Source organism: Tiliqua scincoides, chromosome 6 (genome assembly GCF_035046505.1).
Source record: "Tiliqua scincoides isolate rTilSci1 chromosome 6, rTilSci1.hap2, whole genome shotgun sequence".
Taxonomy (NCBI): Eukaryota; Metazoa; Chordata; class Lepidosauria; order Squamata; family Scincidae; genus Tiliqua; species Tiliqua scincoides.
This window is the reverse complement of record NC_089826.1, coordinates 47,108,470-47,180,558: the sequence shown is the minus strand read 5'-3', so window position 1 is coordinate 47,180,558 and position 72,089 is coordinate 47,108,470. Positions and strand designations below refer to the sequence as shown.

General features: G+C 43.5%; 2 protein-coding genes across 4 annotated transcripts in view; both read right to left on the bottom strand.

Annotated features, from left to right (window-relative positions):
- The window catches only part of GRIA2 (glutamate ionotropic receptor AMPA type subunit 2), an 89,092-nt gene extending 84,946 nt beyond the window's left edge, over positions 1 to 4,146 (bottom strand). For 2 of the 3 annotated variants that reach the window (XM_066631908.1, XM_066631909.1), the window contains exons 1-2: positions 4,041 to 4,128; positions 3,184 to 3,324 (exon numbers count right to left, since the gene is read on the bottom strand). In XM_066631908.1, the coding sequence (XP_066488005.1) occupies positions 3,184 to 3,324; positions 4,041 to 4,128 (229 nt within the window). Of the gene's footprint in view, positions 1 to 3,183; positions 3,325 to 4,040 lie in introns of all 3 variants that reach the window. The other variant, XM_066631910.1, reaches the window with a different exon arrangement.
- A 16,511-nt stretch (positions 4,147 to 20,657) lies between these two features.
- On the bottom strand, positions 20,658 to 70,678 carry GLRB (glycine receptor beta). The gene is made up of 9 exons (XM_066632374.1): positions 70,557 to 70,678; positions 61,253 to 61,359; positions 59,523 to 59,590; positions 54,655 to 54,884; positions 51,531 to 51,613; positions 49,344 to 49,484; positions 38,905 to 39,057; positions 33,870 to 34,162; positions 20,658 to 20,954 (listed from the first exon to the last, which is right to left on the bottom strand). The coding sequence occupies exons 1-9, from the start codon at positions 70,676 to 70,678 to the stop codon at positions 20,658 to 20,660; spliced, it is 1,494 nt and encodes a 497-aa protein (XP_066488471.1).
- Positions 70,679 to 72,089: the final 1,411 nt, after the last annotated feature.

Genomic DNA, 72,089 nt, shown 5'->3' with positions numbered 1-72,089 from the left:
AACAATATTTTATGTACTCATTCATTCATTTATTCAATCATAAGTAATAATAACCAGAAAAAAATACCCTCAAACATTTATCTCCCTATATTTACACATGCCTGCAAACTGCAGGAGCTGAGCTCTTTGCAAGATAATTACCAAAAATCAGTTTTTGAATAGCCTCAGGACTTAAGGCAATTAGTTATCTGATCTTTTCATCACCCTTTGGTGATCCACCAAAATCAGGTCTCAACCCACCAGTGAGTCTCAACCCACAGTTTGGGAACCACTGATTTAAAGGAGCCTTACGCTCAACCACTGTTGAATGAACAAAACCAGGAATGGAGCCACTTCATAACGATGTTCCCTGTATTACTCTCCCGCTGACTTTTTCTCTATATTCAGTCAAGAGTCTTCTGATATCCTAAAGGTTCACCATTTTATTTTGCCATTAATGTCCACAGTAAAAACATACTTCATTCAGATGCATGATAATTAATAAATATAGGAAGGTGCCGTAAACTGAGTCAGACCATTAGCCCATCAGCTCAACATGGTCTTAACAAAGCAACTTCTCCAAGGATTGAACCTCAGATTTCTGCAGGCAAGGTATGTCCTCCAGCACTAGCAACAGTCCTATCATCTCATGGAGCAAACTCCTGCCTACTAAAGCTCATGCTATAAAAGACATCACAGGACTTTTTGATGTGCTACAGCATGGTCACTCTTCTGCAACTTGTATCTATATGATATTCTTTCCATGGCCAGAAGCTGTACTTGGCAGTCAAACCACCAATCCTCTGAATATGTAGGATGTGCCTTGGGAGCACATGGGCATATCACAGTTCTGGCTCTCCCTTTTTCTTGACTCTCTAGATTTGAAAATCTTGGCAGCAGCCTTCTCAGAAAATGAGACTGAACTGTATCACTGTACTGTGCTCAAAATGGGATGCATTCCTTTAAAGTCAGTGGGACAAACTGCAATTCTAATCACCTTAGCTAGCAGCTATTTTTCCACTCAGATAATCACCTTAAAGGGTCTCCTCTCTAGTGTTGCCTTTAATTGTTAATGTGTTGCACCTTTACTCTATAATCATAGGACACGGCATCTTCATTCACTCTTAACCCATTTCTGTCCAGCCCACAGGTATACACATTTGATTCCTGTTGTGTATATGCAACTTTGGGCAGAAAAGACTTAATTCAGTTTCAAGGCAAACCAACAGAAATAAGTCTGTAGCATTAAGAATTGCAAAATTCCTTCTCTTGCAATGGCATTGCATCAATGCAATGGCTCAGACCCCAATACTAACTTTGCTGTATTCCACAACTTGTTATAACACCAAAATGGACAAGGGTGGCATCTTAGGAGGCCTGATTAAACTAGAGAACCATTAATAAAAACATCCTCACTTTGTAACCATCATAGTTCTCAGTTTGGTAGTGCAACTGTTTGTCATTCTGTCAAACCAATTCTCTAAGGAGATGTGTATTCCAGTGGAGGAAATTGTTGGAAAATAGAGCACTTTCTGATTGTCTTCTATCATGACATTATTTTTACTACTTGACCCTTGCCATAGCTGCACTGTGCCTATTACGAATGTCTTCTGGAAATGCTGTGACCCTTACAAAAGAGGAAGATCAGAATGATGCCAAGTGAGAGTAGGAAGGCCGGTCACATGTACGTATTGTAGATGCTCAAAAATCATCTGAATCTATGTCATGTGAGCCTTTTATTCCAACAAAGCAATGCTCCCTGCAGCAGAGATATCACAGAGCTACAAAGTAGTCTGATTCCTCTTCCACAAATTCACAACCTGCTCTTTATTTCTGTACTGTTGTTTTCCTTCAAAACTCAAGAAGGGCTCCTTAAGGTACAGTGATTCATTCGGAAAGAGGCTGGAGAGAGTAATTCTAATATGGAGAATTGCAAAAAGGAAAATGGCTGATCAGAGCCTCAGGCAACTATTGCTGTTGAGATCCAACAATCCACTTGCAGCTATTTTGCTGCTTCCTCAAGCATCTGTGCAACTAAACCAAGAGGCCTCGGAGCTGAGATGGCCTTGAGGATTTCTCTCTCTCTCTCTCTCTCTCTCTCTCTCTCTCTCTCTCTCTGCATAAGACATATGCCTGAATATGGTCTTCTACATTTCATGAAACAGTCTTCTCAAGCTTAGAATGTGGCCTCATACCATGTGCAACCAGCCTGCCAGTAACACATGACCCATAAGGGACTCCCAGATACATTTTCCCCATTCCTCCCAGTTTACCCACTCCAGTTGCTCTTGTATTGGTGGTTTATTTATACATACATACATGGAATGAATAATACCCTGTGATGCAAGATGCTAATTCAACACCCTGTCACACTTCAGAGATAACCAGCTTCAAAGATCTCTTCCTTATAATAGAAAGGTGGGGAGTTGAATAGCCAGCTGCTTGCTGCACTTTTTGGGGGCATGATGGAAAGATATGACTCCAGTATATCATGTCTAGAAGTGGAGAGGGTTCAGCTACCATGTCTCCTGTCTGTAGCAAAGGCCAAAGGGAACAGCCTTATATAGCCTGGGAAGGGGCAGAGATTCTGTCCCCTTCAATCCCGTTCCCTCCCCCTCCCGGTTCAAGAGGATAGATTTAGAACGGAAATATCTCTAATAAGCAAATGCCCCAGCAGGAAGGATTGCGGGGGTGGGGTGGGAATTTAATCTCATGTTCTTGAAAATAAATAATCATACACACCACTCAGCAGGACCCATCTGGGCCTTTGGGTATGGAGCAGGGCGGGGTTCTCCCTACACCACAATCAGCCACTGCTGCAGCCAATCTTATGTAAGACATTAAAAATCCTTGTTGGAACTTCCATTTGCAAAACAAAATGATCAGTCTAGTTAGAAGGGGTTGGGCAAGAGGGCTGGAAGAGCACAGGGTCAACATCAGGATGCTCAGGTGCACCTCTCCTCCAAAGGCAGTACAGCTGGAAGCGTGCGTCCCCCATGCTTTCACTGCCTGACTGCATCTCCACATGCTCTCCACTTCTCTGGAGGAATTCAGTGCTGAAGGCAGGACTCCCCTTCCCCATACCTTTCCACCCCCCCTTGCTTAATGCACAAGTGCCCAGTTGCTCCAGCCACGTCTCTTCCAGCCCAGGAGCAAAAGGTTTCAGCAGAGAAGATCAGAATGAATGGAACATTCATTACTCACAAGCGTTGGTGACTGCGAAGCTGTTGGCCACCTCTAGATTGTCAATGTGGGGTGACAGTCGAAACTCTGAAGTGGAAAACTGAACCATCCCTACCCGAAATGCACTGTATTCCTGATCGGCTCCCCTGGGGAAGAGCCCCCCTGTAGGATGACAAACACACATGAAAACAGAACAAGAGAGATACACACAGAGGACATCAGTGCTGCAGGCTTGCAGTGCCAGTGCTGCTAAGGGGGAGACCCAAAAAAAGCCCTTCATTCATTAGCCCTCTGAATGGAGTGGCCTCTGGTCATACTGGTGGAAAGGATGAGCCTTCCTAAAATCTCAGTCACATCTCGCTCTCCAAAGACAGCAGACCCTGATACAGTTTGGCAAGGGGAGGGGATCTCTGGTTAGCACAGCATGCTGTCTTCCTCACACTAAGGGTGCCATCGACATTCATGCCAATGAATAGGAGTTATTTTTTCCCCTTCCAATTGATTTTAATGGGAGGGTGGACTGGACCCTTGCAAACATTATGCGTACACCAGTAAAAGCCAGATGGCTTGGTTTGAAGCCACCAACTAGTTTTATTTTATTTTCCAGAAGGAGCTGCTTTCAGAGGGAATAAAGGCGAGGGAAGGCAGAGCAATCATTTGAAGAAAAAGAAAAGGAATGGAAGGAGAATGAAGGGACTCTCTCTCTCTCTCTCTCTCTCTCTCTCTCTCTCTCTCTCCATTCACTCCAGCAGCAAAGGCTGGTTCAGAGGCTACATGCCATGAATATGTCAACTGCTACTTCTCCTCCAAATGGCTAAGGGTTTGGGAGGATGGGGGGAGTGGGAAGCCAATGAACCCCTCCGCCAGAGGACACTCACCTATTTGGATGCCGTTGGAGTAGACCCCCCAGATGAGTCCCCACACCAAAGGAGCCAGGAAGAGAAAAATCTGCCGGATCTTTTGCATTGCCATGAAAAGTAGAGCATCCACCGAGCCACAGAATATTCCTCGCCTGCTGGCGCCTCACCTGCCCGTTCTCCCCTTAGCAGTTAGATCCTCTGCATATCGGGCGAGAGCTTGAAGGACCCAGGTGGGGGGGGGGGCACGAGCAGAAGCAGCAGCAGCAGCAGCAGCAGCCTTGGCCCGCTGCTGCAGTGGTCCGGAGGAAGAAAGGGAGGAAGGAGGCGCTTGAATGGGGTTCTCAATGCCGCTGTTGTGGACTCGGCGCTCGGGTACATCCAGCTCCTTCGCAGGCAGCCACACACATTCACCCCGCTCTGCCACACACACACACACACACACACCCCACACTCACTCCGTGCCAGGCAAGGCAGGCGAAGAGGGGCGGGCGTGCGCGCGCGCTCGCGCCTCCAGCGCGCCACCGCCCCCTTCTCTCGCCCACCTTTGCACAGGCCTGCGAACGCGAGCCCGCGCCTCGCTTCGCCTGGCCTGGCAGAGCTCAAGGCTGCTGCTGCTGCTGTGGCCTCCGCCAAGCGAGAGGTGTCCTTTTCAGCACCACGGACAGCGGCACAGAGGCGCTGCTGCTCCAGGCCCCTGGTCCCCACCCCCAGGCGCCCAACAGCGCTGCAGTGGCTCGCACGCTCGGGCGCCTTTTCAGTGTCAGCCGTGGTTTCTGCCTCCCCTCCGTCTCTGGTGTGGGCAAGGAGAAGGTGGGCTGGGCCACTTGAACACTGCCTGGTTTCCACAGTTCTCCCTCTCTCTTTCTCCCCCACATCTGATGGTTCAAGGAGCATCTTGGTCGGAGGAGGTGCTGCATCCCCGTTTCCTGCCGGCTTTTGACATGCTCACGGCTTCCTTTGCCAATTCAGATGCGTCGGTGTGTGGGAGAAAGCTGGAGAAATGTCAGGGGATCGGTGCCCACCAAGGAAAGCTGTCTTCAAAAGCAATGGAAGGGGATCCGTGCCCAGCAAGAGGAGCCTGTTCTCCTGAAATCTTAATTAAGCCATTGAGTCCAAGTGCTTGCTTTGAATCCAAAGGAAAGAATAAAGCAGGGGATTCGGCTACACTCAATTCCTGAGACACCGACCGTTGGACTGTCATTCTCTTTGTAGGAAAGGCTCAATGGCACTGAAAATTATTATTATTATTATTTATATACCACTTTTCAATGAAAAGTTCACAAAGCAGTTTGCAGAGAAAATCAAATAATGAATGGTTCAATATGTAATCAATATATTAATACATTCACCAATCAATATTAATATATGTTCACCAGTCAAGATATTGGTATATTCACAAAGCATGCATGCAGATTTAATGACATACAGGTCCAGCCTATTTATACACTGATTTTTTATACATGGATTTGACTCAACATGAATGGCCCCTGCAAATAAGAAGGAATGTGCTGATCCCTGGAGAAGGGGAAAATGCACCCCTTTAAAATCAGTTTAAAAAACTGAACAGTCCTTTAACAATAGCCTCCTTAATGAGAGAGGGAGAGGGCAGCTGGTTGACAATTCATCAATCCTTCCCTCTCCAGCGGACTCCTCCCTTCCCCCTGAGCAGGTGAAAGAAAGGTGATAGCTTTGCATTGGTGAAGGGAGGGACTGAGTGAAGCACTTGGAGGGTGACTGATTGATGGATTGTCTTCTTAATCTTATCTTAGAGTCAAAAGGTCAGCAAAGCTATTTTTCAATCACTGGAGCAAAGAAACTTTGTTTTTTAAATTGATTTGCTATAGTGTGTTTTTTGCCATCCATGCTTGGAATGGAACCCACGCGAATAATTAGTCTCAACCTGTATATCAACCATGCACACGCCCATGTTTCCTGTAGCATTTTGTACATTCAGGTATGTGGCTACAACAATTGTAAGCAGCTCAGGCATCTTCCACAGCTGCTATTACTAACCATGGGCAGTTTCCTATGGTTGAAGTTGAGAAGGTATTGAAACTGCCCCAGCAGTGTAACTAATAAAAGCGTAGCCAGGTACCAAGTGCAAAATGATGTCCCAGAAGTGACGTCACAATCAGTCTTTTAAAAAAGTGAAAAAATGGAACAGTGGTATAGCTAAGGCATCTTCTACCAGGGGTCAAAGAATATTTTGTATTCCCCCCCACACACACACACAACAAAATCAAATTTGATTTATTAAGTAAATAAAATAAATAGTTTTCTGGTTAATTGGCCATAACTTTTGATAGAATGCAGACATTCCAGCATAGTTTGTTTCATTGCTTTCAGCATTAAATTAGCTTTCCAGTGATGTATAACATGATGGTATTATTTGTGCATATCAAGATTTTCACAATATTGGCCTATTAGTTTAAGCTCAGTTTGTTATCCCCCCTAAAGCTTGTTGCCCAGTGCAATTACCACCCCCTGCACTCCCTTAGCTACACCACTGGGAGACTGGGAAGACATTCTTTACCTATAACTGCATTTTAGTTTAGTTTTGGTTTTTGACTGTTCCATAATACCTTCGGTTTTATTATTTGATTATTGTGGTTTTATATTGTACACCATTTTAGGCCCAAATCCTAACCCACTTTCCAGTACTGGCATAGCTGTGCCAATAGGACATGTGCTGCAGCCTGCAGTTGGGTGGCACTCATGGAGGCCTCCTCAAAATGAGGGAATGTTTATTCCCTTACCTCAGAGCTGCATTGCCTTTCGGTGCAGGAACGTGGGTTAGGATTGCACCCTTAGAAACTTACACTTTAAAAAATCCTCACAGATCACTTTTTATAGTGGATATTCTGACTTAGCATCATATGACATCAACATCATCAAATCATATGACATCAAATTCTCAGGCTTGAAATTGTATGACAGGCAAAGCAGAAAGCTGCTGCAATAAGCTAATAATGTGAACTGGATCTTAATTGGAAACTTCAAATTGGTTTAGAAGCCCTGCATAGCCACACATTGGGAATTAGTAAAGAGTGCTTATCAAGCTACTGTCAACTTTTAAATTACTTTGAACCCAATCCCTATATCATGCTCTCTCATACCTTGAAAATATGATCACAATTTGCATATTTTCTGTCATTTGCAGTTGATGAGTTCCTACTTGAAAACAAAGTGCTTATCCATGGCCATCATCTGCTTAATGGCATCACTTCCTGCTTAATGTTGTCACTTCCAGCCCTCAACAGGTGCCATGAACGCTATTTGGCCTGCTATATGAAAAGAGTTTGACACCCCCAGTGTAGCTCATTGCCACATGTTCACATTGGCTAGAGACCGTTTCATCTTCTTCTGTAATGCATAGGACAGAGTGTATGTTTGAGCTCTTAGTTTCATAGAGACAACCTTGCAGGTTAGAACTGTAAGAATGACAACTCCTTACTTATAGAACAGTATAGCACCTGTGTGATGTTAATCTTAGGAATCTTAGTTTAAGGATCTAGACATCTTTAGTTGTGGATTTAATGAAATAATAAGACCACCACTACAACAACAAGAACAACAAGTATTTGGACTACAAAAAAGCATGATGGTAAGAACGCTTGATAATAATGACTTAAAAGAGTGTTCTGTAATGTACTCATAGTGAACTTTCTATGGGCCAAATCCTAACCAGCTTTCCAGTCAGTGCAGTTGTGCCAAATGGGCATGCAATGGTGGTAGGGGGGCAGCCACAGAGACCTCCCCCAGGTAGGGATTGTTTGTTCCCTTTCCTCGGGTCTGCCTTGTGGCTGCACCGGCACTGGAAAGTTGGATAGAATTGGGCCCTATGAGTATTCAAAATATTTATTTTAAAATATTTATCATGTACTTATGGTCCAACCTTTCAGATGAGAGAGGAAGCATTTCTACCTTGGTTAAATGGAAGTCATTAAAACAGGAAAATGATTGCCCCGGCACTAACCCACAAAAATAATTGCTTAGGGAATCCAGAGCTCAGTTAACACTTAGGACAGTAATTGGCAAATGTGTCTTTTTTCAAAGGCAGCAGACTTAAGAACATAACATAAGAACATAAGAAGAACCCTGCTGGATCCCATCTAGTCCAGCTTCCTATATCTCATAGCAGCCCACCAGATGCCTCAGGGAGCACACAAGATACTTGCATCTTACTTCTACTTCCCCGCATCTGGGATTCTATTTACCCCCATACCCCCCACCAAAATCACCAGACTGCACTTGGATGTAACTTAGGCCATTTTATTAAACACAAGTGACCAATTTTTAAAACATGAAACCTACTGAACACACAGTTCCTCCCTCACCAGTCTGGGGTAGGCAAAAAAAACTGCCATCCATGGCCAATACAAATGGCAGATTGTGCTTCACTGCCGCCACACATTGGGTTGACACTTTCATCGAGCTGTCCACCAGCACCCCAAGATCTCTCTCCTGAACTGTCACGGACAGCTCAGAACCCATTCGCCTATATGTGAAGTTATCATTTTTACCCCCAATATGCATTACTTTACACTTATACATTGAAACACATCCAACATTTTGCTGCCCAGTCTCCCAGTTTGGAGAGATCCTCCTGGAGCTCTTCACAATCCCTTCTGGTCTTCATGACCCAGAAAGGTTTAGTGAGAAAAGTCATTTTCCGCAAACAAGACCACCTCACTGTTTATCCCTGTCTCCAGGTTATTTATGAACAAGTTGAAAAGCACGGGTGCCAGGACAGATCCCTGAGGCACACCGCTTTTCATCTCTCTCTTTTGTGAAAACTGTCCATTGACACCCATTCTCTGTTTCCTGGTCTTCAACCAATAGTTCATCCATAAGAGGACCTGCCCTCTTATTCCTTGACCATGAAGTTTTTTCAGCAGTCTTGGGTGAGGGACCATATCAACCACCTTCTGAACATCCACAAATATAATATCCAGAGGTTCTCAAACGGGTGGGTCACAACCCACTAGCTTGTGTAAAGCTTCCCCCCGTCCCTTTAAGAGGCAGGGGAAGGGGAAAGGCAGCAATACGATTCCCAGGATAGCATGAGTAAGGGGGGGGGGGGTCGAAGGGACAGTGCTTGTACTTGTGGAGGGCTTGCACAAGCAGCAGGAGGTGTGGGGAGCCCTGCGCAGCCTTCCACTGGGCTCCCTAAGGCTCAGAATGTTCCAAAGAAGTGAGTGTAAACCACCTTCTGGTTGCATTTGCAAACTGGAAGTGGTCTGTGCTGGCTTTTTTTGAACATTCTAAGCCTCGTGGAGCCCTGCAGAGGGCTGTGCAGGCTCCCCACACCTCCTGCTGTTTGTGCAAGCCCTCCACAAGTACAAGCACCGCCCCTTTGCCCCCCTTAGCAACGTGATCCTAGGGATCATGTTGCTGTGCTCGCCCCCTCCCCCACAAAGGCTTACCTCGGGAGTAAAACTCCTGAAAAGTTTGAGAACCACTGATCTAGACATAACAGAGACAACCAGATTTGTTTATTCCCTGTTTGCACCTTTAATGTATAAATACTGGAGGTGGGGGTCCATCTTTAAGATTTTAAGTCCAAAGAAGCAGCTCCTCCACTGCTTTTCAGAGGCTTCTATGTAAATGCGTCTCAAGTAATGGAGGATTTTAAAACCAGCACCTTGAATGGAGCCCAGAAGCAAACCAGTAGGCAGTGGTTATGAGTATCTTCACATCCTCCAACTTCCTTTAGAAGTCTGGCCATGTTGTTTTATGCCAGTTATAGAAAATACCATTGTTAACTACATACCCAGTGCAAAGAGGAATCCAGGAGCACTTATAGGCTTTGAGTCTGGTTCTATAGGCCTACATAAAACCCATCTATTACTGGTATCCAAGTCCCTTCTAAGGCCTTTTGTCTTCTCTGGATTCAGTTTTAATTTGTTCATCCTCATTGGTTTGCTGAAAAATGGCAACCTCTTTGGATTGTAGCCCTTCAATTATACTCAACCACAGCTTATCTTTCAGGCTCCATCTCAACCTCGGTTAAAATAAACAAGCACCCATACATCCCAATTCTTCATGCCCTACTCCCACTTTATTCTTGCCCATCATTCCTGTGTTAGAAGCAGCCCAGTAGTTGCTGTCCATCCTTGAGTCAATCAAGGGGACTATAAAAGCTCTGAAGGGAGACAAGAGAGTTAACTGTAGTGTACAGCTACATCATATCAGTTAAGTACTTTGCTCTGTATTATGGTAGAAGTGTCCAAAAGAGCTTAGAATGAAGCCAATTTTTTATGAATTACAGACCTACAGGACAATCCAGTGTCACAAACCAGGTAAGAACACAGCTTCTTGGTGAGATCAATGTCTTTTCGCAGGGTCAGACCCCATCCAAAGAGCCTTATGTATCTTTAACAGCCCAATCCTATTTGAAAAGCCCCACTGATGGAACGCGTATTCTGTTGGCAGAAACTTCAGGATCCAGGAGAAAGTGTCTGGATCCAGTGTACATGGTGCAATGTTGACATGCATTTTAATGCTGCTGGCGAGCACAATGATGCCACCAGCACAATAGCTGGTGGTCATGCACACAGGCTGACAGCAAGGCCATCATCCACCACACTATAGGATGCAGCATGCTCCTTGGCATCAGTGGGAGGGAGATTTGGGCAGAATTCCTGCCTGACTCACACAAGAGCTGGGAGAATGCCTATAGTTCAACGTCAAGCAGGAGTCAAAACCAGGAAAGATGGTCCAGCAAGGAAACAGGCCAAGGAGAACCCAGGAGTGCAGAGGCATGGTAGGGTCAAGCAAGACGGCAAACAAGAGGTCGAACATCACAGATGCCATGGAGCTGCAGAAGGTTTTTGAGAAGCAAGGACAAAGACCAATCACATTGAGAAGAGCAAAGTAAAAGGCCAGGAATTACAAGGATTGCCTCTACAAGGAGGCAAGGCTCCTGTCCTATGTACATTCCAGATGCAGGTTCAAAATTCCTTTGAACTATAGGCTATAGCAGTGGTTCTCACACATTTAGCACCAGGACCCACTTTTACAATGAGAATCTGTCAGGACCCACTGGAAGTGACATCATCAAGCAGGAACAATTTTAACAATCCTAGGCTGCAATCCTATTCACACTTACCCAGGAGTAAGTCCCATTTACTATCATTGTTAAAAGAATATACATAGTAGCTGGTTAAAAGTACAGGTCTGTCACATTTCCCCAAATGCAGTCACATAGCATGGTAGCATCAAGTCTAATATATTAAAAATAAAATATTTAAATGAATGGGGACCCACCTGAAATTGGCTTGTGACCCACCTAGTGGGTCCCAACCCACAGCTTGAGAAACAATGGGCTATAGCTAACTATCGGCTATAGTTCAAAGGTCTATAGTCTATAGCTGTAGTCTATAGCTCTTTAAGGTAATCAAGGCAGGCTTGTGATATCTGAGTATTTCAAACCATGCCTGAATTTCACCCATGCCTGTAATCAGGGCCAGTGCTATCGTTAGACCAATTAAGCAGCTGCCAAGGGCGCAGAACTCAGAGAGACACTATGCCATGGAATATAATTAATTATAAAGTCTTACAAAAAAAAAAAATTCTATGCTCTGTTTTTCACATTACTGGAAGCCCAATCTTGGTGTCTTAGCTGCCCCATTGGGTGGTAGAAACATGGAGTAAAAATTCATTGAACAACAGCAACAACAACAAAATTCCTGCATCAGTGCTGGCTGGATCCTGTGGGAAAAGTTTGGCTGCTGGAGGTCTCATTTGTCCCCTTACCCCAGGGTAAGCCCCAGCAGCAGTAATGGGTCAGTTCAGACCCACACCTGCGATACTACTGATTCAAGTCCACATTGATTCATGTTGGCGGATCAGGCTTCGGAAGGGGGATAGGATACAGTGCATGCTGGTGCTGTCGATCCCGCCCCTTCTCTGGGCCTATCTGCCCACCCCACCCTGTTCTACCGCTTCCCCACCCTCCTCCTGCCTTCACCCGACTTCCCTGTTCCATCATGGGTCCATACAGATGCGAGTGCCAGCAGGAAGGCTCCAGCGTTCCCACCTGGCCTACAGTGCTTTGTAATGATGATCATTCTTGTATGATTTGATGGGAAAGACAAAAAAAGTTTAAAACTAGAGAGGGTACAGGATAAAAGAGTTTCTAGATTATCAATCCCCAAAAACAAAAGCATAAATGCTAATAGTAAAACTCCCTCTTTGTGCTATTTAAGCCTGAATTATTCAATTATAAAGAATATATAATAAAAACAAATCCCTAATTGTCAAGAATAGGAAAGTAATACACAGTGATTCTTAATGTTGTCTAAAACGCATGAAGTAACTGACCTGCAATAATATTGGGGAGCAGGACCCACTCTATACCTCATGCAGAATGAGGTGGAAAACAGGTGGTCAGGTTCCAGGTTGTTCTACTTCAGATTGCAAGTGTGGGGTTGTATTTTTGAATTTTCCCTTACACACAAAGACTCACTGCATATCCCAAACGAACATATGAAGATAAAGGTTTAGCTCAGACCTCTCTTGAATTTGCTGGTTTGAAACAGGCTGGAAGTGTTCTGCATAGGAAGGATTACAAAATATGGCTCTCCACCTGCAATCTGAAGTGAGATAGTCCAAAACTCTTTCACTTCCACTGACCACTTCATTCTGCATAATATTTGATTGCATCTAAGCTTCATTGATCCAAGGGAGCCTACTTCCCATTAGCTTAAACATGCGTAGGACAGAAAGCTGATTTCTTTGCACCTAGGATTTGATGCGTCTTCACCAAACATGTAGACTGATCCTAATCATATTAACAGAGAAGCCTCTCTAGGTTCAATTCGTCCCTTATGCCCTCTTAGGTGTGTTTAGAATTGCAACCTTATTATGATTGGGCTCCTCAAGTGCAGCACAATGTGCTCTCTTACGCTCTATTTTATACCCATCTAGAACTGAAAGGTGGGGTGGAACCTGTTATGGAGCAAACAGAAGGACCTTGTTACAGTGGAGGACTCAGGTGTTCGACTAAATGACCTTTACAGTCTTGCCAGCCTTATAACTGTCTTTGATTTTCATAGCTTAACATTGAATGTTGACAGAGTATTGTCTTGTTTCGTTTTTTTTAACTACATAGCCTCTCCCCTCAGCTAAAATAGTTTAGCCCAGTTGTCAATCCTCATCAGATTCTCAGTAGGAGGCTTCCTTGCGTAAATTGATTTTCTTCTGGCCATTCTAGTGTATTCTCTCTCTCTCTCTCTCTCTCTCTCTCTCTCTCTCTGTGCATGTTAAAAATGGGCTGCATTTTTCCCCATCTATTTTGCATTGTGAAAAATTTCCCTGGGCAACTTCATTGTGAAAAGCCTTTTTAAAAATTAAAATGTACATTCACTGAAAGGTTTGAGGTTTTGTTTTTATTTGTCTTCAAATTAAACAGAAGAAAAATAGCTCAATATTTTCCATAGATTAAACGTGGGAGAAAAGATAGGATGATTCAACAAAGAAAGCAATAAAATCAGGCCCCAAATAAAATATGATGCCATATATAGCTTCTGGCGGGGATGAGTATATTATGTTCCAGAACTGCTTATTAGGATTACACAACAGGAATGGTGTTACTACACTGCTTTGAGCCAATTGTGAACTGCTGTATTTGAGAGTGCTGATACAGAACACCATCATTTATTTACAGTAAAGTCCTTCCCAAGATTCTTGATAAGGACACAACCATGACATTGCAAGTGCAGTGGAGCAATTTCAACAATTATAAGTTGTTGACATGATTGCCTGCATCTAAACTGATGGACAAAAAACAGACATGGATGTGAATGGGAATGACATACTCGAAAGGAATGCAGCCATGATAGGTGTCAAAAGCAGCACTGCAAAAGCAGTACAGATGGACAGGCAAAGGAACTAACAGCCCAATCCTAAAAAATAGTCCTGCACTGCAATCCAGTGGGGCAGGTGCAGCCTCTGCTACATCCAACTGAGGAATAGAGGCTGCTGGAGGTCTCCTGGAAGAAGGGGACATTAGACACCATTCCCCCTGAGTAAAGCCCCAGCAGCCTCTATGGGGCTACCATGGATCTCCGCCAGTGATATCGGTGGCACAATATCTGAACCACTTGTGTTGGGCTTTCTGGCCCGGGAAGAGAGACAGGATGTGGCAGTAGCCACAGCCGTCATCCCCACTCCCACTCCCAGGCCTGAACTGTACTGAACTGTTAGACTGGAAGCGCAATTCAAATAAGGACTGTAAAGCACTTTTGCACCACCAGAAGAGCAAGGAGGCTGGTGCACAAATGTGCATCACCCTCAAAAGGCTGTTGCAGGCCCCACTCAACCATAACGACAGGTAAGCATGCTGGCTGACCTAGGCTGGTGTGGGGGTCAGGGGGAATGAGGAGCCATGGGCAGGCAGCAGGTAAGTGGGGGCAGAGCCAAGATCAGGCACTTGTGCCAGATCCTAGCCCCATTCCCAGGCAGCCCGGGGCAGCTCCGGGCTGCTTGGAACTGCTCCACCTCCCAAGGTGGCGCAGATCCAAGTAGTCTCATTGGGGCTACTGCGACATTAGCCCAGAATTCCCCTGGCTCCAACCCTGCCTTGGATGTGAGGCAGGCCCACTGGCCTGCCTGCTCCAGGAGAGGTTAGGATTGGGCTGAGGGAGTATGTTATGGACATGTCTGTAGAGCCATTGAAAGTTGGAATGATTTGTCAATTTAAAACATGTGTGTGTAGATGGACAGACAGACACATGCATGGGATGAAACTAGCTCAGTGGTACAGTACATGCTTTGTCTGCTAAAGGTGCCAGGTTTAATCCTAGAGTTTCTAGGTAAGACTGAGAAAGACCTGGGTCTGAAATCTGAAGCGCCATTGCCAGTCAGCTAGATCAGGGGTGCCCAAACCCCAGCCCTGGGGCCACATGCGGCCCTTAAGGCTTCTCAATGCGGCCCTCAGGGAGCCCCCAGTCTCCAGTGAGCCTCTGGCCCTCTGGAGATTTGTTGGAGCCTGCACTGGCCCGACGCAACTGCTCTCAGCGTGAGGGTGACTGTTTGACCTCTAGCGTGAGCTGTGGGATGAGGGCTTCCTCCACTGCTTGCTGTTTCATGCCTGTGATGCAGCAGAGGCAGAAAAGGAAAGGCCAGCCTTGCTTTGTGCAAGGCCATTTATAGGCCTTGAGTTATTGCAAGACCTTCATTTATTCATATAAGTTCATCTTTAATATATTCATTTATGTAAACTTATGCAAATTTATTCAAATTTTAAATGTAAATTAATTCTTTTCCCCCCCAGCCCCTGGCACAGTGTCAGAGAGATGATGTGGCCCTCCAGCCAGAAACTTTGGACACCCCTGAGCTAGATGGATCACTGTGGCCTGGCTGTGTATAAGGAAGCTTCCTCTGTTTCTAAACGCAAAAGCAATGGGCTATCTTGAATAGGAATTGAAGCTGGGATCTGAGAAAACAACACTGCATTGTCTTCTAGAGGTGATGCAAGTACTCAACCAGAGGAGCTTGAAAATATGGAACAGTACTAACATTTGCAAGCAAAATTGAAATGAGCAAGAATGTACTCACAAAAATTTAAGTCTTTGCAAGCAAATCCACCATCTGCAATGGCTTTTTTCTTTCAAACCTTTCATTAAAAAGTATCAGTGTTCACATAGTTTCGATTTTTCTGGGTACATTCGAGTTTTTGCAAGAGACCAAGCTGATGGTTTGCAGAGGCTTGAGCTTTTCTGGCCGGTTGCTTGGAACATGTGCAAATACTCACCTAGAATTCAGACCAGCACACTGGGATGATTGAGCGCCAATGCAGTGGCCAAGAGGTTCCTAGTTTGCACTCTAACCCACAGCCCCTTAAGACCAGTCCCATCATAACCTATTGAATCTAATCATATTTGGATCGGACTTGAAATACAGCCAGTTCTCTTTATCCGCTGGGGTTAAGTTCCTGAAAAACCCAGCAGATATGGAAACCACAATTACTGAATCCTATGGGATTAATGGGGTTAGGTTCTGCAGACCCTCTATGCTATAAACTAGATAGGGCAGCGATTTCCAACCATTTTCATCTCATGGCACACAGAGAAGGTGCTAAAATTGTCAAGGCATGCCATCAGTTTTTTAACAACTGACAAGGCACATCACACTACTGGTGGAGGGGGCTCACATCGCACAATGGCCATACTAATAAGTGACCTTCCCCCATACTCCCACGGTACACCTACGGACCATTCGTGGCACACCAATGTGCCATGGCACAATAGCTGAAAATGGTTGATATAGGGTATAAAAGGACTGCTTATGCTCATTTCTGTCCTCCCTTTTGCTGGATGGCCCCAAGGAAGCAAACAAGATTGTAAAAAAAAGTGTACCTTTGAAATTTCAGCAGTTCCAAAATTTGCAACCCAAGCCAGCTGTGGCACCACAAAGCATTATGGGGCATTACTGGCTGCCACAAGACATTCCGCAGTGCTGCCCATACTTGACAGACTGAAGAATAGCTTCAGAATGGCTGCCTATAGGTTCAGAATGGTTGTGGATAGCATCAGAAGGGATAGCTTCAAACTGGCTGTCACAAATACAGAATGGCCCTGCAGATAGCTTGAAAATGGCTACGAATACCTTCAGGATGGCTGCAAATGCAGCGACTGGCCAAGAACAGGCAGTGAATGGCCTGGCAGTAACAACTGTGTTCCTACAGATAAGTGAATCTGTGGGAACTGAGTGCAAGGTTACTTAGGATTGACTGTATTTTGGTAGGACTGAGACACAGCATGGAAGAGAACAATTTTTACTAAACTGCTGGTAAAGGAGAGCACTTGATTGTATGGCATTCTAAGGATTCTGAAGTGTAAGAACAACTGTTGTTATATTGTTCGGTGGACGAAGAATGAGAAAAACGCCATCAATTCCTGCGGTGTTCACTTGGTGGACTGAAGGAATTCAGCCATTGAAAGAATCTACCACTGGTGGCTGGTGCTAGCATGAAAGAGCCCTTTGCATGTGAACTTTTCTCTCCATAGAAATGAGTAGAGAAATCCATGCATCTACACAAGTGTATATTAGGAAACTCTACAGGTAAGGCAGAGTCTGTGGCTTCTAAAAGCAAGCACAGTGTCCTCATTATCATGCAGTCTGCCTGCCAGCCTTTACCAGTGACCTAGCAACAGATCTGTTTTGTGTTTTCCTGGAAGAAAAAAGGGGGAAAAAACACCTCGCAGTACACAGTTCTCTTGTTTCCTCTTATGTTCGTTTTGCAGAAAAATAATTAAGACATTATTGATTAAATGTTTTGTGATAAACAAAAAGACCAGGAGGTGGGAGAGCAAAGAAGAAAAAGAAACTTTAGAATAAAATCTATACTGAAAAAGTGTAAAGATTCAAAAACAATTTAGGCATTAATTAAACAGTAATTTTACTAACAGTAAAGCAAGTAAGTAAAACAGTAAGTTTGCTAACGAGGAAAATATACCTTAACGGAGTTTGCAGGTCAAGGTAATTGTTTTCCTTCTTCTAAGTGGCAGAGAAGGTTGGGAACAAATGTGCGTATGTATCTGTCTGCACATGCATGTGTGTATATAATACCACACATAGGGCCCAATCTTATCCACATTTACTTGGGAGTAATGAGTATAATGAGACTTACTTTTGAGTAGACATGCATAGGATTGGGCTCTTACACTTCTTGCACTCAACATGAACTTACAGCCAATCCTATAGGCCAGTGGTTCTCAAACTTTTTGGAGTGACGTCTCCTTGACCTACTGGGCCATTGGCCGTGGCTCCCCATTAGTGCTACAATCCTATAGATTGTAGAGGGTGGCAGGTGTTTTGTGAGGATTTTGCTGCTCCCCTGGTTGGGTTCCATGGCTCCCCAGGGAGCCATGGCTCACAGTTTAGAAACCACTGCTATAGATAGTCTATGGAACTAGTCTCCCAATTCTCAGCCATAAGTCCTCTAATGATGTCACAACTGTTGTGCCTAGGTCATGCACATTGAAGCCACCAGAGGAGAAAGTAAGAGGCCCCATGCACCCACCACAAACAGACCCAGACTACATTGAAGTGGGTAAGGTATCAGTGGGGTTGGTTATGGGAAGGTTTGGGGCAGGGAGTGCAAAAGGCAAGGGTATTTTGGTGGCTGGATTCTAGCAGCAGCATGTGCCAGAATGCTACCCCCATTTTTCAACCCAACGTGCCCTCCCCACCTCTCTGGATTTATGCTAGCAAAATAGCTGGTAAGAGTCACCCATTAGTAACTCATTTGACCTAACAGGAGGAAAGAAAAACTTTTACTTACCCCTTCCAAGCTGTCTGTTGACCTCCCTTCCTCACCACTGCATGCAGTGCATGCTCCATCAACATGGCTGCATAGCAGAAGATGGTGGGGAATAGGATTGGGCTTTTAGTAGTCCTGATCCAGCTATAGACAAATGCAAGAAGGTACTGCGCATGCCTAATGGCCCAAAACAGTGTATATGGAATGCACATTCAAAACAAGCCATCCAGTACATGCTCTTTCAACCTTACAACTGCAGGAAGGGTAAGGATGAAAACGTACTGGAGAAGGAACAGGATGGCATTGAATACCTCACATATGTATCCACATTTGAATGTGCATCTTCACCCATTCTATATGCTCAGCTTCCATTCTGGCAAGAAAACCATTCACAGAAGCCTGCTGCTATGTGTATATTTCCCTTGATGAACTGGGACCATTACTTGGTTCTCCTATGCTGCCTTTTCATTCATTTTAGACTCACTTTAAATGTGATGCAACACCTAATGCCCAATTTACATATGAAACAATAACAAGACAGATATTTATAATGCAGTCATAGGGAGGTGGTTCCATATGTCTGGCAGGTAGCATTGCCACACAATCCTGGTCATTTTCATGGCACCTCTTTTTGCTATTCAGGGGACTGATGAAAATACCCAGAGTTTCAAGGTGAGCTGCTTCAAAATTTTGCCATCTGTACTAATCTCCACACAGTGGTATTACAGTGCCATCTGTACAATGCCATCTGTACTAACCTCCACACAGTGCTGCTATCTACATGTGTAAAATGAGTCCAAGAATCATCAAAACTCAAAAGAAATCCTATTTATAACACATTCTTATTCATAGCATTTCAGGACGAATCTTCAATACTCACTAAAAGATGTGTCAAATTCTAATTATCTTGAACTGGTGAGAGTCAAACTATTGAACAAATTCTGTTTGCCTACATACAATGCTACTGAAAATACACATTTTTTTGTAAATACACAGCAGTCCTGTGGTGTCCTGCTGCACAAGATTCTATGCATCTGTGCCAAAACATGATGGGACCTGGAATCCCACTCGATATTTAGTGATGCCTTTTTAACGTGATTCTAGTCAAGAAGCATCAGTGATGTGCTTTCTAATGTATACATTGTATATTCAATGTTCACCCCCATTTCTTTCTTTTGAACTGCAGTAGTTAGTTAAATCAGATCCTAGCTATGGGTTAGCTATTTATTTATTTGGTTGGGTGGTTGAAATGACAGGCCTCAACCAGAAGTCTCTAAAATTTAAAGCCTTTTCCAGGCACAGTCTCACTTGCCATATGTTATTTAACTCTGGTGTGGAGAACTGAGGTGAGGACAAGTATGTGCGCAGTTTATGTTAGTAATTTAATTGTCTAACATTTTTTCAGAAAGATATTCTTGTGGATCTGGGGAAAGATGGGGCTCTTCTATTCCTGATCACATGTCTGAGAGCCCAACCCTATGCATGTCTACTCAGAAGTAAGTCCCATTATAATCAATCAGGCTTACTCCCAGGCAAGCGTGGATAGGATTGCTGCCTGCGTTACTAAACAGGACCATAAAAATTGCCCAGTGTTCTTGGAGTTTATAGATTGCACTCTGACTGAGAGGGAATTTTAAGAGATTTGGACAGTGGTCCAAGTGATAGGATAGACAGCTTTAGTCCCATATTTCTTCATAGCACAAACGTTATACATAGCCTGTGAAGTTGAGTCTTATAGCACATTTTGTCCATATTTCACACAGAAACGAGGGCTGCCATTTTTAATAAATGATCCGATTTTGCAAAACTAGTAATTCTCTGATCTTTATTTTTCACATAGACAAGATCAGCTTAATATATACTTTGCCCACTTACAAAGTCTAAATAATCTGAATTACAACATAGCTTGCTCTTCCACAGCGCCAGCTAAATTTATACAAGAACAAGATGGGTCTTGGCTCTGAAAGTCATAAGGAGAACTTTTAAATACTACATACACTAGAATATTGATCTTACTGATACTCAGCGTGCACATCAGTTTCATTATCAGAAACACTTTGACTCTTGGTTATGTTCATAGGGAGTGTTGTCCAGCATCAATAATGTAGTATGCGTTATCCTTCACATATTCCTAAAGCAGGATGTACGCTGTACATGTATATACAACAGTTGGTTCGAGCACAGACGTTGCAGTGTCATGCTTTCATTCAAAACCACGATGCCACTCTTTTCCATTACAATCGCATGGCATCTAATATGCAATATTTTGTTTTGCAAATGCAAATAATTGTTGCAGACTGGCCTTCATGATGTAATGAAATGGCATATATTGCACACATTGTTTTTGTTAAAAAAATAAACATTTATCATAAATATACGGACCAGTATATGACATTGAAGAACAGGAAGCAAAATGGAAACAGTGCCCTTGCATAAAGATCGATCCGCTTTGCGGCTGATGGGATGACAGGCTTGGGGGGAGGAGGTTTCTTGTTATTCTTTGCCTGAGTTTTTCCAAGTCCATTGTTGACTTCAATGGGCTTTCCATAACAGTCATAGTTTGACAGTTCAAAATCTCTTGGCAAGCTTCCAACTATGCTGAAATCGTTGGATCTCAGGTCAGATTTCGAAGTGCAAACCTTTTTGCATCGGGTCTCCCCAACCTACAAAACAGCAAATTTCAGAAGTTATGAGTTACTTGCAATTTAAGTAGCAAGCACAAGACATTCATTGATAACATGAAAACCAATTATATGGCCAATTGCTCACACAAATTCACCACCATTTCCTTTGCAGGGATTGTAGCTTAACCAAAACACTTATGGATAATTAGACAATTATATAATAGTGAGGCTACCTGTCAGTAAAGTGGACAGGGTCATCATGCATCAGTTCTATCATATGCCTTTTCTAGGGGAGATCTTGAGATTGCTAAGAGACAGAAATTCTAAGGATTGAATGAGTAGGCTTGAGAACCTCTCTGACAGTACAGCCTACCCAGAAGTAGGGAAAGTCATCATATTTCAAGAAAAATCAAAATCTTGAGATAATTGGTAACAAGCGCACCTATGAGACTATGAAGAGTAGCAGGTCAGTGTGAGGAAGCTAGATTGAACACTCTCCATTTGGGTCGAAGTGAAGCTTTGTGCAGAAAGCCAATTGGAAAGAGGGAGATGTTTACATGAATAAAGCAACTAGCAATGATCCAACCACATGTATGATGGTTGTGTTGGCTTTTCCCATGGAATCAGCATCCCCCTCCCAGGAAGTTGCACATAGTTGGGTCATTTAGGCAGAGGCCCCATCTGTATTCATGGATAAGCAGCTCCCACACCAGTAGAGAATATTTAAAAGCTTCCCTTTAGTCCCACTGGAACCACTGAAGCCACTCTTAAGCAGAAGGGTAATTAGGTGTGGTGATGGAAATGGCTTAGTTTGGATATACATTCACTGCATTCTAATAGTTTCCAGGGTAGTATATATGCGTTCAACTACTTCCACTCCGCTCAAAATGTTACCTCTACCTTCACTCTGATTTAATTTCCATTGCTTTCCTGATCCCGAAGAGTTTGCAAACTCTTGCTTTGCAAGAGTACCTGGAAGTAAGTTTGCTTTACTTGTTTAATGAGCCTTACAGCCCAGTCCTAACTAGGGCTGGGCCAGCTTTAACAACAGCAGGACACAGTCCTGCTGCTGTAAAATGACTTCCAAAGGCATGTACAGCACACTGGCACAAGCCATTCTAGAAGCGCCACTGCAAATAGAGGTGACACCAGATAGACCCAGCTACCTCCGCCACCAACATTAAGCCAGAAGGGTGGGCAGAACGGGGCAGGGGTTGGTGGAACAAGGCAGGGATCGGGGGCTCAAGGGGGTGTGGCGGGATGGGTGGAGGGTGAGTATCAGCAGCAATAGCTCCACTGATATTCTCCACTCTGTTTTGGTCTCGAAACATATACCCCTGCCTCTACTTGGACTTGCAAGAGCTGGTGCAGGTCCAAGCAGACCCATAGGGGCCCTAGACATGGAGTAAGTAAAAGAAATATTTGCTTACCTCTCCATCCCTGCATGTTTTCTGACCACCTGTAGGATGCAGCAGAGCCTGTGCTGCTGCACCCTGCAAGCAGCCTTTAGTTAGGATTGGGCTCTTGTTCACACATAAGTGTGGACAGCACTACAGGCTTATTCATGGTTACCTTAAGCTGGGTTTGGCTCCATGACCGCAATATTCTGCAATGGCCCCAGACATTGTTTTGCTCTGTACATCACATGCAAATAAATGTATGTGAAACTGATTCCAACATAGATTACCATCATAGTCTTTGCGCTGAATGCAACATGCTTGACTGATCTCAACCCTCACTGTGGAACTACCTGAATTCTGAAGGAGTAATGGTAATTAAATGCATGTTCATAAAATCCAAAACTTCATTCTCAGTCTGCTTGATTGCAAATTATGTTCAACGATCTGAACAGTTGCAGACAGGATGGAGGGTGAAGGTGCATCTGATGAGTCTGCTACAAACATCCATGAAGACAGATTGCACAGAAGAAAAGAGATAACACAGACACAGATCAGGTGTCTGGACACCATTGGCCAGAAATTTAGAGCCATGCCAATAAGCAGAACAATCTGAAACAAGAGCTTAGAAATTTCTCTGAAAAGTCCTCAAAAGATGCTAGTAAAAAAAGCATATTTTTTCTTTTAGAATTGCCTATGTAGAGATGGCTTCTCATCTTCTTCAGACATTTATTCATCGTCTGTCAAAGTCATTAACCTTTTAGTAAATGCTTGGTTCTGTCATCAGCATAGCTGAAGTATGGAGCAATGTCTGCTAATGGGCATGATGAAAATGTGACTTCAGATCCTGGGGGGTTTGCCAAAGCTAACAATGTAATCCCTCTGAAGTCACGCAACAGGTATAAGTAGCTTGCTGTTGTTTAACGATTCAGTTTGCTGTTGTTTAATGATTCATCTTGCCAAAATTACTCTTGTTTTTCTTCAGCAAATGTTGTGCCTTTTCTTTTTTCAAGTCTCTCATTGGAGTATGGCAACAGTTACCACAAAATTCCAAGAAAGAATATCATAGACTGAAGAGGCTGCCTCTTGCCAAAAATTGGAAGATTGATACATTCAGGGCTTAGCAATATATTTATCAGAAGACCACAACTGGAGGGCACGAATCTTGCATCTGTCATCCCTGTTTTAGCAAACTCGCTGGTTGAGTATTGTACTGTATTGAATGGGCATGAAGATCATTCAGGAACTTTTGCTAGGGCAAAATGGGGCATTTGGTCCTATGACATGGGGACCATGAGAGAACACACAACACATGATCTTTTGGTTGCACTAGTAATCCATCAGTTTCCAGGTGCACTTCAAGGTGCTAGTTATCATAAAGCACAGCAGATTTATACAGACCATCCTCCCCATCCCTTGCTACCCTTCAGCAACAGCGGTAATCATTTGGTTTGAGGGCTTTGGAACAGGGAGATGAGAGGGTTGCAGGGAAAAACTGCACTGAGGGCTTCAGTAGTTTTCAAACAGCTTAGATCATGTAACTGATGCATCTTTTGTCTTTTTGAAGCTATACTTTCATTTATTCATGCAGCAATGCTTTGGAGCTTTTAATTATTGTTGTTATTGCTGTTACTGTCTACGTAGATATATTTATTGTTGCTGTTAAACAGGCAAGGCACTTTAGAATGGACAAGGCTCTGCCCAAAGAAGGTTACATTTAAAATTTGATTCTTGGATGACAACAATAGAAGGGGAAGGAAACAGAGGTGAGGCAAACAGGGAAAGAATATGAACAGTATCTATTTCAGTAACATGTACATGCAGATTCCCATATCTGTGGAGGTTCTGTTCTGGTCCCCCCCAGATATGGAAATCACAGATATGGGAGGGACGCTATATAGACAGAGGCCCCCGTGTCTATTACCTATTACCTATTTACGGTCTATTACCTTCCCTTTTTATTTCTGTAGTTGTGCTTGCAGTGCGAGTGTTTCTTGCTCAAACATTCTTGCTGAAGAACTGAATGCTACGGAGAGACTGACAGGAAGCAGCAAGCCCTCTAGTGTGCAGGCTGGCTGCCTCCACATTTGGTTCATCAGTTCAACAAGCATGTTTAAGCAAGCAACACTTATGCTGCAAGCGCGACTACAGAAATAAAAAGTTACTGTAATGGGCATGTGGAGGGTGCAGGGGGTCCCTTGGGATTAGCAGATAAGTGAATCCACAGATGCTGGAAATGCAGATTTGGGGGGCCACCTGTACTTATGATTCTGTGAGGTAACAGTGGGGTATGGGAACCAAGGGGTTGGGCCACATGTTTCATGTAATATGTGGGTTATGAGGAAGAATCAGAAGGAAATGAGAGATGATATTACAGAGGCACTTTAGACATAAATGTTGACAAGAAAGAGAGGACAGAATCATCTAACAGCAGGACAGCTTTGGGTGGTTGAGCTGCAGGAAGATGCTAAACTGTATGCTTTGTCACATTCTATAGTCCTTTCTTAGAAGTTATTACTAGAGTGTGTTTCCAATGAGTAAGATAGGATTACAGCTCAAGGCTGCAATCCTATGCACACTTTCTGGGGAGTAAGCCCAACTTAACACTATGGGGCGTACTTCTGCGTAGACAGGCATAGGATTGGGCTGTTAGAGATTTTCAACCAGTGTGCCACGGCCCACTGGTGTGCCGCAAATGGTCTGCAGGTTTGCCACGAGGGTTTGGGAGAAGGTAACTTATTAGTACTGCCATTGGGGAATGTGAGCCCCCCACCAGCAGCATGATGTGCCTTATCAATTGTAAAAAAAAAAAAAAAAAAAAAAAAAAGACAGATGGTGTGCCTTGACAATTTCAGCACCTTGTCAGTGTGCTGTGAGATTTTAGAAAAAGGTTGAAAATCACTGGCTTAAGTCTTACTGAACCCAATGGGTTCACCTCTAAGTAAAATAACACTGCTTTCAAACTCCTCTAGTTATTGCATACTGACCACATTCAACTTGTCTGCAAAGGGCAGCACCGAACATGGGCAATATTCCAAATGCCGTATTCAATGCTGCCTTCTGTAAACAATGCTGAATGTGTGGCCGCCACTGGGGGCATGACTAGTTCACACCTCTCCTTGCACGTTTAGCAAAATGGGAGCAATAACTTCTAAACAAGTTTTTCATGACATAAGTTTCTCATATTGGCTTTTCATTATATAGCGGCAATACCATGCTTTTGTAAACGTTACTGAGCCATTGGGGAACAGTGATCATGCTGCGATCCGTTTTGACGTGCACGTTGGGGGAAGAATACCAGGCAAATCTCTCACAAAAACCCTTGACTTCCGACGGGCGGACTTCCCTCAAATGAGGAGGCTGGTTAGAAGGAGGTTGAAAGGGAGGGTAAAAAGAGTCCAGTCTCTCCAGAGTGCATGGAGGCTGCTTAAAACAACAGTAATAGAGGCCCAGCAGAGGTGTATACCGCAAAGAAAGAAGGGTTCCACTAAATCCAGGAGGGTGCCCGCATGGCTAACCAGCCAAGTTAGAGAGGCTGTGAAGGGCAAGGAAGCTTCCTTCCGTAAATGGAAGTCTTGCCCTAATGAAGAGAATAAAAAGGAACATAAACTGTGGCAAAAGAAATGTAAGAAGGTGATAGGGGAGGCCAAGCGAGACTATGAGGAACGCATGGCCAGCAACATTAAGGGGAATAATAAAAGCTTCTTCAAATATGTTAGAAGCAGGAAACCCGCCAGAGAAGCGGTTGGCCCTCTGGATGGTGAGGGAGGGAAAGGGGAGATAAAAGGAGACTTAGAGATGGCAGAGAAATTAAATGAGTTCTTTGCATCTGTCTTCACGGCAGAAGACCTCGGGCAGATACCGCTGCCCGAACGGCCCCTCCTAACCGAGGAGTTAAGTCAGATAGAGGTTAAAAGAGAAGATGTTTCAGACCTCATTGATAAATTAAAGATCAATAAGTCACCGGGCCCTGATGGCATACACCCAAGGGTTATTAAGGAATTGAAGAATGAAGTTGCAGATCTCTTGACTAAGGTATGCAACTTGTCCCTCAAAACGGCCACGGTGCCAGAAGATTGGAGGATAGCAAATGTCACGCCTATTTTTAAAAAGGGAAAGAGGGGGGACCCGGGAAACTATAGGCCGGTCAGCCTAACATCTATACCGGGTAAGATGGTGGAATGCCTCATCAAAGATAGGATCTCAAAACACATAGACGAGCAGGCCTTGCTGAGGGAGAGTCAGCATGGCTTCTGTAAGGGTAAGTCTTGCCTCACAAACCTTATAGAATTCTTTGAAAAGGTCAACAGGCATGTGGATGCTGGAGAACCCGTGGACATTATATATCTGGACTTTCAGAAGGCGTTTGACACGGTCCCTCACCAAAGGCTACTGAAAAAACTCCACAGTCAGGGAATTAGAGGACAGGTCCTCTCGTGGATTGAGAACTGGTTGGAGGCCAGGAAGCAGAGAGTGGGTGTCAATGGGCAATTTTCACAATGGAGAGAGGTGAAAAGCGGTGTGCCCCAAGGATCTGTCCTGGGACCGGTGCTTTTCAACCTCTTCATAAATGACCTGGAGACAGGGTTGAGCAGTGAAGTGGCTAAGTTTGCAGACGACACCAAACTTTTCCGAGTGGTAAAGACCAGAAGTGATTGTGAGGAGCTCCAGAAGGATCTCTCCAGACTGGCAGAATGGGCAGCAAAATGGCAGATGCGCTTCAATGTCAGTAAGTGTAAAGTCATGCACATTGGGGCAAAAAATCAAAACTTTAGATATAGGCTGATGGGTTCTGAGCTGTCTGTGACAGATCAGGAGAGAGATCTTGGGGTGGTGGTGGACAGGTCGATGAAAGTGTCGACCCAATGTGCGGCGGCAGTGAAGAAGGCCAATTCTATGCTTGGGATCATTAGGAAGGGTATTGAGAACAAAACGGTTAGTATTATAATGCCGTTGTACAAATCGATGGTAAGGCCACACCTGGAGTATTGTGTCCAGTTCTGGTCGCCGCATCTCAAAAAAGACATAGTGGAAATGGAAAAGGTGCAAAAGAGAGCGACTAAGATGATTACGGGGCTGGGGCACCTTCCTTATGAGGAAAGGCTACGGCGTTTGGGCCTCTTCAGCCTAGAAAAGCGACGCTTGAGGGGGGACATGATTGAGACATACAAAATTATGCAGGGGATGGACAGAGTGGATAGGGAGATGCTCTTTACACTCTCACATAATACCAGAACCAGGGGACATCCACTAAAATTGAGTGTTGGGCGGGTTAGGACAGACAAAAGAAAATATTTCTTTACTCAGCGCGTGGTCGGTCTGTGGAACTCCTTGCCACAGGATGTGGTGCTGGCGTCTAGCCTAGACGCCTTTAAAAGGGGATTGGACGAGTTTCTGGAGGAAAAATCCATTATGGGGTACAAGCCATGATGTGTATGCGCAACCTCCTGATTTTAGGAATGGGTTAAGTCAGAATGCCAGATGTAGGGGAGAGCACCAGGATGAGGTCTCTTGTTACCTGGTGTGCTCCCTGGGGCATTTGGTGGGCCGCTGTGAGATACAGGAAGCTGGACTAGATGGGCCTATGGCCTGATCCAGTGGGGCTGTTCTTATGTTCTTATGTTCTTATGTCAGTGCCCTGGCAAATACAAAAACACCTAGCTTTTAAGTTTCTATTTTAACTGGTTTATTTGCTATGATGATTCTTTAAAGGACAGGAGAAAGCAGTTTATATTACACCCACACAGGCAGGCAAAGAAAGAATGAATATATAAAATACCATCATTTAAAGCATGTACATGTGGTCCTGGAAGTATTCACACATGGAATACAGTGTTATTTGGTTACGAAGGCAGGAAGACAGAAACATTTTGCAGTAGAGTGGGGGAAGGACCACCAAGGGTTCCTGCCTCCATCATTCCATGGGGTGATCTATTATCTATACCCAGTAGCAGTACCTAGGGAGTGCAGACTGCACCGGGTGACACCCTGGGGGGGTGTGTGATACCACTAGAGGCCAAAATTGTCAAAAGCTTGCTTTTTAGGAATAACAATATCATGTTATATGTTTTTCAATAGGTAATTTAATGCAGAATGTAATGAGACAAACCATGTTGAATTATCTGTATTCTATCAAAGGTTATGGCCGATTAACCAAAAAATGAAAACACAACTGCTTTATGTAACAAAAAGTGGATTTTTAACTCAAAACTGACCAATGAGATTGATTGTTCCAAAAGCCAATGAGGTGATATTATGACACAGAAGGGAACTAATAAGGTTTTAGTATGGGTCAGCTCTCATTTCCATGTATCAGAACTAATACTAGAACTCTTATTCAGTTCTGTGAATGCCATCAGGTTGGCCAGTGGTTTTTGTTTTTTGTACTAATTTGTTCCATGACCTGTACTGTTATACATTAAAATAAATAAAGTTAATGGGGGTTACACCAGCTCTAGTGATGCCACTGCATTTAGGCTGTATGTATTATATTGCAATTTATTCTGTATGGTCTGGTACAGGACGAGGTCCATCATGGGGTTGACTCAATGACCTCTCACAAAAAGTGATGAGAACGCTAGTGATGCCTCTGCCTACTCCTGAGTGTAATCATCATCACTATCATTTATATAGTGCCTTTGGAGTTTTCAACTGTATGCAATACTGGAGTAATTCTGCCCCCTAAGGTAATCTTTATCATTGTCCCCATATAATGTATTAGGAAAAGGGTACTGAAGCTGCTTGAATAGTGGCTTCACTGAAGATACTCAGTGTATTCCTGAGTGAGGTGAGCTTTGAGTCACAAATCTGGGATCAGAGCTCATGTTTTTAACTACGGTTGGCAACCTTCAGTCTCGAAAGACTATGGTATAAGCCTACAGCACCCAGTATTCCCAGGCGGTCTCCCATCCAAATACTAACCAGGCCTGACCCTGCTTAGCTTCCAAGATCAGAGTAGATTGGGCATGTGCAGGGTAACAGTTGCTGTCACTACAATGTTGTGCTAATGTGCCGCTCATCAAATGTAGCAAAATATATATTTAAGGCACTGTCAAGGTGTAAATTCCTCTGTATTTCCTTGCCTGATGAACGATTGGTGGCTACCCTGAATGTTTAATTTTTTTTTTTGTTGGATTGTTTATGCCAGTAAAGGTGGAATGAATGAATGAATGAATGAATGAATGAATGAATGAATGAATGAATGAATGTTGTGCTAGCTATTGAAACATTTGAACAGGGTCAGCCCAACTGAAATGTTTGCCTCAGGCAGCAGTTTGATGGGGGAAGCAGGGCATCTCAGTCTCCCTACTTGCCTTCACTGCTTCTCCTTCCACTCCCTGGATTGGAAAAGAAAGACAGGGACAGAGAGGAAAAGGAAGTGTGGCTGGGAGAAGATTCCTGAGCCAGAACATTTGAGAGTAGAAGGACCAAAGACTGGCACATTAAGTGGGACAGCATTTGGGATGCTGCCTCAGGTGGTATTGGACCACAGCTGCATTAGAAAGTAAACCTGCAGCATACTATCCCTTGCTTCAGGGCTGGGTTTATGGCGACTTGCCTGCCACTTTTCCCATAGCCTTCACCATTGGGCCTAGCGGAACAGGGAGTTTCTATATCTGGGTTTGGTGAATCAAGAATTTGGGTCTTGGGCTGCTCATCCAGGTGTGGTCTTTGGGGAGACACTCGGCCTGCCAATTGTGGTTTTGTTTCATTTGAAGTCTGGGTTGTTTCATGGCTGTGATGTCTGCCAAGGGAAAACACAAGAGGAACGCCTACATCTTTCCCATAACTCTTGAACTTGAGGATCACCCAATGGAATGGCTTGGCTTGGCAGTAAATTCAGGACAGACAGTTCTTCTTCACACCACATGTAATTAATTCATGGAATGCAATGCCACAAGATGTGCTGATAAAACCATCATAGTGGAATGCCAGGAACTCTTGAAAATGAGATGGTACACAGAACGGTCTCAACAAAATGCAGTTTATTGTTGAGGTTCTTTCTCTGCAGCTGGCCACAAAGGGACTGCTATCCATTCCTGTTTGAATCCTCCCTGACTGTTTGGCCCACTATAAGTCCTGGAATGGACTTCTAGTTTGTGCCCAACCCAGGGAATTCCAAATACTGGCCTAGACCAATGAATCATTCAGTCACAAACGCAACAGCCTACTGCTTAGGTCAGTGTTCTTCAAACTGCGGGTTGTGACCTCAAGGGGGTTGTGAAGTCTCTTTTGAGGGGTCTTGGCAACCTTTCAAAGCCTTGCAGGAGAAGGCTTGGATCCAATCCAATAATGGCACCACCTTATCAAAACTGGGTGAATTGGGTCCCAGGAGGGGGGTGGGATCTACAACAGGTCTCCTGTCTCATACTTTACTCATTTATTGGAGTCACGACACAAAAAACCGTTGAAGACCACTGGCTTAGATTAAAGGGGGATTAGACTTATTATTATTATTATTATTATTATTATTATTATTATTATTATTATTATTAACAACAGTATTTATATAACGCTTTTCAATGAAAAGTTCACAAAGCGGTTTATATTGAAAAGTCAAATAACTAATGGCTCTCTGTCCCAAAAGAGCTCACAATCTAAAAAGATGCAAAAGAACACCAACAGCCACTAGAAAAGGCAGTGCTGGGGTGAGGACGGCCAGTTATTCTCCCTCTACTAAATAAAAGAGGAGCACCGACTTGAAAAAGTTCCTCTTACCCTGTTAGCAGGGGGTAAGATATCAACATAGGAGATCAAGTCAATGGTTGAGAAGCCGGTTGACTAGACAGACCTTTGGACTTATCTAACAGAGTAGTTGTCTGATGGTCTTATGACTCTGCTGCCGAAGCTTTTTTCAGAGAGAGGACTGATAGAGTTGCCAGCTGATGGGTAATTTGATTTATTTTGTGCTGGCCTGGGTCTGAAAAGGGAAATCCAGAAAGGCACCAACCACAGAAGATCACAACAAGTTTAAACCAAGGGTTTACAATTTTGGTGGCATTTTCCTTTAGGCAGAAAATTTCAAGTTGGGATTCCATTCAGACATCAGCACAGTCCTAGGCAGGACGACTCATCCATAAGCCCCACTGTGTTCCATGGAACTTACTCCCAGGAAAAGGTGTGTAGGATTGCTATGCTATTGATTTGACAAAATGGTGGCCAGACTCCTCAGAGTTTAAGCAACTGATGGATTCATTTGGTTCTGAAGGATGAGAATTAGCAATAAAAATATATCATTTCAAAAAGGACAGGGAAATTGTACAGCTCAGGCCTACAACATATACATATGGCTGTATGTGCAGAACCCCCCCATGCCACATTTATCTATTTTTCTCCATGCGGACATTTGTATCCTACCTTTCCATCTCTTAAGGGCCCTCAGCATGGCTCACATGCACTTTACAATACAGTAAACAGCTCCTTACCCCCTATAGAGGCAGATGTCGTAATCACATATGAGTTTACGTGTGAGATGCAGAGCAAAGTGCTGGTTTTCTCTTTACCAAGCAATGTCCAAATGAGTATATGGCACATCCCACCAAACTGCTCAACTTCCACTAATAAGCCACATGCAGAGTTTTGCAATAAATGGGTGGACTCTCAGTGATACTTGTATGTACAAAAACTCTCACATTCCTTTTTCAGCTCTGCAGAAACGGTTGTCACTGTAAGAATGCACTTGTGCCTTTAAGAGAAGTGTGAGACAGGGCTCGCTTTCAAATAACATTAGTGCTATCAGATGTTCCATGTGGGGATTAATGAACAAATAAAAAAAACTAGATTGTTAGGCTGAGAAAAAGAGACAGCAAGAATTATATGTTTTCAGCTAAGGAGCGTGTTCACTGCTTGTCACAGCAACAAGTTACTGGCAAATTCTCAAACCAAATTAAGCTATTAAATGTCTGTCTCTCTGCTCCAGTCAGAAACACAGCCGTTCTGTGTTCTTGTGTACATGCAGAAAAAAACAGATCCAAAGAAATTTGTTACAGATGCTAATTATTCCACAAGGGGTCACTAGAGGGTGCAAGATGGTATTTTGTTACTTTAGAGAACCTAGCACAGAACATGCAGTTCTGTGTCTTGCTATGAATCAGAGCTGTAGCCATATATTTTTGCATGAGTACCATCTGGAAGTAAACACCAGCAACTTTATACAATTTCTTTCTTCAGACAATTCTTCTAGTTTTGCAGGATTCTTTAGCAATGTTTAGCAATAGCTAAACAAGTCCTTTTATGTATATAAATGGGGCAATATGTTCTCTTATGAGACTACATAATCTTGTTCTGTCAATTTCATATATATCCCATTTGTCATCACTCTTTAGCTCAGGTCTCATAAGTGAACCTTCCTTCCTGTGCCCTGAATTGTTCCTCTCTACTCCATTAGAGGAAGTAACATGAAAGAGTAGTTAACATAAGAAGAGCTTTGCTGTGTCCACCTAGTCCAGCTTCCTATATCTCACAGTGGCCCACCAGATGCCTCCGAAAGCCCACAAGGAAGTCCCTTATATCCTGTTGCCACTCCCTTGTATTTGGCATTCAGAGATATTTGTTGTAGCAAAGAAGAGTTGTTGGTCACCATTGGAGGGATCATCATTCCTCGCACTATTTATTTGATTTTCTCTTTTTGTTCCTTACAAACATTTTTGTTGAAAAGTGATATATAAATATTCATAATAACATTACAGCAACAATGCACTCAATTGGCTAACTTTGAAGCAGGTGATAAGAAAAGAAGGGCCTCTCTGTACAGTCATTGCTGAATATCCTCAAGAGGGGAGGCACGGAGCAAACGAACACTTCTCTTTCCCTCTTATTTTACTGTTCCCACTGCTCTGCCACAGGGATGAGAAAATTAATCTTCATGGCCAAAGCGGAATGAGAAATGAAGCAATACTTTCCTCTGAATTGACAAGCCACTTTTTAAACTGGAAGAGATTTTTAAAATGGTGTCTGGAGATTCCAATTTGCAAAGGCGAAATTAAAAGGTCAGGTGTGTGCTAAGGTGTGCAAGGACTTGAAACAGAGACAAGAATGTGTGTTATGACAAAAAAGAACAGAAGATCTCCTGGGATCTGGGATTTTAAATTACATTCACTTAGATGTAATGAGCTCGAAAAGATTCACCCTGATCTTCCCAAACTCACTCCAGCAGTGGTTTGTACCACTATTGTGAAGGCCGTACTCTACTACAGGTGGGAAGCTTCCTGAAATCCTGACTACTGCCAGCACACTGTGGGTACAAAGTCTAATTTAGCTCTAGGAAAAAAAAAGTTATTCCAATAGTCCTTAAGATTTGGTACAGGGGCCATGGTGTATACCCTCCTCTCCTCATCCCTACCCCTCCTCTTTTCCCACGTGTTTCAGCAAACATTGCAGCAGTCATCCTTTTGTGCATGTGATAGTTTCCAAAACACTCACCGGGAGCATCACGATCCAACAAACATACTGGTTACATAAAACCCCAGCAGTTTTTAACGCTGCTGCCTGTGCTCACAGGGTTAAATGCCTAGAAATGGTGTGACCTTTGCAAAAGCAACAACACAAAAGCTCTCACCTGTAAAGTGCTGATGTGTACAGGGGTGCCTGTGCCATTCACAGTATTCTTTTTAGCTGCATTTCCACCTTTCCCTTCTGCTTGCTCTGCCTTTGCAATCTTTGCCTTTTCGGCTTCAATTCTCTTTGGATTGTTCAGCATGACTTGAACCACAGCGTACTCAACCAGTGATGCAAACCCAAAAAGAAGGCATGCAATCAGCCATACGTCCAAGGCCTTCACATAAGACACTTTGGGGAGTTCTGCAGCAAGGGTGGTACATTCAGATGCCAAGCTGAGCACTGAAAAGATACCTAAGGGAGGGAGGGAGAAATCCAACAACATCCTAAGTAATGGAAGCCTTCCTGGACTGCCGGCACTTTCCCTCTCTGCCACCCCTCAAACTTTGATGCTGCCAAATTATAAATGCTGGTATTTCCTACAAGGGAACATAACTTGCTGATGTACCACATATGTTTTGCAGGAGATGAATATGGATGTACATGATGAATTATGGAATCAGTTACATACAACTGCACATAATCATTCTGAGCGCACATTAGTTATAGCAATTTTATCTGGAAATGATTTTACTGTTACTAGCAACTTGAAATACATAATTGTAATATATTAAAACACCTGATTTTTAAATAGTTGCTTGATATCAAAAATATGTATTTTAGGGGTGAGGCTAAAACTGTCAGTGGTAGAGCTGTTTTGCGTGCAGGAGGTTCCAGATTCAATCCCTGGCATCTCCAGATAGGGCTGACAAAGACCCCTGCCTGAAATCTTGGAGAGCCTCGGTACAGACAGTACCAAGCTACATGAACCAATGGGCTGACTCTGCTTCATATGTTTGTACGAGCTGCACTTCATAATCAATGGGAAAAACCAAAAGAAATTCTATCTAAGGTTATCACTTCAGAATACAGTAACACCTTCAGTAATGCTGCTTCCGTTCGCACTGTTTCATTATAGCACACTTCCTTCTGAGCTGATTAACAGCTATTATAGCAAATAGGAGTAGCAGTTCATGGTCAATCAGACCCAGTATACAATCCTATCCCTCTTACCAGGGAATCAGCTAAACTGACTATACTGGAGTTTACTTCTGAGTAGATATGAATAGTAATGGGCTCCTAGTTTCCTTCAATGACTCCTATAGCACTGCATCAGACAACACTCAGCTTTTCAGGAACAGATTCCTGGTGCTAATGGAGGTATTACTATACTTGTTATCAGGCTGGATGTTTTTCATCTCAACTATGTCAAAAATTCCCAGTTTATGAAAAGGTAGCATGTCAGTGAAAAAGGTACTAATCTAGCCACCTTCCTGAAATGCTAGCTACCTACCATGCAGAGAGGCAACTGAGGGGAGCATTTCATCTATGTTTCACTCTATGTTCTGAAGTATTGCAGTCCCAAAAGGGCAATGCTGCACAATCTGACCATGTAGCCTGGCTCCGTGCTAGTAATTTTCCTCTCTGTCTCTGGTTTCTCCAGGACGTTTTTAAGTTGCACAGGAATCTGTACTGCTTAGAAGCACCATAAATGCTGAATCTTTGTAATGTTAAACTTCTGTGCATATCAATATAGAAAAGAATGACCACTGACAGAAAGGCAACTTGCCAGAGAGAGAATTTCAGTCTCAGGGCCTTGGTACTTATGTCCCATTATTATTATCCAGTCGTCATGATACCATGATCTAGGTGTGCTGACTTCCCACATATCACACTTGCCATAACAATACTGGTTTGGGGCACATGTGTACATTTTAAATAATATTATAATATGGTATTATATCAGTTGACTAAGGTTGTTTAAATCAAAAAGCAAAGCCTAAATATATAAATACTGCAATCTATACACACTTACATGTGTGGAGCAGCCCAATCCTATGCTGCTCCGGTGCACAGGAAGACAGCGGTGCTGAAATGGCCACCACTGTATCCAATGGGGCAGCCACTGGAGTCTCCTTGGGGTACGGGAACATTTGGTCCTTTACCCTGGGTAAAGGCACTGCAGCCCCAATGGGTCTCCTTGGAGCTGTACCAGCTGGTGCAGAATCAAGGAAGACTGTGTCAGGCATTTCAGCCAGGGAGAGGGCATAGGATTTGGCTGCAGAGTCTGCAGCTGTCTCTGTCCATTCCCTCTGGGCCAAATCCTCTCCCTGCCCACTTCTGCCCTCCCCCGCCCCAAAAAGCCGCTCTGCTAGCCAGCAGCGAAACTTATCACTGGCTGCTCCTGCAGTGAATCCTCCTGGTGCTGAAGCCCAACACTGTGTCTCTAGTGCCAGTAGTAAAGTGGCTAGCACCCACTTTACTGGGTGCCCAGTGCTGGCAGTACTGGCACTGGGTGCCCAGTGCTGGCAGTACCCAGTGCTGGCAGTACAAGTGTACTACCTGTGCTGGGCTCAGCAGGATTGGGCCCTGTTCTGCTGAACTCAGTGCAGCTTACTCTGGGTAGCTATACATAATTTGCACTGAAATTCACTAAAAGTTTTCACATGGGTACCATCAGTTTGAATCTACTGCTCATATGTCATTACTATGCAGCACATTTGAAGTTCCCCAACATCACAGTCTATATGCAGGATAGTCATGTCTGCAGCACACATATGCATGTGCAGACAGATGTTACATTGGAATCTGCCTTATAGCAAGTCAGAACCACTGGTCCATCTGACCCGTAGCAGCTTTCTAGGGTTTCAGGCAGGGGCCTTTCCCTATCTGGAGATGCCAGTGTTTGAACTTGAGATCTTCTTCATAAGAAGAATGCGTACTACCACCAAGCTACGTACAACCCATCCTCACAACAGCTCAGAAATTAGCTAAGGCTGTTCAAAGAAGCCACTTATTCAAGATACAATGTGTTGATTTGAACAAGATTACTGGTGAAACCAGCTGCTTTGTTGCAGTTCAGATCTATACATTATGGCACACTGTGTCCTTTTGCTGATGTGCACCAATTCTTACCATGACTTTTCAAGGCATCGATCAAATGGTGCTTTAGGTGTCACAAAAACATGGAGTAATACAGCAACTGTGTGACGGACAGGTGTGGCTATCTCTCCTTCTGAGTGTCCTGCAGGGAATGTAGCAATCACAGCGGTTGTCCACATGTGACTAACTTAAGCATCACAAAACAGTCTGAGAAGTCTACCACTGTGAACAGGAGAGCTCTATTCTGCTACCTTTCTAAAGATGTGTACTGCATTTAACCTTGTCTATCTTTGACAACAAAGTATCAAGGATATTCATCTTTGCACAGCTCCATTCCGTCATTTTTGGATACGGTGCAGCTCATTGGCATTCAGGTTTGAAAAGTGACTTTAACATCTAAAATCCATGAACTGAAAAGAGCGCAGCCTTGTTCAACAGGGCAGCGAAGGTCACCAAGACCTGCTGCTTGTTTCCATTTGTCTTGAATCCCAGGGTGAAAAGTTCAACCTCAGAGTGATGGAAAGGAATCAGATCTTACAATATTTCAAAGAAAATACAAAATCTGATTGAAGAAGGGGAGATTGTTTCATCAAATAGATCCTTTGCTCTGAAACCTCCATGGTGGAAGGGAAATATGTCCTTCTGAGCATGCTGGAATTTTATTTATGTACTGATTTAATGTTTTTCACATCTATAGTCCGCCTTTCTTCCATAATGGATCTCCAGGCTGACCCTGCTAACTGGACAAAGAGGCTCTTTTTCAGGAGGTACTCATCTTATATTTATCAGGGTTGGAGTAATTGTCTCTCTTTATCTCAGTGTACTGAACTTAACAGTTTTTCAGACAAGGTTCCATTGTCTAGTTTTGTTTTTTTTAATCTAATGAATCTAAACCAATCCTAAAAAGGGGGGGCAACTATCACCAAAACTAAGTTAAAAACAGAAAATTAAAAACAACTAAAGCTCAACTAAAACCAAGCTAAAAACTCTAAAAACTAAAAACCAAAGGCACTTGAAGCTAAAATAACTAAGGATTAAAACTAAACATCAAATGAAACTAAAATCTGGAATAAGAAACTGAAAAACTCAGTCTTAAAAACAGAAACCTGACATTTTGCCCATGGATTTAGCTAGCTTCCTCAGAGACCACAATTTTCCTCAGGCACTGGAACTTGGTACTGTTCTTATGCAGGTTCTAACTGATTGCCTATAGAATTAGAGAACATTGTTGTCAGCTGTTAGCCCCACCTGGCTCTGAGTAACATTTTTCAGGGCTGGTAGCCAGGCATTATTAACTCTCATTGTTTCTTCTTTCCTGTTCAGATTGTTTTGATCTTATATATTTAAATTGCTTCTCTATACCCATGTGAATGGTAATGTATAGTATTAGACAACAACTCAGTGTTCAAAATCCACATTATGTCCTGTTGTCACTGAGTGTTCTGCAGTTGCTGATTTTTCAATTTGTTTTAAGCGACAATGTCTTTCATGTTCCTTCAAGCTGGAATGTGCACCTCTTCCACTCTGGTAGCCTATACTTTCTCACATTTTACTGGCAGCTCCATTGCTGGAGGTAAAAACCTAGTGGTGATACAAGTGGATGCTCTACACTCTTAAAGTTCCACAATGCAAATTATTTATGACAAGTGGAAAGAAAGTCATTGAGGCTGCTTTTGATATGTTCTGCTGGAGTCCCACACTCAGCTCAAATCAAAAATTGGATGCTACAGCATTTCACCACTGTCCCTGATACTGCCAAACTGTAGAGAAGCCAAATGCATGTGCACAGCAAATGCTTTCAATATCAAGGAACTATGGTTCCATCCCCACTCCCAAACTATTAATCCCTTGCAAATTTCTACTCACAGTTGTACCCACTGGCGACTGAGTGGGCAGGTGCACCAACAACCTGCTTATGGGCTACAGATCTTGTCTTTTAACAAGTGGAGACATGTATGGGACTGAAAAAGAGAAGAGTTGGATGAAAGCGAAAAGCATGCAATGACAGTGTAGTTGCTTTCAGTGTCCAGTGCAGTCTCTTGCTACTGAAGCAACCATGAATGAAATGTGGCTAGATTTCAGGGGTTTGGATGGCGGGTGGAAACACGGCATACCCAGTGGCACTCTTGCAGCACTTGCATCGGGATTGATCCAAAACGACAGCCATGAGAGGACAACTATAAGCAGCGTAGGAGCATAAACACCCATCATGTAAAAGCCAACTTGTCTCCTTAAGGTGAAGACCACTTCCACACATGTGTAATAACCTTGGAAGAAATAAACTTATTTAGGACCTAGTCTCAAATAGAAACACATTTTTTTTAATAGCATCAAGTAACTTGCTCTGTTTTGTTCGCTTTCTCCATTTGGTTTCAAAGAAAGCCTTCCCCACTTAAGTTTCAAATCTGTTTCTAAAGAAGAATGAACAGGGAAAAGCTGCCCATTGCACAACACCTGCTTCAGGCTTCATTGTGAGCCGACAGGGCAAAAACCAAAGGGGGATTAGCATATCTGTCTAATTTTTTAGATCACAAATCCATCTTTTTTTGTTAAAACCAAAGCTACATCCTGTCATTGCTAAAAGGAGATTTGAAACCAAAAACTTCTGATCTGAAGAAGCCAATGAAGGGGCAAAAAAAAAAAAAAAAAACATAACTCATCTGCAAAAAGGAGGAGCAAATTTCTAACAGCAGTTAAAATATTTGAAAAGCAGTTGGCATTTTCAAGACAAGCCCAAGAAAATTAGTTACTCTTCTGACTGAATGACTCATGTGTTCTTCATTAAAGAGCCAGACAGCAGCAGTGTGAAAACACAAATATAATTGCAGGGCTTTATTGACACTCTACATCATACATATTGTATACAGTGTGGGGGAAACATGCTAAAGAAATAGGCAAGGAAAAACTATTACCATTATTAAAATCTGTATATACGATTTTGCATGCAATAAAAAATAACAGCCCAATCCTATTGGCCATTCATGACAGTGGATTGCTAGATCCAGTGCTATAAGTCACCTTGCGTTAGCACAAACATCACAAGGTGGTCATGAGCTATAGAGCCTCCAGGGGAAATGGCCACACTTTGTACACATGCCAGAATTGGCTGGACACTGCCAATGCAGGTAAAGTTGTGGAGACGGCAATTTGTGGACAGTTTGTGGACAGGGTTGGGAATTGGACAAATCAGGAGTTGATCTAAGAGTAGAAGGATTAGATCTCAGTGGCAATTGTGCACCCAGATCCTAGCCCCTTTCCCCAGCCTGGACCCATCCCCTTTCTCTCCTCAGTCTTTTGCCAGCAAAATGGCTGGTGTATGTTCAAGGAGACCCACTGGTGACTAGGTAACTACAGGGAGATAAGTAAAAAAAATTACTTACGGGGTTAAGGACTGGTAAGGGATAGGATTGGGGTACCCGTATTTGTATAGAGCTTTTGAGTGTTCAAAGCACTTCACATATACTATCTTCTTGCAATCTTTACCAGGCTTCTGTAAGATGAGTATTATATTCCCCACATTACAGATGGGGAACTGAGGCTGACAGGGAAAATACATGCCTCAGGTCACCTAGTAAGTTTATGGCAGAGGAAAGATTCAAACCAAGAACATCCCAATTGAGTTCACTCCTTATAGTTCAATCCTAAGTATATTTAGTCAAAAGTAAGCCCATTAAGTTCACTGGGGCATGCTCCAAACTAAACCTGAAATCCTAGCCACACTCACTTGACAATAAGCACCATAGACTATCATGGGTCTTACTTCTGAGTAGACATGCATAGGATTGGACTCAAGCATTCATGGGATTGCAGCCTTAGGGCACAATCCTAACCAGGTTTACTCAGAAGTAAGTCTTATTTTGTTCAATGGGGCTTACTCTCAGGAAAGTGTGGTTAGGATTGCAGCCTTAGTGAGGGTTAGCCTTGCCATGAAACAACCTGAAACAGTGAAGTGGCACCCTTGGAGAGGCAGCAAATGGCTAAGCCCCCAGTCTGACTGTCCACTGCCTTCTCCAACCCACCACCAGGGTAACCAGATACAATGGAGGACAGAGTTTTTATACCTTGAATCATTGCATAGAAGAGGGAATTTGGGCAGGTGTAGCTTTTTAAACCCTTCCGTGTAGAGCTGCACCTGCCCAAATTCCCTCTTCTTTGCAATGGTTAAAGGTACAGGCACTCTGTCCTCCACTGTATCTGGTCACCCTGCCCACCATTCAACTGGTGGTGCCAATTCTCTTCTGACTTCCTGAAAGCAATGATGCACATGTTGCTCTGGTAAATTAAGGGAAAGAGAGTGGACCACATCTCTTCCCCTTTCTTGTCACAGGGGGCTCCCACTCACCCATCTACTTATTGGAGCAAAGCAGACAGCTTCCACCTGCTTCTGTCTGAAATGAACATGCATGTGCTGTTCCTGTTCATCTCAAACAAAAGCAACATGCAGGAGGGAGGCTATACACCAAGTTCAGGTCAGTACAGGAAACTGGGTTAGAAGTGCCTCTCTTCCTATCCACAGGGGAGTTTTCTGCCTCCCCTCCCACCTACTTGCTTGCTGGCCTGGTAGTCTGCCCTCCCCTCATCCATGGGAGAGGGAGTGCATCTAAGCAAGTTCAGGAGTGGGGAAATTGGGCGCCACTGGTCTTAGCCACCACACAATACCAGCTCCTAGGAATACCCATAATGAAAGCTATTTCCATACGTTAACAATCTGGCTCTCTTCAACATCGCCTTCCTCCTTTACAAGAATACCTGTAACCCTAATCCTACACATTTCTACTCAGTCACAATAAGAACACAAGATTGATTTGTGTTTCTAACAGTATCACTTGTCACCTGTGGTAGCAGTTCTGGACAAAACCGTTACATGTGTAAATTACCCCTTGCTGGATCTCATTATGGACATTACTGCTCAATTCCCAGGTCCCAAAGCCATGATAAGTTCCAGGGGCAATGCTACCTGGGCTGGTTTCCTTTGGATGAAAGAGCCTTGGAGAAGATGCACTTGTTTAAAAAACTGAAAGTATGGTTGTGTATGTAGATATGTACTGTAAAGCAACATACATTCAGTAATTGTTATCCACTAGAGTTAGGTTCCTGGAACACCTAGTGGATACTGGATACTGAATCCAAGAGCCAATGGGGAAAATGGGGTCCTCTGAGGACCCCCCTGCTGATCTCAATATTCACGGGTTATGTATCCACAGGAGGTCCAGGAATTGATTCCCCAAGGATATACAGGGCCAACCTCTATAATTGGCAGGATGCGATTACTGCAACCCTGCTCCTGTCAGCCATATACTATATAGCTCTCTCTTCCCTGCATGTCAGCGGCACTCCTTATGAGACAGCCACTGTCTCTTCTCCTCTTCCTCTCCCAACTTCTCTTGACCCTGCCTAACTGCTCATAGTTGTGCCACACCTGCCCTGCCCCACATGCACTGGCACAGTATTAGTAGATAACGAGAACAGAGTCTCAGATAACACAGGCCAACACACATTTTGCTTCCTTAAACATTACACCAATTCCTGGGTATATTTGGAGTGCTGATTAAAAAAAATGGCATCCATTTTGCCCTATCACATCTAGTTTTGGAGACACAGCATAGCCTCTTTAGTGAATGGTTCAAGCAGCTTCCTCATGAGGAAGCTGCTTGAACCATTCACTAATGAGGCTATACTATATCTCCAAAACTAGACGTGATAGGGCAAAACGGATGCCATTTTTGGAATCGGCACCCCAAATTCATACCACCATAAAGTTTGGGAAAAACTTTTCTGACCCTCAGTTTTGTAGGCCTGTGTAATTAGAGATAGGTGGCAATTCTGCCCCTCGCAGATAAGTAAATTTGCATATAGCAAATTTGCATATAAACAGAACTAACTGTACATGTCTTAGAATGCAATCCAGAGGTGTCCTTATGGCACGTTTATGCCTCCTCAAGAGGAAGCCGGGCCGGTGCTCTGAGAAGCATCGGACTGTGGAGGCTGACACAAGACTCCGTGGCAGCTTCCTCTTTGACTCTTGCGTCAGCCTGGCTGGGCTGATGCAAGGACAAAAGGTAGGTGAGGGGAGGCAGGGAGGAGGCGGGAGGGAGGCGGTCCTGGGCGAGGGGAGGGAGGAGGGAGGGCAGGTGATGGGCAGCACTGGGGGTGGGTGGGTGAGGAGCGGAAGGCGGGGCTGGGATCCTGCAGTTATGCTGGATCCCACCCCATTCCTGGGGAGAACAAACTGCTCCAAGCCGCGCCGCTCTCCTCCCCTCTCTCAAGAAGTGGCACAAGTCCAAGGAGACTCACAGGGGCCAGCAGCTCTAACCCAGGCGTAAGGGGAAAAGTTTCCCCTTGCCTCTAGCTGAGCCGCTAATGGCCACAATCCTGTGCTGGATACAGTGCAAGCCTCTTAGCTTGCCTGTTGCAGCACAGGATAGGATTGCGCTCTTAGTGTCAACATGCGGAAGTGGATAAGGGCCCAATCCTATCCAAACATCTAGCACCAATGCAGCTGCAATGCTGCCCCAAGGCCTCCGAGACTGCCCTCCCACCCAAGGATGCAGGGCTGCATCAGTGCCAGAAAGTTGGGTTGGATTAGATTGGGCCCTAAGAATCCAGGTGTTCACCCAAGTTTGTTTTGTTTTCCCAAATCGAACATCATTGCAGACTCTGCAAAGTGCTGGCTTTCTGGGGGAGGAGGCAAAATGCTAAGTTTGTTCAGGTGCCAGGACCCCTATGTAATGCTGTTCCTCCCCCTCGGCTTCCAAGCCATTCAAGAAGGTGAGAGCAAAGAGAAGGCTTCTCCTCCACCTTGCTTTTGCAGCCATGACTGGCTCAGAAGCTAATGGGGAGGGGCCACTTTACACAGGTGTCCTGGCACCTGAAGAAACTTAGCATTTTGCCCGCTCCCCAATGCCAGTGCTGCAAAGTCTCTATATTCTCTAAATATAGAAATAGGTAGGGAAGCAGAATCAGATGGTTGCCTCAGATAATGGATTGGTGGAGGGGGGGCACATGGCTCATTTAGCACAACCTTGTCTACCCCTCCTCTTCCCACTTCCTACATTCAAAAAGAGGAGGATGTTAGAAAATACCGCTCTTTTCTCCACAATTTTTCTCTTGCTTTACACCCTTTTACTTTTAAAATCCAAGGAGTAGGAAAAGGGGCAGATGTTACTGCTGATATCCTACCAGGAAAGGGGGTAGGGTTTGGTGTACACCTCAGGCTCTGGGAGGTCTTGAGCCACCTGCTTGAGTTATAAGTAAAGCATGAGGTTTAAAAAAAAAATTCACATAGTGAAGATAATCACATTCTTGTCATTTGATCCTCCCATCTTTTATGTTCTGGAGTGATCTTTTATGATCTTGAGTGCTGTTTATAAATGGATTCCACAGACTGTTAAATTCCTATTTCATTTTCCATACTATATATGACTTTTATGTGTTCAGCTGTTTGTGTTAGGTCAGAAATTCACTCCTGCTCTGACTAAAAGCCTTGTAATATCTTTCAAACAATAAGCATTAACGTTCCTAGCTACCAACATGTACAATGTAAATTTTACATCAAGAGGGGCCAGCTGGAACTTTTATTATAATATTAATTCTCTCTCATAAACTGGAAAAAAGGAGAACAAAGCCAAAGGGAATGCACAATGCTATCCTCAAACTTCTTTGTGCTGAGACAATCTCTGATTCCAAGTCTGATAAAAGGAAGAATGTAACTGGGGGAAAATTAATCTTTAAGGTTACAACTCCCAATGTATGCACCACATCTCAATTCTGCAGAAATTACAGTTCAATTCAGGCAAGTATTTAAATGTGAGACCTTCACAATTAATGTTTAATTTAAAAGAAAAAGTGGACTAAAACACAAATAAGAACATAAGTTGAGCTCTGCTGGATCAGACCAAAGCTCATCTAGCCCGGGATTCTGCTTCCCAAGCAGATGCCTCTGGGAATACCACAAGCAGGGCATGAACACAACAGTTCTCCCTTGTTGCTCGCCTTGCATCTGGTCTTCAGAGGCACCCTGAAACTGGAGCTACTACATAGTCACCATAACAAGCAGGCAACAGTAGACCTGTCCTCCAGTGTTTCCAACAGTGTTCCAGCATTCCAGGTCACCTTGATATTCTCTAGCCATGAGGAATGTTTGTGTCTTCAGATAAATGCCTTTCATTGGTGAGGCAGAGTTACAAGCAGAGTGAGGCATGATTTTCTGGCACAATCTCTCTGATAGTGTAGCAGTGTATGACGTCCACACTTACAGATATGTCTAACAGGGCTAGAGTTATGACAAGTGCTGCAATCCCATGCACACTTTCCTGGAAGTAAGCCCTATTGAATACAATGGGACTTACTTCTGAGTATATATGCATAGGATTGTGCTGTAACTTTCTTAGAATATAACCAACTGAACAGGGGTGGCGCAAGACCTCCTCATACACGAGGTGGAATACCAAATGCTCTTCCCCTTTCCTGGAAATGTGCTAGCTTTGTCCTCCCACTCCCTAACTTGGAAAAGGGAGGGTTGAGCAGAAGCAGAAGTGTGGAGAAGAGATGAATGCTGGGTAGAATATATTCCTCTTCCACCCTGGCCCCCTCTTCATTTTCCAGTCCAAAGAGAACAGGATGAAGGAGAAGTGGAGCTGTGGACAGACAGAAGTGGCCACTGTAATGCATCACTCTCCTCTCCTCCACACTTCCTTCAGCTCTATCCCTCTGCCTGTTTCCAGGAAGCAGTATAAAGAGGATTGGTGGGACTGTTGGATGGACAGAAGTGGCCACCTCCCACCAGCCTGCTGCCTGAAGCTACCACCTGTTTTGCCAAATCCCAATCCACTGGGCCTTGCAAGCCAGTCCAATCAGAGTTGCCAATAAGCCAAGTTCCAGTCCAATGGTCAGGTTCCAGGTAGGTCAGTCCAATCCGTCAGGGTATCCAAATCAAAGTCCAAAGCCAAAGTCCAATCACAATCCAGTCTTTCCCAATTCCATAAACCAAGTCACCTCACCACATTCACTCCTCCTACAACCCACCAACCCGTTCTGCCTCAGGTGCTCCTTATATCCCTGAGGGCCTTATTACCTTCCAGTGGCTCCAGCTGTGCAGCACACTCTGCTGGATGCCCAAGTCTTACCCTTAAAGGGGCCACTGCTGACACCACATCTATCTCCTCGCCAGTTCTTCCGCAATTCCAATACAATCCACCCCTTGGTGTCACAGTGGTTCCCTTGATCAATTGCTCTTTTTTCTTGGACCATCCACCCCTTGGTCTGTTTCATCTTTTCCATACCGGTTGCTGAAGCTCCCATACAGTCCAATCCATTCTGGTGCCCATTTGGTCTATATCATGCCCCATCCCAGAGGGCAGCCTATCAATCCCAGTGGTCCTGCAATTAAGTCCAGAGGCCATCCTATTAATTGCAGGCATGCTGGCTCCTCCACTTCCATCTGTTCCCCTCTCTAGGGCATCTCTAAAACTACGAGGCATTCCCATTCTATTTCTTGGGGAGTCTCTTTCAAACCCCCTTCCAGCAGCAAAGCCCATTTTATTCATCCTGCCAAGCCCCATTCTAGGAGGATAATGGCCCAAACTCTCCATGCCATGGAAAGGGCCTTCCATTCCTCCCATTTTGTTCATCCTAAAATCCAAGCCTTTCATACCCGTTGTTCCAGGTCCCAAGTTGCCTATCTCCAGGCCCTTGGTCAAGTGGTTTGCATTAATAGGTCTCCCTCCTGGTCCCAGCCCCATACCAATGCCCCCAAGTCCATGAGGAAGCTGCTGGGGTTGCTCTGGAGGAGAGCAGTCTCTGTTTGGTAAGGCTCGTTCATCCATCTTCACGTGCATCTGTCTACCAAACAGCAACTGTCCATTGAACATGGAGATGGCCTGGACAGCTTCAATTACTTGCTCAAAAGTCACAGTGCCGATCCCACGACTTCTGCCATCTTTGTCTTTAAAAATGTCCGCACGGACAACCACACCGGCCATGCTGAACACATCTTTCAGTTTCTTCCAGCCAACTTTGTACTTCAAATTGGCAACAAACACAGTGCTTCCCAATCTGCCAGCCTGAAAAGAGTCAAAGAGGCCCTCTTTGCTGCTCCTGCAGCCCCACCCCTTTATCTCTAGTCCAGACCGGCACTTCAGTTCAACCAGGCGTCCTGCCTGTGCCTTATACAGGCTCTCTGCAGCCTTTATATCTTTGTGGGCATTTGCAAAGGCCTTCACATATGTGAGATTTTTCTCTCTTTCAATGCAAATTAGCCCTTTTAACTTGGCAACTTCCTCTCTCAGAATTCTCTTCTCCACATCCTCCCCACCTGACCCCCTGAGCCTTTTCAGGGAAAGGATGCCATATTTAATGAGTCCTCCCATATACTGCACCATCTGGAAAATGGTCCAAAGAATGCTCAAAGTAGCCCAGACATTCCATAATAGGACAGGAGCATTTGCTTTCCATATAGCAAGGTCCAGGGCCTCCCAGATCTGCCAGAGATCCATTTGCTTGCTCTCTTGTTAGACAAGGGGATACTACTTGCCTTGGGCTTGTACCCCACTTCTGGTACCAATTGTTTTGCCAAATCCCAATCCACTGGGCCTTGCAAGCCAGTCCAATCAGAGTTGCCAATAAGCCAAGTTCCAGTCCAATGGTCAGGTTCCAGGTAGGTCAGTCCAATCCGTCAGGGTATCCAAATCAAAGTCCAAAGCCAAAGTCCAATCACAAGCCAGTCTTTCCCAATTCCATAAACCAAGTCACCTCACCACATTCACTCCTCCTACAACCCACCAACCCGTTCTGCCTCAGGTGCTCCTTATATCCCTGAGGGCCTTATTACCTTCCAGTGGCTCCAGCTGTGCAGCACACTCTGCTGGATGCCCAAGTCTTACCCTTAAAGGGGCCACTGCTGACACCACATCTATCTCCTCGCCAGTTCTTCCGCAATTCCAATACACCACCTCAGTTAGCCTTAAGAATGGGTCAACCCTGCCATTAAGTATAGTATTAATGCTTCTAAGAGCTAACAGGGCATATACATATACAGGTGTGCATTGTTTCGCGACCTTCCGGACAACAACACTGCTTCTTCCCCTTCTTGGAAACTCCCACACACCTTGCGAAGTCCTCCTGTGCTCGCTGGTTGCTCCAGAGAGTGCTGCTAAAGTACTCCAAAAAGCTTCCCTGCTGCTCGCTGCTGCTTTGGGTCAGAAAATTGCCCCAGCAGGCATAACACGTGGTCAGCTGATGCGTAGTGATCCGGTTGTGCCAGTTTCCTGTATGCTCCTTTCTTGCAGCTACAAGCAGTTTTGGGGGTGGCTGCTGCTGCTGTTTTCCAAGGAAAGCCTGCCCATTCCTAACTCTCCACAGAGAAGGGCATGTGCTTAAGAACTGCTCTCCAGTCTCCTGCTCTCCCTACCTCTTGTTTTACTATTGTGCCTGGCTGGACATTGGCTAGGTGTCCTTGGTGGCATGGCAGGAGGATTGCATACCTTTGGAGGAAAGAGAAAACCTAGCATACAGCTGACAGCTAGTATTGTGCCTCTCATTATGCAGGTCTCATTATATTTAATTATTAAGGCGGGGGGGGGGGGGGGAGAGATTGCACAACCACAATATCCCTTAACAATGGGGTTCCTGGCAGTTGCAGACCTGCCATTAAGTCTGATGGCACAAATGCCCTAGGGATGAGCCTCTAGGACCCTGCAGAAGCCTCTGTTATAGCATTGGGGAACCTCAGAGAGGCTTCCCTGAAGCAGCTCTGGATTACATGAGGCTCTGTGAGCCTCAAGTGAACAGGGGGGCAGTGACAGCCCGTGGAGGAGGTGCCATCGCAGACCTTTGCCCTGGGTGCAGGGCTGGAGAGATCCGCCGCTGGTTCTTGGAATATATCCCCATCGCTAAGCATCACATGCCTATAATACAACCAAGTACTACAAAATTATTAGCAAAGGCAGTTACGGTAGAAAATAATTGCTTGTTAGTGAGTTTTCATTGTTTAATGGAGGAAGAAGGAGACTTGGAGTAAAGCAAAGCTACAAAGAATTTGTGGAATGAAATCATGCCCAAATTTCAAACTATGATCATAAGAGTTCCAGAAGAACGTGTCAAATACAATATAAAGCCATTTCTTATAGTGAATTGTATTCCTCAGGATCAGAAGTTAGTGGACAGACATTCAGAAAGAGTCATTTGACACAAATAAGATGCAAATAGGAGACAAGCTTAAATACAATATGCAAAAGAGCCCAAGCATAAAATAATTTGCAATGTAAATCTACATCTCAATCATCCACTAAAAATAACAAGAGTCTCCCAATTATAATGAAGAAATGAGATAGCAGGAACCATGGAAACAACAAGCAGTCAGAACAAATCTGACACAATTTTTCAATGATCAATTAGAAATCAGTAACAAAGTGATGGGAAATATGAGCATTCTCTAAAATTAATTTGAACAAATATGTCTCCCAAAACAAAAAGTCAGAATCAGACAGATCTTCATCCACCATGCCAATTACTGAATGGAATATAACCTAATTTACTGATGAATAAGAGTACCGACCTGTCCCTTTGTAGTATTTGGTACAGTTGCCCAACTTGATATCTTCTTTCTTAATGTCAAACTGGGGCAAAGCAATTTTCTCTAGTTGAACAGGATCCCCAGATTGCCAGATAAATTGTAAGTCATCAGTAGTGTAACCAACTATGAAAAGGAGATAAAGGAGGGGGGAGGAATTAAACAGAACATATACCCAGAGATCAAAATTTTGTGTTCCCCCCATGTCATATTGAGGCAGAAGGTGTGGTCCTCATGCTGAGCCATCACCTTGCTAAGCAGGATCAGCTCTGGTTTCAGCTTGGATGGGACACCAGAAGCCACTGGCTGGAGGCAAAAGAATATGGATTGTCAAGAAATGGATAACATTTGGATAATGTTATCCATTTGGATAACATTAACATTAACATTAAGAAAAACCATTTGGATACAGAGAACATTTTTCACACTCGTTTGGATCTTGGCCATGTGTTTTGTGTGCATTTCTGCTATAGGTGGTGGAACGAATGTGATTCTAAATGGACCCTGGCTATAAATATTGAAAACAAACAGGACTTCCCAGCAACTGAGTTTAGAAACAGGCTTCGGAGTGACAACGACAATTAAGGATTTTAGTACAGACAATTCTAAAAGATGAGGAAGTGGAAATAGGGGCAACCCAAGAACTGGACATGGTCAGCATTTTGCCCCATCCCCTCACAGCACAGGTAAGTGGCAGGAAGACAGCTCAAGTTTAAGCAGCATTGTTGGCCGATTCAGCTTCCTGGCTGAGCAAGTAGTAGAGGATTGTCTTGGGATTGCTGTTTCCAAGTTGTATCAGTAGAAATGGATCACAAGGGGGAAAAAACCCTCAAAAACCTAGAAACAGTAAAAAAAAAAAAAAGCCTGAGGGTGCATTGGGTAGGGGGTCAGTGTTGCTGCTGGCCTGAGGCAACTGAGCCCACTGTGAAAGTTGTCACCCAGCCCCCTCCCTTCCCCATTTCACAATTTACCCTCTTTACGCCTGTGCAGATAGAAACTTCCTATCTGGAAGTTAGCAGGAACTTCCTGTTAATGTTCAGCATCCTCTCTGCAGCGTGCAACCTCGTTGCCTGCAGGCTCTATTCTTCAGTTTAAACAAGGAAGAAAAAACAAGATTCACCCACAATTACAGTGCAACTACAAAACTAAAAGGTAAACCATATGAGTGGGGGGGCCACGGGGGCTCCCCTATCTGGATCAGTGGATAACTGAAACCATGGATACCAGATCCATGGATATGGGGGCCCGCCTGTATTAAGGAAAGAACAAAACAGAGTGGAGGATTGTTGGTGGCTTAGGTGCCACCACTCATCTGGTAGGTGCTCCACCTCCTTTCCCCTCAATACAGGAATAATAATTATTATATTAAAAGGGATAAATAAATAGTAAGACAGATTGAAGGGTTTTATTGTATAGTTTGGTTGAAACCGCACCATGGGTTGAAACCTGACACCAGTGGAGTTTATACAGTGATTTGACAAAAAGGTATATCCTCTATATCAGTGGTTCTCGCACATTTAGCACCAGGACCCACTTTTTACAATGAGAATCTGTAAGGACCCACCGGAAGTGATGTCATGACTGGAAGTGACATCATCAAGCAGGAAAATTTTTTAACAATCCCAGGTTGCAATCCTACACACACTTACCAAGGAGTAAGTCCCATTGACTATCATTGTTAAAAGAATATACATAGTAGCTTATGAAAATTACAGGTCTGTAACATTTCCCCAAATGCAGTCACTTTCCATGGTAGCATCAAGTCTAATATATTAAAAATAAAATATTGAAATGAATGGGGGCCCACCTGAAATTGGTTCACGACCCACCTTGTGGGTCCCGACCCCCGGTTTGAGAAGCATTGCTATATGTGCATTATATGTATATGTATATACATAACATACTGTCCTTTGGTTCATCCTTCTCCAGCATGCAAGGGGGTGTCGATCTGGTCTTGTTAAGACTGCTGCAAGTCTTTGTACTTGATTAATCAATTTTGGTCCAGCTAAATCTAATTGCTTATTTTGTGCCTTGCTGGGCTGGTGTGAAGGCACTGACATTTTCAAGGAATTTGAAAAGTGCCCTCTCTAAATAATATGGTGTGCAAGTGCTTGTTCAGTTTCTAGGCAAGACAAGAAGTAACTATTTTTATGCACAATCTGATTTACATACAGCTCTCCAATTGCATCTTGCATCTCTGTGTATCCATAGGAAACAAGGTCAAGTCCAACGGGCATGACAGTGTAATGGATAATCTGGAAATGTAAAGAGAAAGTTTATAAGCAACTCAGAATGCCCTCAAAGTAACAAATGGATTTTTTTTTTCATTTTTGTTTGGCTTCATGTTTATGAATGCAAAAGCTGAGCATAAAATATATTTATGGAAAGATCAAGTTCCCATCATGTTTCTACTACAGCAGAGTCTAACACTGCAAGTCTAACACTGTAACACTGCAAATACACAGGCAATATATACTGCGTTAATAAATTCTACTGAAATGCAGTCTATTTTTATGTGTTTTAATTATGTGCAGTGGTGGTCCTGGTGGTTTTCCTGCCAGGGACCACCTCCCCATTTGCCACCCCCGGACTCAGAAGTAATTGCAGTGAATAATATAGATCTAAAGCACAATCTTATGCATATCTACTCAGAAGTACCATTGTGGTCAATGGGGCTAACCCTGAGGAAAGTATGTATAGGACTGCAGCTCTAAATATGCTACATATACAGTGCAATCCTATGCACATCTACTCAGAAGTCCCATTGTGTTCAACTTACTCTCAAGGGCTTACTCTCAGAAAAGCATGTATACAATTCTACAGGGGTACTTGCCAGGACCTTTGGGGTATTTGAAAAAGAATTGCATAATGGCAGAAAAAGGCAGGTCTGTATTACACTGCCTTCCAGAGCTGGCAAGGCAGAAAGGAAGGCAGCTCGCTGGCTGCAAAAGCCCCACCGACTGCAAGTTTTTAATCATTGGGTATTATCGGATATGGATCTGTGTTGAAAACCGGCACAGAATAAAAGCTGAAACATAATGTGGAAAGTGATCAACCACCAAGAATTTCTCAAGACACAACTAACACTTTGGTGCAAAACAGTGAAAAGGATAGTCTTCAGTTCTTCAAACAGGTAAAAAGGGAAAATACTGCAATGAATACATGAAGTATGGGTTTTTGTATATAGGAGATGTGGGCTGTCCTAAGCACCACTGTATAGTGAGTGGGGAAGTATTATCCAATGGTAGCTTGAAATCTTCTTTGCTCTTGTGCAGCCACGAACCTTCCCAGCCCTGCACCCGGGGTAAAGCTCCACAATGGCGCCCCCATGGGCTATCGCCACCGCCCCCATGCAGAAATCCATTCCCTCCACTCACCAGAGGCTCACAGAGCCTCGTGCAACCTTCTCCCACATTGGGCAAACCTCTCTGAGGTTCCCTGATGCTATAAACCATCCTTCTGGGAAATCCCCGGGAACCCTCCCCCCCCCCCGTGCTTCCACCCCTTTTGGGAGCCTCAGAGAGGCTTCTGCAGGGTCCTAGTGGCCAGTGCCTGGGGCATTTGTTGGGAAGTCTATGGGAGGTACGCAACTGCTCTTGTGGCAAACAAAACATGCCAGTTATACAAACAAGAATATGGAACTGGTGGAGAGGGCTTTCTCTTCCTATGCCTTCATAAAAAATATAGAAGTAAGCTGAATGCAGTTCCAGACTTAAGATTGCATCGTACATCAATTGAACCTGACTTCAAACAAAACAAGCTTAAGGATCACACCGAACATTTGTTGTGTATAAATATTTGTTGTGTGTTTTTTAAAAATTATTCCATTTTTTTCCATCCTATTACTGGGTCATTTAGTTACAGTTACAGTTGCTATAGACCCAAGAAAATGCACTTATATAACAGTAACAATGAAAACAGAAGTATTTCTACTTTCTACAAACTTTGCTACTTTATAGGGACATAATATGTTCTGGTACATATCTGGTACAAACCCCTGCTAACTGGGTAAGAGGCACGTTTTAAGTGGGTGCTCTTCTTTTATTTAGCGGGGGGGGGGAGAGTAACTGGCCCTCCTCACCCCAGCACTGCCTTTTCTAGTGGCTGTCTGCTGCTGTTCTTTTGCATCTTTTTAGATTGTGGGCCCTTTTGGGACAGGGAGCCATTTGTTGTTTGTTTGATTTTCTCTGTATTTATTATTATTATTATTATTATTATTATTATTATTATTATTATTATTATTATTATTATATTAATAATTTTTATAACTAAAAATATAAATAATTATAATAAATATAATAAATAAATATAATATAAATATAAATAATTAATAAATATAAATTTATAATAAAATATAAATAATAATTATATTATATTAATAATTTTTATAAATAATAAAATAATAATAATAATACACTATTTTTCCTTGGCAAGACCATCTTTTAGTATGATGATGCAGATTCTGTTCCGGCCAAGATCAGTACTTATCTGTATACAGTCTTACTCAATGCAAAAGTGAGAAGTCTGTTTACTCTGGCAAATGTTAAACTAGAATCCAGAATTAGAATCCAACAGTAGCTGGTAAGAGAAAGGAAGAGGTCCCTGCTGCTGAGCGGTGATTGAACAGGAGGTAATCAAGGAAGGAGGAAGACCCAGGGCAGTGACTTGAATCTCTAACATGCACTTTAGCTGGAAGCTTCACAACTGCATAATGATGCATCCAGACTCCAGCTGCCTCTTATATCCACTGCCATAACGTATATTTCCTGTGCATTAATGTATCTCATAACATACAAGCAAAGGAATTGGATCCCTGCCGTTTTCCCTACTTTTTATCTTTCAGCATACTTCCTCATTGGCCGCCATAATTAGAGTCTTAGAATACTTTGTGTAATACGGCATTGAAATCCCTTTGGAACATCCACTGGCACAATCTGTGATCACCACTGAAGAAGCAAATGGTGTGGTTAGTTCTGAATTTGACTGACTATGATTTTCCAGCCCTGTTGGTATGCCCTTTGGCAAACAAGCTGGCTAACTAAAGGCAGACACATCATGAGAGATCAAAGGTCAATCCAACTCACAGTAACAATTTCCGTCAAACCAATATTGATAAAGCAAATATTGATACAGCTACTAATTAGTATAATTTATTTATTATGCCGACTGGAGATGTTTTATTTTATTTAAAAAAATGCATCATGCCTATTTATTTAATCAATCCACTGGCTTTCATCTGTTCCAAATCTGTAGTCAAAGTTTGACAATGAAAGTAAAAAAAAAAAAAATAAAGTACCTCATGCTGACCAAGACATCTCCATCACGGGAAATGAACAAAAGAATATTTTCTTGAGTTACATCATGGAAGTTGGCATTCTTTTCATTTGCAAAAAACAGATCTGGCTTCCACAGGCATTTAAACATTGTAGGATCCACGGTTAATGTATCTGAGCCCCGCCAATCAGTAGGCAATTTAAGTCGGGGATCATTCCACTTCTGTCTTAGGAAGATGTTAACTCTATAATCCTATTGGAAAGAAAGAAATGCACATTATGGAAAGGCATATGCAGGAAACCTGCAACACCTAAAATCAGTAAGAATGTTTAGATTGTGTATGAAAAAGGGATCTGATTTGCTCTTCACTACTTGATGCAGACACACAACAGTTAACACAGCACAAAAGAATAACTGGTGCAAAGTTAAACGATTTTTGTGCATTTGTTTGTCAAAATGGTTAAAGCGAACTAAGAAAAGATTATTACACAGACATATACAATGTGTGTAATATCCTTTGGTAACATCATATTCCAGGGCACTACTGGCACCACGGCCCTGATGCAAAGCCCTGCACTGCACCACTGCTTCCCCCATAATGCACCCTCATCTGCCCCCAATAGCATGCTGGATTCAACCATTCTCACCAATACTGAGGGTTCAGGAGTCAACTGGTCAAGTGAACACTCTGAGGGGTGTGGACCCATGTCCAGACTCGATGTTCCAGGAACCCTTAAGGCCTATTCATTATTATATCTACAACTGCCTAAGTTGCATTAGATAGTTCTCTTTCTTATTGAATCATGTACCGATATCAGATCTGTTAGTTGCTTTCTTCAGTTACGTATATTCCATCCAATTTTCTTTAAAACAAAATGTATATTTCCATGCCTCTTTGCATGAGTTCATCCTCATATGCAAAGAGGCATAGGGCACAATCCTAACCAACTTTCCAGCACTGACTTAGCTGCAATGCAGCCCCCAACGTAAGGTAACAAGCATGCCCTTGCCTTGAGGAGGCCCCCTTGACTGCCCCCCCCCCCACTGCAGGATGCAGTGCACGCCACATTGGCACAGCTGTGTCAGTGCTGGAAAGTCGGTTAGGACAGCACCCATAGAAATATACATGTCTTTATTTCTCATACTGAAGTTATTTGGGGCCCTTTACAATTGCTTTCATTTTTTTAATACTCAATCACCAATGTTATGGCTCTGGGCAACCAACTTCTTTCTGGGCTCTGTTAAACCATAGCTCCTTTGAGCATTTCATTAATGTTCCATTTACTCCTGTAATTTGACAGAAGATTCAAATAAAACTGTAGCTAAAACAGATCTCTGTAATGTTATCCATTCTAGTTCTCTCCATAGACCAATTCATACTGTTATTAATTATTCTATAACATGCTAAATTCTAAATAAAACTGGTATTAATTGCAGAGGGAACAGCATTTCAAAAATCAGTCACAACTAACTTGTCTCATTGACTTCAACAGAGCTTACAGCCCAATCCTGAGCTGCCCTGGGCGTGCAGCTGCAGCAGTGCCGAGAACAGCTGCTGCTGCATCACGTACACCTCAGCCTTCAGGAGAAGGGGACTTTCATCTCCTTCTCCCAGGTAAGGGAAGCAGCCCTGCAATGGTGCTACTCACTTTACTGACACCTTTTGGTAAAAGTTTTCGTGTAGGGCGCCAAGCCCTACATGAACGGACAGGATCCCTTGGAGCGGAGCTCCAACAGACCCGCCTCTCTGCCTCCCCGCTCCCTCCCCCTGGCATGCCTCCCGCCTGCCCTCTCTCCACCCCCACCTCCCCGTCATGCCTCCTCCCCGCCCCCTTCCCACCCTCTTACCGTGCCATGGTTCGGCGGTCTTGAGACCATTGAGCAGCAGAAGCCAGCGCTAGCTCAGCACCGGCCAGTGTTGGGTTAGCACAGGCGGTAGCCTGGCAGTAGGACTCACAGACATACCTTATGGCACTTTGCGACAGTGTGCAGCGGCTGAGCCGCTGAGCCGCTGCACCAAGCTCAGGATTGGACATGGCTCAGGATTGGACATTGCACCAAGCTCTTAGACATGGCTTCTTAGATACAACTTGAGACTTTTGCATGTTGTAATTTCAATGCATCCTGTTATAATGTTCTTCACAAGAAAGAAATTCTACAAATTATTTACTGTTATAAGCATCTTGCAAAACAAGTACATTACCTGAGGGTGCAATCCTAACCCCTTATGTCAGTGCTTTCTGGCACTGGGTATAGCAGTGCCAATAGGACATGTGCTGCATCCTGCAGTTGGGTGTCACTCACGGAGGCCTCCTCAAAGTAAGGGAATGTTTGTTCCCTTCCCTCAGAGCTGCATTGCCCTTATGTCAAGCACTGACATAAGGCGGTAGGATTGTGCCCTTAGATCAGCAATTTTCAACCACTAGTGTGCCTCCAGGCAGCCTCAGGTGTGCTGCTGGGTCAGAGGACTTAGGCAGCAGCCACGTGCGGGAGAAGAGGCTGCTTTGACCCTCACGATGCAGCAGCAAAAAAAGGAGCAGCCAAGGCTGCTTTGCATCTCCTGCTGCTGAGCAAGAGGAAGGCTGAAACCGGATCCTCATTTACCTGGACATAAGTCCCATTGACTATTATGGGGCTTACTTCTGAGTAGACACACCTAGGATTGGGTATCAAGTCCCTTGTCTGTCCTTCCTGCTGATTGGGCAGCGAGAGAAGCCTGGAGGAGGTCTGGCTGGGCTGAGTGAGAAGGAGGGAGCCAGGGGCAGGCCAGCAGGTAGGAAGCCAGCCAGTGTCCTGAGGCCACCAGCCTAAGAATGAGCTGGCTGAGGGTCCTTCCAAGTCCCTTTTCCTTGCCACTGTTGCCTGCAGCTCCCCAAATCGACCCTCCCTGCTTTGCCTTTGGCTTTCAGAGGAGGGGTGTTGGGCCACAATCCTATCCACACTTTCCTGGGAGTAAGCCCCATTGACTATAATGGGACTTACTTCTGAGTAGACATGCCTGGGCTGGGTTGGGCTCTCAAGTTCCTCTCCTAGCCCCACTTTCCTGGGAGTAAAACCCATTGACTATAATGGGACTTACTTCTGAGTAGTCATGCCTGGGCTGGGCTCTCAGGCTCCTCTCCTAGTCCCACATTCCTGGGAGTAAGCCCCATTGACTATAATAGGACTTACTTCTGAGTAAACATGCTTAGGATTGGGCTTTAGGTCACACTTTTTCTGAAATACAGGAGCAGGCAATTGGCTGGGGGGGGAGAATGTGAGGCAAGTGATTCTGGACCTTTGGAAGGTGTGGATGTGTGAGGGGAGGGACAGTATGAGAGGTGCTAACTGCAATTATGAGAGGAGGTGGGAATGTGCCTGTGGGAGGGGGTGAGGTGGGGGAGAGGAGGAGAGAGAAGTGCCAATTGCCTACTTGTGTATTTGAGAGTGCAACCAAAGGCCCAATCCTAGGCATGTCTACTTAGAAGTAAGCCCCACAGGCACATTCCCCCCCAATGTCCCCCCCCTAGTTTTTGGCTGCAATCCTAACCACACTTTCCTGAGAGTAAGCCCCACTGAACAAAATAGGACTTACTTCTGAGTAGACCTGGTTAGGATTGTGCCCTTTGTCATGTAATGATTTAATTGTATTAATTATATTAATTAAAAATTAATTGTAATGTAGTAATTTAATGTAAGTAAAAAACTGGGAGTGTGCCTTGACAATTTTAGTGCCTTGACAGTGTGCCAAGAGCTGAAAAAGGCTGAAAATGGCTGCCTTAGATACTTACAGCTCAGTACTAACTGACAGCCCAATCCTATGCATGTCTCCTCAGAAGTAAGTCACATTATAGGCTTACTCCTGGGTAAGTGTGGATAGGATTGGGTCTTAAATTCCCCTGTGCTGATGCAGGGGTGCCAGCATGGACTACGCTGCATCCTGTGGGGGAACTGCAGCTGCTGAACGTCTCTTTGGGGTAAAGTTACACTTATCCCAGGGTGAGCCCCAGCAGCCACAATGGGTCAGGCTGGACGTGCACCAGCAGTAGTGCTGGCACATTGATTGGCAGATCAGGTTGGGAAAGGGAGATATCAACTGTGAGTTGGCTCTGATGAGAATCCATTTCAATCAATGGCTTAGGGCCTAATCCTACACACTGCGTGCTGGCTCACTGCTGGTTGCAAACGTGCTGTGAGGCATGTCTGTAGCCCTCAGCATCGGTGGAGCGCCACGCTCCGGCCAGCGCTGGGCTAATGCTGGTGGAGCACTGGAGTGCCACTGCTCAGCAGTCGCACGGACTGCCAGGTTGCAGAGAAGTAGGTGGGGGCATTGGCGGAGGTAGGGAGGAGGCCTTTGCAGAGGGAGGTGGAGGGTGGGAAGAGAGCAAGGAGGAGGGAGTGAGGCGGTACCTGTGGAGCTTTGCTCCACTGAATCCTGAATCTCTGTGTTGGGCCAGCCGTCTGACATGGAGGCTCTAAATTCTACACTGTCCCTTGGGCTACTGTAGAATTGAGTAGCCCTATTGTGGGGCTACTTGCCTTATCTGGGGGAAGGGGATGAAAGTCCCCTTCTCCCGAGGAGGCGTCGGTGGCTGCTTGGGGCATGCTGGATGCAGCAGCAACCATTTTCAGCGTTGCTGCAGCCCCACATGCTGTGCAGCTCAGGATTGGGCTGTAACTCAGGAGCCCAGGTGGAAAAATGAATGGAATAGATAGCAGCAATAATTCTTCAAAGAGCAACTAATATCAGTACATGGTTAGTTTACCCATTTAATGGGTTACATATACCTATCAAACAGACATTGACCAATCCTGGATCATAAATCTTTATTGTGAAAGAACACAATTTAATTTTAATTTTTTCAAAAAAAATTCTGACAATTAGACTTATCCAATAAATGCCATTCTTACCATAGTTGTTTCTTGTATTGATCCAAAGCTGTTAATGAAAATGTTGACTGAGACATTAACAGGAATTCCTAAATGTACACAGAAGAGAAAATTGGTCTTAGAGTGGTTAAAAACTCAAATTTCTGTTTTTGCCTCCTCGCATTCTAAAATCTTTATTAAAAGATGAAAATACCTTATAAATTATGAAACAAAATACCAGGTAGACACTGAAAGCAGTGGAAATTATCTCTGGTGATATAGCAGGGATGGGAACTCAAGTCCAAGTCACAAAAACACATGATTTTTGCTGACTTGTGTACACTCGAGTCAATGTGTCGATGACTGTGTCGATGACTTGGCACTGACTCAAGTCTGAGATTACTGACTCAGAAATGAGTTCCCATGTGTGCAGATTCAAGTCTGTCTTGTATCTGGGTGTGCTTGTTAACTTTTTTGGGCATGTGAAACACTGTGTGGAGCCACAGTTCAGACCAGGCAAGCAGCAGCAGGAAAGTTCCAGCCAGAAGGCAGGGAAGGATTAAAGTTTTGTATCAAGCAGGAGGTGGGGATGGGGGGCAGGAGAGGGCTCTCTTGTCCATCTCTGAAGGAACAGAATATCATTGGACAAAGGATGGGTGACCTTTTTCTTTTCGTCTGGACCAGGGAGGGCAGAAGGAGGAGCCCAAGGGGGTTAATGCCTTAAGATTGGCTGGAGGGGGGAAAAGGAGGCGGGGAAACCAAGAAGAGGTTCCTCATAACTCTGGCCTCATGGCTCCAGCCAGTGTTACATGGGAGGAAGGAAGCTACCTCATTGAATGACAGACATTGGGACTACTTCTGAGTAGAACTCAAATGATTGGGTCATACTCTTAACATAAGCCTCCCAGCTGCTACTGTGCGACCCTCCTCCAACTCCTCCTATCAGAACCTGATCTAGTATGATCAAAAAGTCATCCGTGGCCCTCAGAGGTATCCCTGGCCCTAAGAACGTCATCCAGAGGCAACGGGAGTACAGTTCCCATCGCCTCCAGAGGGTACAGGTTAGACCCACCCGCAGGTTCAGAATCTGCAGATGACTAAAACTGCGGGTATTGTGGGCTGCTTGTATAATGTAAATTTTGAATAAAAACACATAACACTGCTTTCTGCACTCCTCCCCTTGACCACAAGTAAGCCACCACAGCCCCAATGAGTCTCCTCAGACTTGCGACACCTCCGGAGGTGCTGCTCAGGGAATGGGGTTGGGATCTGGCAAAACAGCTGGGTTCCAGCCCCGCCTACCCACATTTACCCAGGGGTAAGCCCCATTGACTACCTTTGTTAAAAAGCTTATACATAGAAGGGCGCAATCCTAACCCCTTATGTCAGTGCTTTCCAGCACTGACATAAGGACAAAGCAGCTCTAAGGTAAGGGAACAAACATTCCCTTACTTTGAGGAGGCCTCCGTGAGTGACACCCAACTGCAGGATGCAGCATATGTCCCATTGGCACTGGAAAGCACTGACATAAGGGGTTAGGATTGCGCCCGAAGTCTGTTAAAAGTACAGAACATTTTCCCAAATGCAATCACATACCATGGTAGCATCAAGTCTAATATATTAAAAATAAAATATTGAAATAAATGGGGACCCACCTGAAATTGACTTGCAGCCCACCTAGTGGGTCCCGACCCACAGTTTGAGAAACACTGTTTTAACACTTTTTAATAATGTCAGAGAAACTAGGCTGCTCTTGTTGCACATCAACCAACCTTTGAAATTGGGTCTTATCCTGGGATCGTAAGTAAGCAGAAGTCTATTCAAGATGTTGCTGGTAGAATTGGCAGGTACCCTTGCAAGGTCTTCTGCTGATTGTTGTCTGCCAAAAACAAAAGCACTGGCTATTTCTAATAGACCTTATATATCTTGTTCAAGCTCTTAACTTTAAACAATGAGCATTCACAATTTTTACAACTGATATAAACAAAAGAATTGTGCCTTTTCTTCAAAATCTGACGCTAACATGAAATTCTACACACGTAACCCCCCAAAAATTGAAGATCCTGCACAAACACAGAGTGTCCAGAACAGGAGTGGTCCAAGTAGAACTTCTGCCTGAATTGGGGCAGATCCACCACCACCTCTATGGGCTTGTCATGGCCGCTCACTCCATTTGCTGGCAAGGGATCACTGCATCAGAGCAGTTAACCTAGCTCCGTTTTTGGAATATTATATTGAATAGAGTTTTGCTCACTGCTAATGCAGTTGTGACTGTGATGTCAATATGGGTTTTTAAAAATGTTTATCATGTGTTGTCCCAACACCACACCAAATTCATATACTATTCTAAAAATCTTCTCGCCATCACAGTATGCACCACACTCATGTGATTAAGAATTGTTTTGTCCCTTCAGGCTCAAGCATGGACTTCTGTAGTTGCAAAGATTTAAGCTTTATGGAGAAGGCTTAAAGGTTTCCATACCTAAGGCTTCCACTGGTCTCAGGTAGCTGCAAAACTAGTATAGAAAGAGAGCCTTCGAAAAAAGCATTTGAACAGCACTGCAGTCACATTTGAAATGTTATACAATATTATCCATCATAATGATTTATTTCTATTCCACAGACATCACAATGAAGAAAAAGAATTATTTCAAACAGGAAGGGACAGAAATCTAATAGTAGGAGACAATGGCTATTAGGGGTTTGTCCAAAATTGGATCATACAGAAGAAACTGTTCAAGTATTTTACAATTTTCTTATTGTTTTTAATGTCTCAAAATTTTGTTTATCAATATGTGTTAATGCTTTTATCTGTTTTTAAATTATGTTTTTATTCTGTTTTAACTTGTAAGCCGCCTTGAGTCCCTTCAGGGAGAAAGGCGGGGTAAAAATAAAGTTGTTATTATTATTTATCATATAATTTTTTAAAAATATTCATTTATTGGAAGATTATATCTACCTCTAGCTCTAAATTGACATCTTGGTTTTAACTGCAATGGCTTCTCTGAAGGAAACCTGGGAATTGTAGTTCTCAGAGGGATTGCTGAGATTACAACAGGTTTCTTGGGCTTCCTTACTGGTCTACAATTCCCAAAACTTCCTAGAGTCAAGCTGTGACAAACATGTTTAAAACTGAAATGTGAAGGTGTCACATGAATTAGCATAGGTTTTCTGATGTTGGGGACTATCTCAGCGTTGGACTAACTGAGATAAGGGGTACCAGGATACCAGGGGTACCCAAACCCTGGCCCAGGGGCCACAATCCAGGGGAGCCCTCAGTCTCCAATGAGCCTCTGGCCCTCCAGAGACTTGCTGGAGCCCATGCTGGCCCAACGAAATGTGAGGGCAACTGTTCAACCTCTAACCTCTTGCGTGAGCTGTGGGATGAGGGCTCCCTCCACTGCTTGCTGTTTCATATCTATAATGCAGCAGTGGCAGCAAAGGAAAGGCCGGTCTTGCTTTGTGCAAGGTCTTTTATAGGCCTTGAGCTAGTGCAAGACTTTCATTCATTCACATAAGTTCCATCTCTAATACATTTGTTTATGTAAATTTATTCAAATTTGAAATGTAAATTGACTTTTTATTCCCCCAGCGCCCGACACAGTGTCAGAGAGATGATGTGGCCCTCCTGCCAAAAAGTTTGGACACCCCTGAACTAAACTGATCCCCTTCCAGTTTTTTGCTACACTATTTTCTGTTAGGATTCTGCTATAACATGAAAATTATTCCATGTCATTTTACATTTTCTATACCAGTGGCATCATTTGATGCCCAGGGTCCATAAATTTTTGTCTCCCCCCATACAACAAATTTATTTAATATTTTCACATTTTTATTCCACGGAGCTCAGGGTGGTGTGCATGGTTCCTCCCCGCTTTTCGTCCTCACAACAAACCTGTGAGGTAGGTGAGACTGAGAGACAGCAATAGTCATGGCATGAAACAAATAATAATAATAATGGCCAGAAAAAAAATTAAGTAATATTAGACAATAGTCCACCACAAATGCTTAGAATCCACTTTAAAAGTCATCTAAGCCCGTTCACAACACCGCCCAACCTTCCCACCAGTGGCATCACTAGGGTTGGTGTCATCTGGTCTGGAGTCACCCCCCCCTTAACTTTATTTATTTATTTATTTATTTATTCATCCCATATCATAAAAATATTATCATTATTTATGTATTTTCTATGTATTTCTGTTATTTGCAGCTGAGTTCCCAAGTGCTTATTTCTGCTCATGACCTGCCTAATGACATCACTTCCGGTTTAATGATGTCACCTCCGGTTCTCAGAAGGCATCATGAATGCTATTCAGCCTGCTGCATGAAACGGGTTTGACACCCCCTGGAGTAGCACAATTGTTCTTTATTACCTAGCTAAGTGAAAATTCTCTTGCAAATAAATTGTGTGACCTGTGAGACAAAGAAGCCTATAAGAATGGGTTGTACCCTATGTTTAATTATGACCAAGCCCATTGTTCTCATGAGTAAATACTATGAAATCAATTGGATTTAGTAATGAATAACTACCTGAGTCATGAGGAACCAAACATAGGAAACAATCCAACCAAGGCAAGAACTATAGCACTACATACTTCCAAAATTATCCAATGCAGAATTTCTCTTTGGATTCGGAGCTCTGAATCATCTTGCTTTGTTTCTGAAGTGCAATTGAAACATCAGGAATTCCCCATTGTCCTTAATTTTTATTTCTAAATTTTGCACACAACAGCTTTGTATTTTGGATTTTTCCCCTTCTCCACATTACCAATCTGCACATGCACAAAGCTCTGCACAAAAGCAATTTACGTGTGATATTTCATATAACTACATTAATAATCTTTTTGTGTGGTGTTTTACTAATGCACATATGCAGTTGTGTGCACTGATGAAACACCACAAAAGAGCTATTTAGACAGGACTATATGTACAGTTGTAACAAGATGATTTCCATGTGGTGCTTTACATTGCACAGGAGTGCACATAAGCTCTGGTAAAACAACAAAGGAGTGCAAATATGCTTTTGAAAGACACTACAAAAAAGAATCTTGATGCAATCAAATATAGGAAAACATCAAATTTTTTGTGTGTTTTTTCTGCAGTGGATTATTGATGTGCATGTACACACTGGTAATGGAGTGGGTGAAAAGAGATGCACATGAACTAAAGGATGTTGCAGCAAACTCTGCATGTGCCAATTGGAAATTCTCCTAGTTAGACCAGAGTTCAGGGGGACTGCAGGGTAGAACAAACCCAGGGAACAATAAAGGAACAGAATGGGTGGAATCTGATTCTCTCTAGCGTCAGATAAAGACTGCTAGAAGACAATGATGCAACAGTTCAATTATGATTTTGCTGTCCTGGGCTTTGAGCACAGGGTACTTAAAAGAATTATTCATTCATATATTTTTAAAATAGTCAGCAGTGCAGAATGTATACTATGCAAATAGTGGGATTAGCAGATACCCAGAAGGGCACTATGAAGCATGCAGAGAAAACAAATAGGGCTGCAATCAGGTTTTGGAAGGTCAAGTCCCAGTGAACTTAGCAACACTTCAGAGCAAGCATGCATAGGATTGGGCTGCCCATAACAGACGTGTCTCAGCAGTAACAATATTCACATCATTGGAAACATAGCACTATTGCTTATTCAAAATGCTTAAAAGTGCTTCCTCAGACCATGGTGACTAGATGTCATAACTGCAAAAGAGGCCAAGGCACCCCAAAATGTGGGCCATCCAAGAAAAATGTAGGACATGACAAAATAAAAGCTGAAAACACTCACGTATTGATTTCATGTGATTAATTTAAACACTATGGGTGTTTCCAGTATCCTAATCAACTTTCCAGTATTGAGGTAAGGGCAATGCAGCTTCAAGGTAGGTGAACAAACATTCCCTTACCTTGAGGAGACCTCCATGACTGTCACCCAAATACAGGATTCAGCACATGCCCCATTGGTACAGCTATGTCAGTGCTGGAAAGTTCGATAGGATTTGGGCCTAAATTACCTATTATTAAATTTAAAACTATATTACATATAATTTATTACGCAAAGGCTCTGCTCTGCCTGCAGGGGCCCACTCACAGGGAAAAGGAAGGCATTTAAGTTCTTTCCCAGGACATGTGGCTAAAAAAGAGGACATGCCCTGGAAAAAGAGGACACCTGGTCACCCAGCCTCAGACTTGCTCCAAAAAGTCTGGCATTAGAGAAGGCAATTGAAAATCCAGGACAAAAAAAAGACGTAGGCTTATATTTAAGACACATAATACTACAGACCATAATTTTGAAATCAGAATTCCAAGACAGATGACCTGTTCAATATCAATGTTCTGAATCTCTTGTGGTCAGTATTACAGAGCACAACTGTTGAAACAAGCTAGCTGAGATCCAAACAGACTAGAGAAGAGCCCCTCACACCAGTCAATAATGACATAACTAGGGCTAAACAGACGCATGAGTAATGGTCACAAGAATTTTTTTATTTGGACAATGGAAAAGCACTTCTAGTAAATATTTGCCTATGACATAATAATTAACTTCTTTCCCTGCCGATTCTTATCTCTGCAGCCCCATCTGTCAGTTTCGTATTGCTACTAGTCAACTTAGCACTGGAAAATGGTATCTGGCTGACAGCCTTTCCTCAGGGATCAGTGCAGATTCCTTTGACAAAATACTGAATTTTACCTACACTACACCAGGAAGCCGAACTGCCCAACAACACTCCATTAAGTGCTCATGCAAAGGCACATTGTGCTACCAACTTGTTCGCTGTTAAGAGTCCATTCTTAAACAAGAGACAATGTGTTATGAACTTGCACCGAACATAAATATCTTGCAGTAGACATGCTGAATTGTTTTAGAGGCCAATAAAAATGTTTGCGCCAATGCAATGTAATTTGCACAATAATTTGCCTGCTATGCATTTTAAGGTGACGTAAAACAACAGCTCTTCCTCTTTATAACTGAACTCAGGAATCTGAGACAATGCTTTGCATTGGGCAGCCTATTCTTTCAAAGGTGGGAAGAAAGCTTTTGAGATACAGATAATGTCCCAGAGGTGTTCGGAACAAATAAAAAGATGTTTTCACACAAATGATTTTATCCTTCTATGCAGAAAACTGTTCGTCAAGCAATAATTTTCCATGGCATTCATGTAACCAGACCAGTCCCACCTCCTGTTGTGGGTGAACAGCCGGTTCCTAGATTCATCCCTTGCCTGGTGCCCTCAGTTCCAGCTAGAGAGAACCATTTCCAGCAGCAATTTTAGACAGGAAAATGTTGGATCCCAGGAAATTTCTGGGCCCTCTCCTTTGGGTCCTGGGTCCCCCTTTTGACCCTGGGCCCGGGTACAAATTACCCCCTTTACCTCCCTCTCCTAGGCCCTGCCTTCAGGCCTCCATTTCATGTGAATATTAGCATTATCTCTCCCCTGTATAGTACATGGGTGCTAATTTAGAGCAGGGGTGTCCAACATAAGGTCCGCATGCCAAATGCGCCCTTCAGAAGCAATTTATCCAACCCCCCCATTATATATGAGCTCTCCCAGCATGATAATTGGGCTCTCTCATACCTTGAAAATATGAGCAAGATTTGCCATTTTCTCTTCTGTCATTTGCAGTTAATGAGTTTCTACATGAGCACAAAGTGCTTGTATGTGGCCATCATCTACTTAGTGATGTCACTTTCTGCTTAATCATGCCACTTCCGGTCCTCAGCGGCCCTTGGTGTGAAATGAGTGTGACATTCCCGATTCAGAGAATCCGAGATCACGCTCCTTCTGAGCACTCTAAGTAAGTTGCAGTAAATTGAGCACCTCAATTAGGTTTCATTCATCCTAGTCACTGCTGAATCACATAGACATGCTATTGGCCATCACACAGGGTCCCTGCATACAATTGTTTCCTCACTTTCATGTGCACATGTTACACATGCTTTAAAAGCACTGCTGGTAACATAAGGCAGTTTCATATGTTCACACAGTACCAAGATTGCCATTTGCCATGTGGCAACTTATCACAAATTGTGCCCAACCAGGGCTGGCTTGCTAAGTGTTTTACACACACACAATGGTAAGTTACCATTTACACAAGTGCTTTTCAGAACCAAAGAATTGGCAAAGATCAGAATCAGTTAATATACAAACCAGGAGACTAAGGAGCTGCAGTCAAACTCCTTTGCTTTGGCTTAACTACCCTCTTGACTTCTCAGACACAGTTGCTCCACTTCTAAAGCTCCTTCCTGGCATCAGTTTACATCTCCCACTTTCTCCTTGACCCTTCCTCTCCTCTACCATGTTCCTCCTGGTTCTTCTCTCTTCTACCTCTTAAACATCCTTCAACAATCATTTCCTCAGGATTCTGTTGCCTAGCCTATTGCTGTAGGATGTGGTGACAGCCACTAGACTGGAGGGCTTGGTTCAAAAAGGGGATGAGAAACATTCATGGAGGGCAAGTCTATCAATGGCTGCTAATCATGATGCCTACGTGTTATTCCAGGCAGTCTGCATCTGAATACTAGTTGCAGAGAAGCAACAACAGGAGAGAGGGAGTCTGTCTTTATCTCTGGTTTGTGGGCTTCCCAGTGGCACCTGGTTGACCACTGTGGGAAACAGAATGTTGGGTTAGAAAGACTTTTGGTTCAATAGACAGGACTCTTCTTATAGTCTTATCTACTCTCAGCATAATCCAATCAATTGCTAGCCTTTGCATAGTGTGCAGGCCATTCAACCCAGCTGCATTGGTGCAGGTTAGGAATGGGCTGCCCACCTTCTTCTGTCTGCTGCTTGTCCTCTGGGCATCCAATCTCCCTGTTCTTCTACCTCTGGCTCCTTCCCCACACAGTTCCAAGCTCAGAGCCTCATTGTCCCTCTTTTCTGCCAACTCCATACAAGCTCCTCTCGCCTACAGATCCCACATGAAACTTTTTCCCATGCAATCTATCCATCTGTCCTGCATCTCGCAAAAAAAGCTGTTCTGTTTTTCAGTTTTCAATTACAGACACCTTCACACTGAACAGTAGGAATATTCATTAGTGTTCTTTTCAATCCCACTGAACGGATTCAAGTTGTAAAGGTCTTGCAGACAAAGACACATTACTTTGAAAATATAACAAAGAGAAGTAAGACATCTCTATATTTCCAGTACTTCATCCAAGCAAATGTGTTTTAGCTGGCAGAAGCAAAACTATAACACAGTATGTGTGCATGCATGCACACACAGTTATGCTGGCAATATATTCATATTAGGATTAGAAATTACGTATGGAGCATTTTGAACATGGAGCTGCAGTTTTAGAAGAACTCCCAAAGAAGGCATACACTTGAAGGATCTGTAGAAACGAAAAAGCCTGAACATTGAAGCAGTTGCTAGCAAGTTGTAATCAGTGAATTGGTCACAGGGGCAAGACACTTCAGGATGCTAACCAGGGCTGGCCCATCAATGAGGCTGACTGAGACAGTCGCTTCAGGCAGCAGACTGGCAAACAGCATCTCCTCTGCTGCTGTTTCTCTTCCCACTCCTCCTTGAAAAAGAAAAGGGGAACAGAAGACAACATGTAGAGGAGAGGAATGGCCCATCACACCTCTCTTCCATGCTTTCTCCTCTACCCACTTCTCTCTCTCTTTTCAAGGAAGGGCTGAAGGAGCATGAAAAAGGCAACTGCTAGTATGCTGCTGGATTTGGGGGGGGGGTAGCATTTGGTATGCAGCCTCAAATTTCAGGAGATCTTGGGCCAGTACTGGCTCAAACTTATATCATAGCCTGTTCCCCATTTCTCTCCAGTTGTGGCTCTTCGCTGATATTCAGCATTGCACTTGGTGCAATGCCACTCCGTCCATGCTGTGGTGGGGCTCCCCAAGACTCCTTGGGCTCCAGAGACAGAAAGTATGAGAACCCCTGGCCTAGAACGTCAGTGAACACATTGATACACAACAGGTGCTGGTAAAATATAAACAAATTCTGACATGATTTGATCAAAGTAAGTGTGTTTTAACATTAGCAAATCATTTCTTCAAACATAGAAAGTTACAGCCTGGCTATACAAGCTACTGGAAATAGATTGCCTCTTCTTTGCATTAAGGCCTCTTTGTTGTATAAACAGACACTCTGCTGCAGGCTATGGGAATCCTGACTGCCTCATTAAGAGCCTCTTTGTTGTGGTTTGACCACTGTCAAACATGTGATCATTAAGCAGAAGGTTATTAAGCAGTGGACCCCTGTATTTAGTATTTGGTATCCCAAATGTTACATGCTAGGTTAATAAGTCATATGATACCAGTATAAGTAGTTCAGTGGTTCCCAAATGTTTTAGCACCAGGACTGCCTTTATAGGTACAACCACCTGTCGAAACTCCTAAGACCTAGGGCCAAAAGTGATGTCATTAAGTAGGAAGTTATGTCTTTAAACAGAAAGCAAGAAGTGATGTCATTGGATAGATTTCTGAAAATATTAATAAAAATTAATTCTTATTTTTTAAAAATCTGTGTTTTGGTTATTCGCTGAGGAGTGGAGGCTCAGAGGGAGCAGCTTGCCTGAGGTTGCCTAGTCATTCTGTAGTAGAGACAAGATTTAAAAGGGGAAGTCCAGATTTGCCACTCAGTCTCATAGCTATTTGTGGAGATAGAGATATGGGCAGGGTGGGTGCAGTAGGAGGTGTGACTGTTGAAGAAGAGAGAAGTCTGAAATCTGCTGCAGGTATCAGGGAGCACTCAACAAACTGCTTTCCATGGACTTCCCAGCTCCACCACATGAAGACTATGGACACAGAAGAGGTCTCATGGATCAGCAGTGAGCCGTGGACAACTGTCTAAGAATGCCAGACCCAGGAATGACATGAGCAGATAGAAAATGCCCTCAAGAGGGTCAATCCTCAAAGTTAGTCCTCAATTAAACAAGTACTTTAGAATGGCTAATTACTACTGAACTGCTTCTGCTACACCATTCTGAACACGTTATGGGTAATCTGCAACACCCACTTTTCTTATGTGCCACATCTTACATGAAATACTAACAATACAATCAACACGTGCTTCATTAAACACAGATATTTTAAAAAAGAAATGTAAGGAACATACGATGGGCAGAGATACTGCTTCTTTTTCCCCTTTCCTTTCTTTGATGATTTCTCTTTGGAATGAACTTCTTCAATGCATACGGAGAAAAAAACAAACACAAGAATTGCCAGTAAAAACTTCATCATGGGGACTTTAAACCCAGAACAAAGGTTGACCTATGATAGATAAGAAAAGAAAAGGACTAATATTAACAGGGTTAATCATGGGAAATAGGGAAAACTTCATACAGAAGTAAACAGATTTGCAAACATCACATCAATGGTAAACACTGAAATACCTCTCTTCAGTGATCATTTCCTGGTGCAGACATGCCTGAGCCTATAAATCTATTCAACTGTGTTCTAATGATCCCTGCAAAATTTGCAAGCATGCGCATGCAGCAAATGCATCATGCTTAATTAGAAATTAATATACTCCTGGGGTCAATGTGTTGCAGAACAGATTTCCATCTTCCAGTAGTAGCTTCATATGTGAAAATCCACCTGTGAAATTTCTCTCTAACACTAGGGCTTTAATCTTACTCATACTTGCTAGGGAGAAAGTCCCACTTAACTCCATGGGATTTGCTTCTGAGGAACCTTGCAAAATATTGCTCACATTCACCTATGTATACTGCTATATTGCTTTTCTACATCTCTTAGTATTTTTTACAGGCCTGATTCCTATGATCTGCTGCTCTATGCTCCTTTTACCTGATTTTTTATCTGATTACTGTTTTTTATGATATCTGTTAATATGTTAATGTTTTTATCTGTTTTTTAATATTATGTTTTAATCTGTTTTTAACCTGTTGTAAGCCGCCCTGGGTCCTTTATACCCCTTAGGGCAGGGTATAAATAGTTTATTTTATGATTATGATGATGATGATGATGATGATGATGCTATGCATCTACATAAAAGTTGGAAGGGCTCTGACATGTATTAATTTGACAGTGCACTAAGAAATGACACATGAATTTGGGCCTTAGTTTTCAAATTCTTACTTGCAACAATTAGTTCAACTAATGGGTTTTTGTAAGGAGTGTACAATTAAGTTATTATATGAGACCATACCCCTTTGTTTACAATGAATTAAGAACCAATATTTACCATAATTACCATCAGCCTTACATTTATTTGCCATTTACAAAGGGAAACAGAAACTACATCTGCTATCAGCATCACTAAGGCTGCAATCCTATATATACACTTTCCTGGGACTAAGCCCCATTGGGCACAATGCGACTTACTTCTGAGTAAATGTGCATAGACTTGAGCTGAGAATATATTCTATACTACACTATACCTACCTGTCATCTTGTTTTTTGAATATTTCATATCAACATAAAATAATTAAAAAATGATGTTTTTCAACTGGGCTAAGACTGCAGTCTTATGAAAACCTGTCTGGGAGTAAGACAACGGAACACCATGGGACTAACTTCTGAGTAAATATACACAAGAATGCATTGCATGTGTTTATATTCAACAGCAAAAACTGCTCATCTGCTCCTAGCTGCACTGGCTAGGGGGGAAAAAAACCCTCTGCATTTT

Excerpts from the sequence above, each read along its gene's own strand:
- GLRB (XM_066632374.1), bottom strand. The coding sequence starts at position 70,678 with ATGAAGTTTTTACTGGCAATTCTTGTGTTTGTTTTTTTCTCCGTATGC. Across the intron at positions 61,360-70,556 it reads AAGCAGTATCTCTGCCCATC|ACAACAATCAGCAGAAGACC; the intron begins GTATGTTCCTTA and ends TGTTTTTGGCAG. Across the intron at positions 39,058-49,343 it reads CAAATACTACAAAGGGACAG|GTTATTACACATGTGTGGAA; the intron begins GTCGGTACTCTT and ends ATTTCTTCCAAG.